The following is a 71,061-nucleotide window of genomic DNA, read 5'->3' on the forward strand; positions in this document are numbered from 1 at the left end:
CTGGGTGGGGTTAAGGAAAAGGGAGACGAGGGGTATACTCAGGAAGGCCAATGGCTAATTCCTTCCTTCCTGACACAGACCAAGACAGTCACACACAGACCTAGATGCAGAGAGCTAGAGCACAGTCACTCACAGAGACTCTGAGAGACTCTTAAGGCACAGGCATTGATAGACCCCAGGGACACAGCCCGACAGAGGCCATCCCACACAGTCACACACCGCACAGCCACACAGCCTCCACCACCAGTCAGCTCCGGCTGGCCCTGACACACAGGCCATTGTATCCTGCCTGGGTCCCCGAGGTCCTCCCACTTGTGCTGCCCCCTGCCCCACGCTGGCTCCTCCCTCCCCCGGGGAGAACAGGACAGAGGGCTGGCTGGCAGAGGGGCGGGCACAGGGCACTGGCACAGGGACCTGCAGCCAAATGGGGCAGCCCAGCCAGGAGGGAGGCCTCTAAGAAGGGGTTGCCACGGCAACAGGCTCCCGCACAACCAACCAGAGGCTTTGAATCTGGGCTCTTATTTTTAGAAGTTGGGCCTGGACTGGTTGGGCCTACAAGGGGCCAGGCTCCCACGGGCATGCCCAAGAGTGCACGCACCAGCCAGAACCCCCAGGGGCTCTGGTGGGCAGTGCCCATGCTGAGCCTCTTCCGCACAATCCTACCTAGGGGAGGGTCTTGGGCTCCCTTTATGCCCCCACCCAGGCCCTTTGGGTGGGGACAAGGCTGCTGTCCTCTGTACTGCAGCCTGTTGATGCCTGTGGTTTAATTTATAATGTGTCATGGGAGCAGGGGCAGGGTGTGTGTGTGTGTGTGTGTGTGTGTGTGTGTGTTTCATATGATGGTGTGTGTGTGTGTGAGGCTGTGTAATTGTGTCTGAATGGTTATATATCCTTGGAGCCATTCTCCACCTGTGTCTCTGTGTGTGTGTGCACGTGTGCGTGTGTGTGCCTGTGAGTGGGCACACATGAATCCCCTGTTCCACAGGGGCAAAACAGAGAGAAAGCACCACCCCTGACCTCTACCCCTGTCTTAGTTTCCTATAAGTGAGGCGAGGGGTGCGATCTCAGGCTGGAAAGTGGGTGCTCTTGTTGTCCCCCCGTGTCCAGACCTTTCTATGGCTCAGCAGGGAGCTCCTAAGGGAGGAACAAGATGGTGGCCTGGGCCCACCCAGCGGACCTGCCTGAGAGGGGGACCTAGGAACCTGGAGCAAGCTGACTTTATGGTGACTCCTCCAGCTGCTGGGGATTTCTCTGTTAATCTGGGACTGCTCTGTTTGCATCTCATTTGCCTACATTTGCATAACAAGGGCCTGGTTGGCACCAGAGACCGAAATTCCTGGCCTGGGTAATTGTGTGAAAACGTCTCTGGGGACTGGAGGGGAATCCTGGGGTCCTAGCAGCAGAGGCAGGGAGCTGGGTATTATTGTTGCAGAAGGACCCTATCCAACCAACCCCCAGGAAGCCCCTTTTCTTCCCTAACTCCTAGGGCAGGAGGAGTGGGGATGGCTGAGAGCAGAGTGGAGTGGGACAAGATTAAGAACCAAGCCATCCCGGCCCATAGTATTCTCGTGGATGAGAAGGGCCTAGCTTGGCCACCTGAGCTGGGGTGGGGACACAGAACTGTGCCTCCTCTGCTGGGGAGCAGAGGAGCAGAACTCCAGTAGGAGTTCTCTGGCCAGTGACTGGGGCTGACACTAGCGCCAGGACTCTGAGCAACAGAGGTCCCTGCCTTGGGTCCCCCACTAATTTAAAGGACCCCACCTTGGCCTCTCTCTGCAGGGGCTGAGGAATTCAAAGGTGTGTAGGCCCACAGCCCCTTCTAACCCAGCCTCTATCAACCCAGGACCCTGAGCAGTCCTAGGCCAGCTGCTTTCCCATCCCAAAGGGTAGCCCTTTGCCAGGACTATGAATGAGCAAGGACAGAGTGTTGGGGTTCCCACAGGCCCCTGAGGCTGGGGTAGAATGAGAAGGGGAGGGAGAAGGGGCTAGGGGGCCTCCTTTAGTATTCTTTCCCTAGACTCTTAAAACATTGGGTGGCGAGCTGTGTGACCTTGGGCCAGTCACTCAACCTCCCTGTGTCCTGAGTGAGGTTAGTGATGGTAGCTGCCTCCTGGAGTGGTTATGAGCCCATAGGAAGCACTTACAACAGGCTGGGGAACAATGGAATTTGCTATGATGATCTATCACGTGCATGTGCACTTTGTTCTATAACCAGCTTCAGGAGAAGCATTTTCTCTTTCATTTTGAGAAACTGAGGAAGAACTGGGGCCTGGGAACATTCCCACACCTCTCTCAGAGGCCAGAGCCAGCATGCAGGAAGGCAGCCAGGCCACTGGACTCGATGCAACAAAGGGTTCAATGGCTTGAATGGTGGAATGAATGGGTGCCTGAACAAATGAATGGAAAACAAGGTTAAATAATTAAGTCAGGAGACATGAGTAGAATCACCTGACAGGCAAGCCTTCCTTCCTTCCTTTCTTCCTTCCTTCCTTCCTTCCACCAGTCCTGGGGACTGAACTCCAGGCCCGGGAGTTGTCCATGGCCTCCTTTTGCTCAAGGCTAGCACTCTACCACTTGAGCCACAGAGCCACATGCAGCTTTTTCTGTGATTAACTGGAGTTAAGCATCTCATGAACTTTCGTGCTCAGGCCCACTTGAATTACAATGCTCAGCTCTCAGCCTCCTGAGTAGCTGGGATTACAGGTGTGAGCCACCAGCTCCCAGCTCCTGAGGTCCTTTTGTACCTGGAAGGCAGCAGGGAAAGTGCATTTCTATGTGTCCCCCCTCAGAATCTCCTTGGAGCCAGGGAAAAGCCTCATCCTGGCCTGGGGCAGGGAGACAGGGGAGTTGGTGAATCTCATTAACTCCTTATTTATACCCCAACCCCTGAGGCAGAGCTGGGCCTCACTTCAATGCCTGTCAGCCAGCTGGTCAGCTGTGATGGAGAGCTCTCTTAGGGCTGCAAGCCGCCACCATCTGGCCAGGCTTGTGCTGGGGGAAGTAGGGGGCACCTGTTAAGAAATAGCCTCCTAAGCTCCCAGGCCTAGCACTTCCTTACCACGGTGTGCTGGCAGGTGGGGGTGAATTTGCACATGGCTGAGCCCCGTGTATGACTGGCGCAGCGGTGTTTCCGTACATGACCCTTCTATGTCCGTGGGTTGGCACACCTGTATCTGTGTGGCCCAAGGTTTTGATATCACAGTACATGTCCCAAACTGAGGGCTTGGGTGTTCGGAGGATGGTCTTTTCTTTCTTCTTGAGACGGAGCTTCAAGTCTGCAGCCCAGGCTGACCTGCGACTCGCCATCCTCCTGCCTCATCTCTGGGTCTGGGGTTTTCCAGGGAAGAAGGGGGCTCTGTGAGCACCTGGCTCAGCTCTCAAGCAGGAGAATCCTGCTTCACATCCATTTGTTTAGAGAGGCTGGAAGTCCTCAGAGGGCAGCAGGTCAGCCAAGAAGACCCAGCACCTCCCTGCCTCTGGCCCTGCCTCTGCCCCTTCTCCTGGATGTGACACTGGTTTCAGATTCTCCAAGGAAATATCCCCTCACTACCTCTGCACAGAGAAAGGACACAGGTAGAGCCACTGTGATGGACAGCCTCACAATGACCCACGCTCCGGAACTATAGAGTACCACCCATGAGCCGGACACATGCATGTGTGCACACGGGTCCACCAGACACAAGCACCTGTACACATAAACTCATGTTTCCATCCCGACATGCGCAGACTCGTCTGTGTACAGATATGTACAGCACACAGCTGCTTCTACCCTGGAACATACCCCCAAATTGCTAACACACATTCTTGCAAGGAAGTACACACTTAAGAGCCTGGTGCATGCAGATATCTTAGCATACACGTTCCCATGTATTCTGTGTGTCTCTTATGTGTCCCTTTCCATTCTCACTCAGTTCTCTGTCTGGTGGCCCTCCCCCACTAAGGAAACCCCTTTGACAAGGTGGGCATCAGAGGAGGACAAATATTCTATGTGTAAGCGACCCAAGAGTAGATTACGAAGCTGCATTTATATGTCTAAGTCACTGTGCATATAGCTCTAGCTAGGTGTAAGAGAAGGGGTCTCTTAGCTATGTTGACACTGTGGGTGTTTTCCTGTGCATGCCTGGGTGTACTTCTAGGAAGGTTTGTGTGTGCCCACCTGTGTGAGTATGAGGGATACAGCGATGGATTTGTATCTGTGTAACTGCATCTTATGCATACACAGGTGGACGTGGAGTGGACATCTGCGTGTCTGTGTGTGCCCTATGTGTACATGGCTCTGGGGTCCAGGCTCTGTAATCTGCTCCCCTGATTCCACTGCCAGCAGAGGCTGTGTCCTGGGGTGGGGCCAGGTGAGACTGGACTGAATCTCCCAGCGCTTGATATTCGTATTTACAGAGCTCCAAGTAGGACATAATTGCTTCTATTAATCTTTCTCCGGTTGTTAATTGCTCACTTATCGGGTTGTGTATTATGCCGACTGTTGCTCTTAATTCGCCTCCATAGCTGCAGGTGTTTGCTGCCTTATTAGCTGTTAATCGGCGCGGCTAGGGATAGAGACTTAATTGGCCCCCAGAGTGGGACACGGGCGGGCCAGCCGGGCCAGCCGGGCACTGCCAGGCTCTTAGCCTGTCCCTAGAACCCTCACCTGTGGCGCACAGGTGGCTACAGGGAAGGGGCTGGCCTACTGCCAGCTGACAGCAGTCTTATATACACTAGTCAGAATGGCACCTGCAAGGCATGGCCCTTAGGCAGCCCTGCCTCTCCCCAGAAGCCAAATGACCAATCAGAACCCAGATCCTATACCCATCTCCATCACTAACAACCTTCTGCTTAGGCTAGGAACCAATTCTACTTAACTGTCTGAACTAACACCAACTCAGAGTAAAAGTGGGTTTTGCCCTTTGACACCTCTTCTGCTTTCCCTGTGAGCCTAGCCCTCAAGGCTGTTAAAGGTCACAAGAACACTGGGAGAAAGGAGGCAAGAAGGTGCCTCTATCAGAACTAGAAGGGTTCCATAGAATTCTGTCTTTGAGGAGGCTCTGTGGAGAAGCTGGAGTCCAAAGAAGAATAAGAATTTCTGAAAGGACCCGGGAACCAGTGGCTCATGCCTATACTCCTAGCTGCTCAGGAGGACGCGAGATCTGAGGACCAAGGTTCAAAGCCAGCCCAGGCAGGGAAGTCTATGAGACTCTTATCTCTCCAGTTAACTTCCAAAAAGCCAGAATTAGAACTGTGACTCAAGTGGTAGAGTACCAGCCTTGAGCAAAAAAGTCTAAGGGACAGCGCCCAGGCCCCAGTACCAATACACACACACACACACACACACACACACACACACACACACACACACACACAGAATTTTTACAAGGAAGTTCTTCTGCTCCATCTCTTCCCTACTTCTTGTAATATAGCCCTGAGAACGAGGAGCTCCCTCCCTCCAGAGACTACTCCATAGCTGCAGCAGCAAGAGGGCTCTTTGTACTGAGTCACCCCCGCTCCCACTCACAAACAACAACAACAAAACTATATTGTAGTAGATAACTTGTAATTATCCACAAGGGAGAAACTGAGACCCAGAAAGGGCAGAGGTAGCCAGATGTTCCCCAGTGCTCTCTGGTAAAGGCTGTGACATGCAACTCTCCAGGCAAAGTTTCTGTTCTCTGCCTTTCCCAAGGCCCTGGCTCCAACCCAGACATTCAGTCCTGAAGGGCACTTTCTCAGCCACCACCTCCTCAGCTCCATCTTCAAGCCGCAGCTGCCATGGCTCCAACACCCTTTGGGATAGGAATGCAAAGGTTCTGGAAACTGGATTCCATGAGATAGACAAGGGAAGGGGGATGGTCAGGGTCCACGCTGCACCAACCTGGCCTCCGGCCTCCAAAGACAGACAAGCCAGCAGTCCTCTTCTTGTGCCTGAAAGTTCTTCCTGGTGTCCAGCGGTCATGTCATGAGCTGCAAAGGAAGTTGATCTGTCTTAGCTAGGTTCTGAGAGGGGTTGGCTGTAAAGAAGGGAGAGAGGGAATCATCTTTGTGTGCCAGAGCAGCAATGCATGTGTAAAAGGAGCATCCCACTTAACCCACGCGTAACCCAGTGAGTGAGGGACTAATATCTCTATTTACAGGAAAGGAAACCGAACCACACAGAGGAGAAATAACTCAAGACCACACAGGCAGGGAAGAGCCCAGTGGGGTTCCAACAAGACTTGGTGTGAGGCAAGTGAGTGTATTTGGTCCAGGACACCCGGATGGACTCAAGTGACTGGTTCAATAGAGGCACGGGGGACCAGTGGCTGGCAGTCCCTGCTAGAGGTCTCCACCCACCCCAAATCTAGGCACAAGGATACGCTAAACATTCACGCGGGCACAACCCAGGTGCCAAGGGCAAACAGCCCAAGTAGGTCCAGGCTCCGCCCCCTACGCTAATGATACGCAGATATATGCAAATGTGTGCATGCACCGGCTTAAACCATTGGGAGCAATGAGGTGACACAGAAGCAGTTGCTAAGGAAATCCAAAAACGACACCCCTCACGCCCACGCACCAGCAGGCGCAGACACGTGCGCGAAGACCCGGGGCTCCGCGCTCCCGGTCGGTCGCCCAGAGGATGTCGGGGTGGCCGGGGATGTGAGCCGGAAGGACCCCCCCCCAAGACTTCATCCAGCAACGGGCTGGGTCAGGGGTGGGGGATTCGCAGAGCGAGGGAGCGAGCAGCTCCGCGATCCCCGCGGGCCCCAGGCGCCCACCACCAAAGCCCTCCGAGTAGCGGGAGACTCAACTCCGGCCTAGCCCCGCGAGCCCCGCCCAGTGCTGCCTAGCAACGCGAGCCCCCGCCCAGCGTTACTTAGCAACGCCCCTCGAGCCTAGCAACCGCCGGTCACGCCCCCTAGCAACGTCATGCCTAAGCGCGTTCCTGGTCCCTACCAAGACCGACGCTGGCCCGGGGCTGGGAACTGAGGCCCAAAGGTGGCTGGGGATCGGGACGCTCGGTCCCCGCCTCGAGGGGAGCGGCGGGGTCCGGGGGGGGGGGTGTGTGGTCCTACGTAAAGCCCTCTCCTCGCGGGCGAGGGGTGAGAGCGCCGTGTAAGCACCCTCATTTATGGAGGATCACAGTGAAGCTCGGAAAGGAAGGCCCTACCGGAGGCCGGAGGCCGGAGCCCAAAGCCCGGAGCCCGGAGCCCGCGCGGCCCCGGGCGGAAGCGGCGGGCTGGGGGCGGGGCGCGCGGCCGCCTCCCTCTCCCCCCCGCCCGGGCCGTCCCCCTCCGTCTGGGCTCCCTCCCCCCTCCTCCCCCCTCTCCCGCCCGGGCCCCCTCCGCCCCCGCCCCCGCCCGGGCCGCCTGCGGAAACCACCCAAGTTGCGGCTCCGAGGCGAGCTGCAGGTTTGCATAGTAATGTGCGTTATTTGCATAGGGCGCCGCGGCTGCGGCGTTCTCGTCCCGAGCCGGACGAGCTCCGCTAGGGGCCCCGCTCCTGCCCGGGCTCACGGCGCGGGCTCTCTCCCGGGACTCCCATCCGCTTTTCGCCCTCCGGGCTTTCAACCCCTTGGACCCAAGTTCTCTCACCCCGCCCCCAGCTCAGCCTGGGCCCCGCCAGCCCCGACCTCCATACCAAGGCCGAGGGCCCCCTCTGCTGTCGACCGCGGGTAGGGCAGCCACTGAGCTTAAGGGGCCGGGACGAGGGGCTCCCCCTAACCAACGCCCCTCCTTTCCCTGCGCAGTAGGGCCGGCTCCCGAGGTCCATGAATGGATAGACTTGGAGAAAGTAGGCAAGGGTGCATCCATCCAGGCTCTGGGATAAAAGCGGGGGTGCTGCAGAGATTCTCTTCCCCTTGGCCAGGCCCTGCTTTCCCCCACGCTGGGTTGGTTGGCTGACCATGTAGTTACATTGAAACGCATTACTATGATGGCTACTGGGAGCAGCTCTTTCCAGGCTCAAAGCAAAGTAGCAATGTCCAACCGTAGCTCTAGCCTCAACCACCACGATGCCTTCACCCCAATTCCTAGAACCCCTGACTGTCCCTCAGAGCAGACGAGATACAGCAAGGAGTAAGCCTCAGCAGAGATCTGCACCATGGACATGCAATCATGTGTGCTCTCTCTCTCACACACACACACACACACACGTGCCCGCAAATCCAGCGAATATGTTGACATCTATCCAAAGGAAAAAAGAATCATGGTCACTGAGACATTTCCAAACACTGTAATTTGCTCCCTAGAGCTCTCTTGTGTCTGTGTCCTCCAAAAGTCTCTGTCCATTTTTCTCGCCCTTAGTCCAGCCCTGCCTTCCACAGCTTATTCTTCTCACTCTAGAATCCTTATCAACTGCTTCCAGAAGCCACCATGGCAACAGCTATATCCTGGGGCACAGCGATGGTTCAGGACCGCAGACCAACTGACAAGGTTTCATACCTGTGCGCAAAAATTCAAACACCTTGCTTGGCTCTGGTAGTTCACATGCCTGTAACCCTAGCTACAGGAGACAGATCACAGTTCAAAGCTAGCCAGGGAAGGATAGTCCTTACCTCCAACTAACCAGCCAAAAGGCAGAAGTAGAGCTGTGGCTAAAGTGCTAGAGCACCAGCTCTGAGTGAAAAGCTAAAGGACAGTTTTTAGGCCCTAAGTTCAGGGCAGGGAAAAATCAAATCACACCTGGCAGGGACTAGGCTCTCTCCTGCCCAGCTAGCAGATGCAACCCTAACTTTGCCAAATTCTTTATTAAGCCAAAAGTCAACAACAAACATAATACAATATGGAAAACAAACAGAGCAGGTAGAGAGTGCAGACTCCCATGTCCCCCTCCCCCCCATCTCCTTCCAGGGTTCAGCACAGGTAAGGGAATCAAACCCCTGTTCTGGTGGATAAGGAAGATCAAGCTTCTCTAGGGAAGGGAGCCAGCATCTGTAGGGCACAAAGAGGGGCCAGGGGCTAGGCCAGGGGGCTGGTTGAGGCAGCCAAGGCTCCCTGGGGCTGCAGGGGGCTGGGCAGATGCTGTAGAGGGCGTGGGAAGGGGCAGGCAGCCTGGGGGCCACAGTGAGGCTTGGAGCTGGTGACTCATGGTCAGCAAGGCTTCAAGGTGCTGGAGCACATCTTGGTGGAGACAGGAGGTGCTGTGCATGTGCTGCCCATGGCCAAAGCCATGGACAACTGGGGCTGCCGAATAGGGATGTTGAGGCTGGCAAGAGCCCCATTCTGGAGGCTGCTGCCCTTGCCCTGGACCCTGCCAGGTGTGAGGATCTTCCCACAGCCTCCCTCTGCCTCTGGGTAGCCTTTGCAAAGTGGGAGCCCAGCTTTCTTGGGCCTGGCTCTGCTTTGGGGTATCCTCTGGGGGAGAAGAGTCCTTTAGTGTGCATCTCTTGTCCTCTGGCTGGTAGCATCTTGTCTCCACTTTGCTGCTGAAAGAGACCTTCTTGCGAACTTTGCCCAGCACCAGGCTGGACTTGACTGGGTCTGGAAGCCCTTCCTTGGGGAGCAGCACCATTAGCAACAGGCTTGAGTGAGTGGCTTCCAGACCTGGGAAGAGGAGGGGAGATCCAAGGCCTGGAGAGAGGAGAGATGGAGCTTCCCCACGCCCCTCCCCCAAAGCTGCACTCTGCAGCCGCAGGTCTGGAGGTTAGATCCTGGGAAAAGTGAGTGAAAAGCAGAGCCTGTCTAGGAAGACTGGGGCTGGGGGTGAGCAAGGCCACCTGGATGAAGGTAGGGTGTGGAGCGTCCAAGCTCCAAGCTCTGCACACTTACGGTCAACCTCACTGTCCCCGGATACACAGCCCAGAAAGGCCTAAGGCTTCACAGTCCCCTCAAGCCCCTAGCCCTCCACCTAGAGTAATCCCATACAGAGGCTGAAGGCCACACGTGAAGAGCACAGCTCCAGAGAAACACCCCACCCTCTGCCCTCCAGGACATTCTCTGTCCACCCTGCCTAGCATGGTCTCTGGGCCCCGCCCTGGCTTGCTGCCACTAGGTCACATGTGGTAGGTGTGTGGATCTGGAAAGGTAGTAAGGCTAGTGACGGGTTTTAAAGCCAGGTATGAGCCTGGCTCTCCTACTGCTTGGCTACTACTCTATGACTGGGCAAACCACTCCCCTCCTTGCTTCAGTTTCCTCATCTGTACAATGGGGAATCCAATCGTTTGGGGAATCCAATCGTTTAGAGAAGACTATTTAGACTCTAAGAGTTGATGTAGGGGAAGGCCTGGGAGTAGAGCTGAGTGGTTTATTAGCATGTGTGAAGCCCTGGGTTCAATCCTTACAACCTTAAGGAAGGAAAAGAACAAAACAAAGCACGACAACTTCCAGTGGGCCCTGAAACCCTAGTGACTCATGAGGCAGAGATCTGAGGACTGTGATTTGAAGCCAGCCCAGGCAGGAAATGTCTGTGAGACTCTTATCTCCAATGAGCCACCAAAAAGGTGGAAGTCAAGTAGAACCCAGGCTCTGAAGCCCCAATACTCAACACTGGGACATGCACATGCACTCCTGCATGTACGTATACACACACACACACACACACACATACCGGCTTTTAGAACAATGGTATGGCTGGTGTGTGGTCAGTTTGTTCCTTTTTTCAGTGCAGGCGACAGAGCTGGGGTTTGAGTAGGGGAGGCACTCTGTTCATTGGTGCACCCCTAGCTGAGCTGGTCAGGGGCTCCCTTCTGAGATGCCACACCCAGGCTGGTCCCCGATGGGGAAGCAGGGGTAGGGTGGGTATCGGGCGCTCACCTGGGCCTCCCAGAGGACGCAGTCTTGTGGGCAGGGGCTGAAAGGCGGGCAGGGGCAGCAGGACCACCCCCATGTGCTCCACGGCTGCCAGGCCGTGGCGCTGCTTGTTGTTGAGGTAGGAGTAGAGCAAGCGGCAGTTCTCCACGTCACGAGTCCCACGGGGACACAGTCTGACCACGCAGATGTCCTGCAGTCACAGGAGGAGAGAGCCCACTTTTTTTTTTCCCTGTCGGTCATGGGGCTTGAATTCTGGGCCTGAGTGCTGTCCCTGAGCTCTTCAGCTCAAGGCTAGGGCTTTACCACTAGAGCCACAGTGCCACTCCCAGTTTTCTGGTGGTTAATTGGAGATAAGAGACTCATGGACTTTCCTTCTCGGGCTGGCTTTGAACTGTGATCCTCAGATCTCAGCCTCCTGAGTAGCTAGGATTACAGGGGTGAGCCAAGCCACCCGGGACTGGCTTGAGAGCCCACTTCTGAGAGCAGGAAGCAGAGGGGCTGGTATCGGGTCACATGGGAGTCTATAGTCACACAGGGAATGAGACCTGGACTACCTGGGGACCTGGGGACTGCAGCAGGGGTGAGGGAGGGCCCTTGGGGTGGGGTAAGGCTTGAGGGGAAAACGGGAAGGAGGGTGGATGGTTACCTTGGCCCCGGCTGAGCAGACGTTAGCCAGAAGGTCCCAGACAATATTGGGAGGGAGGCAGCCTGCCGAGTGGATCACCTCTGGCAGAGTCTGGGGACAGGAAGTATGGCCAGTCAGCCCCTCCCCTCACCAGCAGCCTCCTCCCTTCCCGGGCAGGGATGGTGGGGAGGGACAGTGTCCACTGGCTGCCCTCAGAGGCCTATAGCTGGTCTTGGCCAGTCTGCAATGTCTCAGAAAACCAGTAGCCTTCCATCCTTACCCACCTCTTCAGCTGATCTTTCAGTCACTCAACAACCCTCCCTAAAACCCTTCGCTGGGCCAGAGAGGCACTTAACACTTTTCCTTCATTAGGCCTAGAGGTACAAGGATTGTGTGCCCTCTGCAGGCATGGGGCTGGTGGCTCACCTATTCCCATGCCTAGCACGGGCCAGACACCGAGAGAGGACCAATGACCTGTTTCAGCATGAGGAACAGAATGGCCAAATGAATGAGTGACAGGGCAGCATGTGAGGGGGGGTCCCTGGGGAGTGGGGCAGGTGCACCTGGACAAGCTGACAGCTGTGTCCTGAGACCAGCTGGGCCTTGACCCGGAACCGCTTGATGGAGTACATGTCAAGTGTACCCTCCCAAGGGGCTGGGCTGGACGGGGCCTTTGGGGGCCCATCAGGCGCCTGGAGCCTAGGAAGGTAGAATTGAGGTCAGGCAGAGCATGCCAACAGGACAGTCCCAGCATCCGTCCAAGCACGGGCGGTGTAGGAAGGAAGCAGTGGGCTGGGTGACTGGAACACAGAGGCTCACCACGCAGGAAGACTCAACCAAGGCCTTCCAGGAAGTACAGCGATGGCATGTGTCCTGCCACCCCGCCCGGCCCTCGCCACATCCCAGTGCCCGGCGCCACACCTGTTTTGGGGCTCCACGGCAGGCGTCTCCCTGGCTTTGGGCACCTCTGGAGAGCACGCAGGACCTGAGCTAGGGGATCTCTTGAAGCCAGGGTCCTCCCTGCTCCTGGTGGTGCTGAGGAAGGCCGGCGGCTCCGTTGAGGACTCCGAGTCTGCAAAGAGCCAGGGGTACAAGCAGAAGAAGCAAACGGGGCTGGCGGCTGCCCAGAGCCGACCAGCCAGGCTCCTTGTAGGGTGACCTGGAGCAAAGTCACACCACCCTGCCATCCCCACCCCTGTGGGGCCTTGCTTGTGTACCTGCCACCCTGTGCCCCTCCTGCCTCCCCTCCATCCACCTGGGCATGTGTGGCAGTTGGGGTCCACGGAGGGCTGCCCAGAGGTATCCTCCAATGGGGCAGGCAGTGCCCGGGAACCAGCATCTCCCAGCACCGGGGCTTCCTGGAAGGCAGAGGAGCAGAGAAGGGCAGATGGGAGGGCGGCTAGGAAAGTCAGGGAGCCCTCTGTGGGTAGAGCCTCAGGGATGTGGTTTATCTTCTAGATACCAAAAAAAGGAATTGTTGTTGTCATGGGGCTTGAACTGAAGACCTGGGCACTCTCCCTGTGCTCTCCTTGCTCAAGGCTAGTGCTCTACCACCTTGACCCATAGCTCTACTTCCAGTGTTTTGGTGGTTAATTGATGATGAGAGTCTCACAGACTTTCCTGCCAGGGCTGGCTTTGAACTGTGATCCTCAGAGCTCAGCCTCCTGAGTAGCTAGGATTACAGGCATGAGCCACCAGTACCTGGCTTTAAAAAAAAAAAAGAAAGAAAGAAAACCTTTGTCCCACCATAGACAACTGTGGCTGTTAGTGGGGTCCTCCTTCATCTCAGTGTAACAGCTGGGATCAGATAATCAACTTTGTGTCCTCATTTTGTCCATTAATTAGAGCAAAGGAGTTTGCTCTGTTATCTGCTCCAAGGACACGGCTGACGGGCTGAGCCACAGTGCACACGTCACCTCTGTGGTTAGATGTCTGTGTCATTCTTAGGTTTCCGCTCTCAGGAAGAGCTCCCAGGACAGTCTTGTCTTAGGTCCAGGTCTCAGAAGCAAAGGACAGATGCAGGGACAATCGACATTTTAAGACTCCAGATGCTCACTAGCATACTGCATTTCCAGATCATAGAACTTTTTATTGTTGTTATCATTAAGTAGTTGTACAAAGGAGCTTTAATTCCATAAGTCCGGTTATGACTAATGCTTCTTGCTCAATGTTATCTCTTCCTTTGTTCTCCTTCATATTCTCCTTCCCATCCTCTACCTTCAAGTTACATAGCTCATTTTTCATAGAATGTACATTGAATATAATGACATTTGCTTGCCCAGGAAGAACTTTGTGTGTGTGTGCACACGCACACATGTGTATGCGTATGTGTGCATGTACTAAGGCTTGAACAACACAGGGCCTTGCTCTCTTGCTTGGCTCCTTAGCTCAAAAAGCTGGCACTTCACCACTTCACCCCTTCACTTCCAGCTTTTTACTGTTTAATTGGAGATAAGAATCTCATAGACATTCCTGCCTGGGCTGGCTTTGAACTATGATCCTCAGATCTCAGCCTCCTGAGTAGCTACGATTTCAGCTGTGAGCCATCAGTGCCCAGCAATAGTTGTGGTCATGTTCCTTTTTGCTTTTTTGACAGTAGCAGGGCTTGAACTCAGGATGTGGTGCTTTCTAGACAGGTAACTCTACCATTGAGCCACAATGCCCACCCTACAAGAAAAGCTTTAAGCACACAGAACCATGTTGCTGGAGCAAAGTTTAAGAATCTCTTGAAAGACTGCCATTCCAGGAGCAGGGCCAGCACACAGGCCTTGCGGTAAGATAGCCTGGGCTCAACTCTCAGCTCCAACAACACACTGACCCCTTGTGCTGATAGCTTCAAGTTCACCTACCCTGTGTGTCGGTGCCAGGTTTGAATGAGAGACACACAGATGTTCCAAAGTCAAGATTATCACATACCGTCCCCTCCCCTGTGGGCCACCCCCTCCCTTCTCTCCTGGCACTGTCCCTGCTTGGGGAGCAGACATCCACCCCACATCCCCAGGGTTTCTCTGCACAGGCAGGCAGTCTTTCCTTTTGGCAGTGGGAGGTACCGAGAACAGAGTTTTACATCCAAGGTCACTGCAGTTTCCCCTGTGCCTGGCCCCTGTAGGTGCTCAATAAATCTTCATTGCATGAAGGAACGTGGGCCAGGGCACCTGCGCTGCACCCTATTTCTCAGACACGTAGCTGACTAAACCCATGGGACACTCAGGCAAACAGAGCAGCTTCTGAGCACGGCCGAGGTGAATCATGGGGAAGTCCCAGTTGGTGGCGGGAGGCCAAGATGCCTGGTCCGTTCAGATGCCAGGTGGTTGCTGAGCATCACAACGAGGCAGGCTCTCTGCAAGAGGGAGAAGCTTGGGGGAGGAGAGGGCACAGCCCATCCAGGGATAAGAGAAGGCTCAGAACCTGGGCCTCCTCCAGAACAGGACAAGTTCCAGAATGGCCTCTGGCCTCAATGGATCTCTACAAAACTCAATGACTACAGCATCCAAAAAAACCACAGCCACAGGCCTGGTCAAAGTGGCTGGGACCACAGGACTGGGCCTCAGTGTCACTTGCATGGGTGCCTTGGAGTTAGGCCAGGGGTGGGTGAGCAAGACTAGCACCAAGATGGCAAGGACAGATGGTGGGGGTAGCTCCACCTCCCCCCGTCCACCAGGATCCTGTGTGGTGAGGTCACCGTCTCTTTTCTATCATGAACAAGAGGACGGTGGAGCTAGCGGCTGAGCCAGAGGATCTCTGGGCACAGGCTCTGCCCAGCGCCAGCTCGGGACCCCCACTCACCACCAGGTCCTCCAGGGTCATCATCTCGTCCAGGTCCCTCGGGATCTCCACTTCCCCCTTATGGGTCAGTTTGGAGGCTGGAAGTCTGTATGGCTCCTTCTGTTGTTGCTCAATGATCTCCAAGCCCTGAAAAGTGGGTGGAGGAGGGAGGCTCAGCCAGGTTAGGGACTGGCTTCAAACTCCTCCTCCCCCTAACTCCTAAGGAGCTGGGATTCTAGGCATGTGCCACTGTACCTGACCCATCTTTGCTTTTCTAACGATCTGAAAGCACAGGGATTCTATCCTCCATGGTAGGTTAGCTTCTCACTATGAAACCTGTGCACTTAGAAAGGCCCATACATGGCTAAAACTCTACACTGAAATTCTTCTTTTTTCAAGTCCTGGGACTTGAACTCTGGGCCTGGGCGGGCACTGTCCCTGGGCTTCTTGTGCTCAAAGCTAGTGTTCTACCACTTGAGCCACAGCACCCCTTCTGGCTTTTTCTGTTTTTTGTTTTGTTTTGTTTTGTTTTTTGCCAGTCCTGGGGCTTGGACTCAGGGCCTGAGCACTACCCCTGGCTTCTTTTTTTTTTTTTTTTGCTCAAGGATAGCACTCTGCCACTTGAGCCACAGCGCCACTTCCAGCCATTTTCTATATATGTGGTGCTGGGGAATTGAACCCAGGGCCTCATGTATACAAGGCAAGCACTCTTGCCACTAGGCCATATCCCCAGCCCCCGGCTTTTTCTGTTTTATGTGGTACTGAGGAATGGAACCCAGGGCTTCATGCATGCTAGGCAAGCACTCTATCACTAAGCCAAGCCTACTTCTCGCTTTTTCGGTGACTAATTGGAGTAAGAGTCTCACAGACTTTCCTGCCCCAGCGATGCAGCCATGATTACAGGAATGAGTCACCAGCCTCCCACCTATTCTTTCTGGTTTTTTTTCCTAACAGTACCAGGGCTTGAAGTCAGGGCCTCATGTTCTCACTCTGCTTGCTCGCTTGGCTAATGCTTCTACCACTGGCGTCACACCTCTAGCACAGCTTTTTGCTAGTTAGTTTGGAGATAGAGTCTAGTGAACTTTCCTGCCTGGGCTGGCTTGGAGCACAGTCCTCCAGATGTCAGCCTCCTGAGTAGCCAAGATTACAGGTCTGAGCCACTGGTACCTGGCACAAAACTCCTAACAGCTGTTGAGCAAAGTGCCCCCTATTTCTGTGTTTCATTGCATTGCCCACCCACCCCCACAGATTATGCAGTTAGGGCTGCCCTCCTGCCTGCCCCCACCCCCAGTCCTGTCCTCGTTCCCATTCCCTAATGCCAGGAGAGGATGGACTCTGCTTATCAGATCTGACCAGCATGGTTGGTGCCTTCCACAACGGTGAGTTAGCACCAGGCACCACCTCTGCCCCCAGAACCTTTCACTTCTCCCTTTCGCCTTTGTCCCAGGTAGCCCTGACTGGCTCCCTGCCCGTCTTGTTTCCTTGTTCCTGTGTTTCCCAGCCTATTGTGCCCCTCCCAATCTTCCTGACAGCCCCACCCCGACACTTCCCTCCTCCATCCTAGGCCTGCCTTCCCCCTCCCCCACGTCTGCCACCTTTCCTCCATGGCTCACCCTCTTCTCCTCCTGGTCCCGCCAGCGGGACAGTTCGTGGGGCGCCAGCTGGAGGGAGTTCATCCGCACCAGGGCATGGGGGGTGATGTCGCCTTGAACCACCTTGAGAAACAGCTCCTGCAGGGGGCGAGAGATGGGCTAGCCCCCACCTCAACACCCTGCCCCTGCCAACACCTCAGAGGGCAAGGCTGCCCCCCCGCCTCACCGGGTTCCTGGGGTCGCGCAGGTTGAAGAGCAGACTGCGGTACTTGTTCTTGTAGCTGCAGCTGGTGCCTTGCGCCAAGTGGTAGAGGGCAGCCTCAATGTCAGCAGCAATGCCCTCTACCCCCTCCTCCCCCAGCAGCAGGCTGGGGTGCTCCTGAAGGCTGGGGGACAAGGGCAGCACTGTGGGCCCTGAACCCAGCATGCCGGTCCTGCACTAGGCCTGGGGGGGTGGGGGGCTGGGCAGTGGGATCAGGACCAGCTCTTCCAGTTCTGGGCATTTATTCCTCCACTCAACTCAGTGACGGGAGAGGGGGCCACTATCACCCTGCAGATGAGGCTGAGACTGGGGGTCTGGCCCAAGGCCACATGGTCAGTGGCAAAGCAAGACTTGAACCCAGATCCCTCAGCCCAGGCTCTGTCCCCCACCAGTGGGCCCGGGGACTGTGGAGGGGAGCAAGCCTGGGTGGGGTGGACAGGCGTGACCTTGAAGCTGCCAATCCTTGGCTTCTTGTAGGACCTTGCAAGGACGCTGGCCCTGGGTTTGATCAGCTCTGGGCCCAGATCTCTGATCTCCCAGCACCGACTCTCACTAAGGCTAAAAGCATTTGTTGTGGTGAAATCCACAGGGCCTGGGCAGACGCCGAGAGCCAGAGGTGTGACCTTGAAGCCAGACAGTGACCTGGTTCTGGGTTGTGGTGGGCTGTGGTGTCACCTGCTGGCACGCTGGGCAGGGCAGGGGGCGCTCACCGACTCCACAGCACCTCCTGCATGGCCCGGACCACGGTGTTACGCACCCTGACGTCCAGAGGTGCCATCTCCCTGGTCTGAATCCACACTGTGGAGAGACAGGCATGGGCTCCAGGAGGCACCAGGGGTGGAGCAGATGGAGGAAGCTCCCCCTCAGGGCCTCAGACCCCTGCATCTGCTTGGGAACAGAGCCCAGGAAGCACCCAGCCCTATGGGGCTGAGGAAGAGGCCCCAGTAGGAGCTGGGTGAGCATCAGACCCAGCAGCCCCCTCTGTGGCCCTTCACCTGAGTCTTCTGCCCTGTCTTCAAGAGGCTGCTTGTCTGAAGCCTCCATCTGGCCATGCTGGAGAGAGAGAGAGAGAGAGAGAGAGAGAGAGATATGAGGAGCATTGGAAGGAGAGTCCCCCCAGCCTCCCAGCCCAGGGAGGTTCACTGTCTCCCCAAGCCTTGAGACCCAATCCTAGCCAAGTTCCAGCCAGGTGACAGGGCTGCTGGCCACTGCGCCTTGGAGGCGGATCCCCAAGGAGTGAGGACAGCTTTCCAGAGTCGGGGAGGAACTGGAGAAGCCCCCTGCTCCCATACTGGCAGAGGCAGCTGCAAAGCCTGGGGCAGAGACTCCCCCAGTCAGCCAGAACCAAGCCTCAAGTTTCCCCAAGGCGCGAGTCAGCTCTCAGAGCCCAGCCTGGGTGGGACCCAGGACCCACGGACCCAAGCCAGTCACCCATCTCTGATCCATCTAAATGAGGCTGGAAGAGCCTCTGTCAACTGAGGGACGCGGCATCGTATGTGAAGAAGTCTCTTCTGTACCTGACACGGGGCGGGGCTCTGCGCAGTGGCCCTCTTCCTCGCCCTGGGCTTCTGGGTGGGCAGGGCCACGCTGACCTCCATGAAGTCCTCCAGAGCCTCCAGCTCCAGCAGCTCGCCCTCGGCCTGCACATGGCTGACTGCCCCCAGGAGCTGGACGATGTGCCCAGAGCTGTGCTGCAAGGAGACCAACACGTAGGGGTGGAGCGATGGGCTGCTCCCCAGCCCCAGCCACCGCTGCCTCCTGGCCTGTGAGCTCCAGGGCGGTTGAGAATGTGCCTGTCTGGGTCCCTGCCATACCCATGTCTGCCGAAGGCCTGGAGGGTTTAGTGAGTGTCTGCCAAGTGTAGCTTTCTGGGACTGGTGGATGGCAAGGAGCTGCTGCATTTAGATTTTTTCCTCCCCCACTCTCCTCCTATGGCTTCCTTTAGGCTCAACTGGGTTGTGATTCTTTTCATTTGTTGCAAACCATGGAATGGAATGTTAGATGTGTCTAAACACAAACCCTTGTGTGAATTGTCATATTGCAAGGTGTGTGTGTGTGGGGGGGGAAGCGGGAGTCTAAGCTGCAGCATCCTAGGGGAGGGGTGGGTGTTCCAGGCTGCCCCAAAAGAGGGCAGGGCAGGGGACCCGGGCTACCACTGCCATGAGGACCTGCCCCCCCCCCCGGGAAGGCAGGAAGGAGAGCAGAAATGAACCATGAACACCTACATAACACACATGCTTCACCCCGGTAGGCAGGTCTACTTCCTCCTGGAAGAGAGAGGGGAAGAGATTAGAAGGAAGGGCACCCAGCAGGACACCTACTAGCCTCCCTACCAGGAAGACACTCTTCCTGCAAGCGTATGGCACAGCCCCTGAGCTGGCATTGCTAACCATGTTGGTCACAATCCAACGCCCATTAAAGGGGGGATGGCTAATCAGAGGTGACCTATCACGCCATACATTCTAAGTGGCTACTCAAAAGGGTGAAGGAGCCGGGTGGCAGTGGCTCATGCCTGTCATCCTGGCTACTCGGGAGGCTGAGATCTGAGGATCACAGTTCAAAGCCAGCCTGGTTAGGAATGTCTGTGAGACTCTTACCTCCAATTAACCGCCAAAAAGACAGGAGTGGAGTTGTGGCTCAAGTGGTAAAACACCAGCCTGGGGTGAAAAAGCTAAGGGACAGTATCTATGCCCTGATTTTAAGCTCCAGTAACAGCACAAAAGAGAGACAGAGATACAGACAGACAGACAGAAAGACAGACAGACAAGGAAAGAAAGAGAAAGGTAAGCAAGAGCTATCCTGAGCTCAAGCTCAAGTACTGTCACACACACCAACACACAAAAGGATGAAGGAGTCATCATTGGAAATGACCTCAACCGGGTGCCAGTGGCTTAACTTTGTAATATTCCCAGCTACTCAGGAGGCAGAGAGATGAGGACTGAAATTCAAAGCCAGCTCGGGCAGACAAATCTGAGAAATTCTTATCACCAAAAAACCAGCCAAAAGCTGAGAATGGAGGCACGGCTTACATGGTAGAGCACTAGCCTTGAGTGTGAAAGCCAAGGGAAAGAGCGAGGCCCTGAGTTCAAGCCAAATTACTGGCATTTTTACACACACACACACACACACACACACACACACACACACACACACACACTCAGTGAGGGAGTCAAAATTAAAATGACCAGGGATGTCTAAAGTAGCTGGAGGAAGCGCAACATTACAGGAACTGATGAGAATCACACTGTTACCATCCTCCCATTTCAAAAACAAGTAAACGCGGGTCCTGCAAAGCTGACAGGAGAGAGAAGCTCGCTCTGTCTGAATCCATGGCCCTGGCATTTAGTGACTAGGCTGGGAGGAAATGTGGGAAGATCCATGAGAAGATGTCCTGGTGCATTATTAGGAGAAAAGCAGGGGGAAAAAATAGGTTACAGAACAACGCTTGTTGCATAAGACCATTTATGCAAACATATTTACAGATGTAAAGCCGATGTTATCTCTGGGGAATGAAATTCCAGGGAGTCGTTCACTTTCGACACGTATATACACTTGGCGGTCTTGGTGATTCAAAATGAGCGTGTATTTCTTTGATAATCAGAAACATATTTTTTATTAAAAACCAAGTGCAGAACAATATATGTAGCGTGCTACTGTTTGCGTTACAGAGAATGAATTTTTAAGTTTGTGTTTGCTTGAATACACGTGAAATATCTCTGTAAGCATCTATAGAATCAAATAAACAAGGTGTCACAGGCGGAGACTGGGTGCCGGAGACACATTTTCCATTTCTGTTTTATGTGTTTAAGCTGCAGGAATGAATCTGCCTTTCGAAAAAGTAATTGAGAAAGAAAGAAAGCAATAGGGGTTATCTGGGGCGGGGTGGGGTGGGGTTGGCAGGAGAGATACGAAGCCTGCCCCTTCAACGCAGAAGGCAAGGAACTCAGAGAAGCCGGATGCTGGTAGCTCATCCCTGTATTCCAAGGTACTCAGGAGGCTGAAATCTGAGGACCAAGGTTTGAAGCCAGCCCAGGCAGCAAAGTCTGCAAGACTTTATCTCCAATGAACCACCAAAAAGCTAGGTGGAGCTGTGGTTCAAGTGGTAGAGCACTAGCTTTGAGCACAAAAGCTTGGGGACAGCACCTAGACCCTGAGTTCAAGCCCCAGGACCAACACACACACACACACACACACACACACACACACACACACACACACACACACACACACAACAATAAAACCCCACAAAAGATTCAGAGGAAGCTGGGTGCTGGTGGCTCGGGCCTGTAATCCTAGCTACTCAAGAGGATGAGATCTGAGGATCTCAGTTTGAAGTCAGCCTGGGCAGGAAAGTCCTTGAGACTCTTTATCTCCAGTTAACCACCAGAAAACTGGAACTGGAGCTATGGTTCAAAGTGGTAAAGTGCTAGCCTTGAGCAAAAGAGCTCAGGGACAATACCCAGGTCCCGATTTCAAGCCCCTCGACCAACAAAAATAAAAATGCTCAGAGAGCAAAGATTTAGATACTGGATGTTTCAGACCAGAATACAAAATATGTATGCATAATATGTTTAAAGAAATAAAAGAGGAGTTGAGCATATGGTTATAGAATGCTAAAGGTTATAGAATAAACACAGACAGGGTATGGAAGCAAATGCAATGTCTGGATTTTTTTTAATCCAGCAGCAGAAATAAAATTAAAAACTCAATGTATAGTCCTAACAGCATATTAGACACAGCTGAAAGCAATTAGTGAACTAAACAGCTTTAAAGAAGTTATCCAGAATGTTCTCAGCAGAGAGACTGACACATAGTCAACACAAATGATAGAGTTAAAAGGACTAATTAATCTAATGAACATGGGGGGGGGGTGAGCAAAAGTGGAGCAGAGGCACAACTTGAAAGTACAGGGCAAAGAATCTTCCAGAATGGATAAAAGATTGCAATTCACAGATTCAGAAAGCCTGATGAATTTCAAACGGGATAAAAATAACAGGAATGCCACACCTAGATTGTTGATTGACTTCAATCACCACTTGACAACAGGATCAGAAAAGCATCAGGATTAAAAAAAGAAAAAAGAAAGGCTGCAAGAGCACCTAAAATGTGCTCCTACTATGAGCTTAAAGAGTCTAACAGGCAGGTACAATGGCTGTCTTCTTTTTTGTTTGTTTGTTTGTTTTTTTTTGCCAGTCCTGGGCCTTGGACTCAGGGCCTGAGCACTGTCCCTGGCTTCTCTTTGCTCAAGGCTAGCACTCTGCCACTTGAGTCACAGCGCCACTTCTGGCCATTTTCTGTATATGTGGTGCTGGGGAATCGAACCCAGGGCTTCAAGTATACGAGGCAAGCGCTCTTGCCACTAGGCCATATCCCCAGCCCCAATGCTGTCTTCTTTTGATAGAAGAGAAAGCAGAGGTACAGAAAGGTTAAGTAACTTGCCCAAGGTCACACAGCTAGCAATCCGGAGCTGGGATTTCAATCCAGCAGCTACCTTCTCTGCCATAACAAAGACAAGCAAAACACAGTTATTTTTCAATGTGCTTGAAGAAAAATACTATCACTTGCAGACCCAGACAAAATATTTTTCCAACAGTAAGGAGGAAAAAAGATATGGTACGGAAAACAAAGAGGATTGTTTCTCTTGGTAATTCTATTTTTCTCAATAAGCAAAATGTTAAAGGATGAACTTGAGACAGAAGGAAAGAGAAATGAAGTCACAGAGAAGAGCAGAGATGCAAAATGAGGAATTTGCAGCACACAAGACGACAAACATGTTGTTAAATCTAAGCAAACACTGTATGAAATGACAATACCAGTGTGTAATTTGAGAGATTAAAAAATAAAATAGGACCAATTTAGGGAGTAACAATAGCACACAAATTGGGAAGGTGCATGCCTAGAATGAAAGCATTCCAAAGCCATCCTAGCACTGCAGAGAAAGACAAATTCAAACTACTTTTATGCTTTGATAACTTAGGGATGTGCCATACATCTTCTAAGAGAACTACCAAAAGAACACAAACACCTCAGAGAATGAGGAAATAATCTAAAAGGAATGAGGAAAACCATCTAAAAGGAATGCATAAAAGAGGGAGGATGGAAATGTAGCAATGCCAGACATATGCCAACCATACAATAAAACAAGTAGCTACAAGAAACTGAAATGAGCCAGGGGCCAGTAGTTCATGCCTGTAATTCTATAGGTATTTAGGAGGCTGAGATCTGAGGATCACAGTTTGAAGCCAGCCTGCACAGGAATGTCTAGGAAGCTCTTAACTCTAATTAACCAGCAAACAAGGAGGAAGTGGCACTGTGGCTCAAGTGGTAAAGTGCCAGTGCAGTGCTGGGCCCTAAATTTAAGTCCCAATATTGGCACGTGTGCACATGCACATACACACACACACACACACACACACACACACACACACAAAGACACACACACAGAGAAAATATTTGAAAAATAGAACACTATCAAGTTGGGTTTGTTTCAGGAAGACAAAATTGACTTAATATTTTTTTAACTTGTTAAATTTACTACATTAAGGGCTGGGAATATGGCCTAATGGTAGAGTGCTTGCCTCACATACATGGAGCCCTGGGTTCGATTCCTCAGCACCACATACACAGAAAAAGCCAGAAGTGGCGCTGTGGCTCAAGAGGTAGAGTGCTAGCCTTGAGTAAAAAAGAAGCCAGGGACAGTGCTCAGGCCCTGAGTTCAAGCCCCAGGACTGGCAAAAAAAATACTACATTAATAAATGAAAGAATAGAATCATTATCTCCCAAATACACTACACACTGAGAATAACCAGCAAGGCAGGAAGCAAAGGCAACTCTCTTATCCCGGTAAATAGCATCATCCTGAAAACACAGCACACACTTTGCTCAAGGTAAAGTGACGCTGAGCTTTCCTTTAAAATCCGGAACTGGCTGTTCTGTTCTAGCCACTGCAGTCCACGTTGTTCTGGTGTGAGCTAGGAAGGAAGCAGGAGGGGCGGGGGAGTGTGGAGGTACAGAACCGGAGAGGGAAATAACACTGTCGTTTGTCCACATGTAACTGTCCATCGAGAAAACAGAAGACAACTTAATAGATAAATTACATGTTTTTCTTTTATATAAAAGAGTTCAGCAAGATTTCTGGATATAAAATCAATGGGTAAAAATCAATGATAATTTTTACATGGCAGCAACAGTGAGAATGTGTAATTTTTAAAGTTATCATTTTATAAAAGCATCAAAAAATATATATAAAGCACTATAATCAGATATTCTGGGCCTTCTGATGGTAAGAATAAACCACCACCTCTGAGGTCAATGGAGACAAAAACGAGCTAATTCTAATCAAAGCTCCAGATGGGTTCAGGCCTGGCAGTGACCGAGTCTCCCCGACAGAACTCAACCCAGGCTCCTTTAGTCCTTCTTTCAACTGTGTCTCAACTTTTATCTATAAAGACTTAAACCAACACCTACCTAGTTTCTAACAGCTCAGGACCACATACCTAAGATGCCCCTGAACTCTCTTAAAGTAGATGAAGATCAAGCTGATCTCTCAATCTGCGTGTGTGTGCACATGCGCGTGGTCCTAGGTCTTGAGCTCAAGGCTAGTGCTCTACCACTTGAGCCACAGCTCTACTTCTAGCTTTTTGGTGGTTAACTGGAGGTAAGAGTCTCATGGACTTTCCTGCCTGGCCTGGCTTTGAACTGTGAACTTCAGATCTCAACCTCCTGAGTAGCTAGGATTATAAGAGGCATGAGCCCCACCACCTGGCTCAAATCAACTTCTTGTTCTCACCAATCCCTGAGGATGAAGCCCGGCCTCTACACCTACAGAAGACAGTTGCCAATTAGTAGATAAAACTGGCCTGATTACATTTACACTGACTACCATTTGAGAATTTTCCATCCTTTCTTCCAAACATATAAGAGCTGAGTTCGGTTCACAATACTGTTTTCCTGACTGGAAATAGTTACTGCTAGCTAAAATCTGCCCTTAGCTCCAATGCTGGCTATATTCACTCTACAATTGTCCAACTTGGCCATTTATAATACAAAGTGAGCCACAGACAAGATGGAAACATATATAGTCGTGCCTTTTAGGGGGTTGGGGAGGTATGTTGGGGCTTAACTTCAGGGCCTAGGTACTGTCCCTGAGCTTTTTTTTTTTTTTTTTTGCTCAAAGCTAGCACTCTACCACTTGAGCCACAGCTCCACTTTTGGCTTTTTTGGTGGTTAACTGGAGATAAGGGTCTCACAGGCTGGCTTTCCTGCCTGGGCTGGCTTCACACTTTGATCCCCAGATACTAGCTTCCTGAGCAGTTAGGTTTACAGGTGTGAGCCACCAGTACCCAGCCAGTCATGCTTTCTTATGAAAACCATGTGGCAAGCCAATCTTGTGGCCATCATCTGCCAAAACCTACTTACAAATCTACTTTTATGTATACTGAGAATTTCCATAATGAAAGTTATGTACAGATACAAAGACTGTATCTAGGAAGAAATCTGCGTAAGACATACAAGATTTTTACAGAGGGCTAGGAATGGGACTTAGTGGTAGAGTGCTCGCCTAGCATACATGAAGCCCTGGGTTCAATTCCTCAGAACCCATAAACAGAAAAAGCACTGTGGCTCAAGTAGTAGACTGCTAGCCTTGATCTAAAGAAGCTCAGGGACAGTGCTCAGGCCATGAGTTCAAGCCCGAGGACTGGTAAACACACATACACACACACAGATTTTTATAGATAAAATATAAAATGATATTGAAAGACATTAAAGAAGATCAAAACCAGTGCAGAAATATACCATGTTCATGGATGGGGAGACTCAATTACTGTAAAGATGCTAGTTCTTAAACAGACTTATAGGCTTATATTCCAACTGAAATTTAAACAGTTTGTGGGAGACATATACTGACTATAATATTTCTATGAAAGAGCAAAAGAACTTAAGCATGAAGAACTTTCTAAGCTGGGCACCAGTGGCTCATGCCTATAACTTTTTAGCTACTCAGGAAGCTTGAGACTGGAGGAGTTCGCTTCAGAGCCAGCTCACAAGACTCTTTTTCTTTCTCTTTGTCAGTCATGGGGCTTGAACTCAGGGCCTGGGCTCTGTCCCTGAGCTCTTTTGCTCAAGGCTAGTGCTCTACCACTTTGACCCACAATGCCACTCCAGCTTTCTGGGGGTTAATTGAAGATGAGTCTTACAGACTTTCCTGCCTGGATGGCTTTGAACCTCCATCCTCAGATCTTAGTCTCCTAAGTAGCTCGGATTATAGGTATGAGCCACCAGCTCCAGACTTCCACAAGACTCTTATCTCCAATTAATCAGCAAAAAAGCTAGAACTGGAGGTGTGGCTCAAGTGGTACAGTGCCAACTTGAGTGAAAAAGCCAAGTGAGAGTGTGAGGCCCTGAGTTCAAGCTTCAGTAATGGCACACGTGCATGTGTACTCACGGGCACATGTACACACAAAGATCTTCCTGAAGATAATAAAGTTGAGAGAATTGTCTGTTAATATGCAACTTTCTTTTTTTTTAATAAGTTTTTATTATAAAACTGATGTACAGATAGGTTACAGTTTCATACGTTGGCATTGGATACATTTCTTTTTGGTTTTGTTTTTTTGTCCAGTCCTAGGCCGTGAACTCAGGGCCTGAGCACTGTCCCTGGTTTCTTTTTTGCTCAAGGCTAGCACTCTGCCACTTGAGCCACAGCGCCACTTCTGGTCATTTTCTGTATATGTGGTGCTGGGGAATCGAACCCAGGGCCTCATGTATACGAGGCAAGCACTCTTGCCACTAGGCCATATCCCCAGCCCTGGATACATTTCTTGTACTGTTTGTTACCTTGTCCCTCATACCCCCCTCCCCCCTCCCCCTTACCCTTTCCCCCACTGAGGTGTAATATGCAACTTTCATTAAGATGCTTTATATTGGTGAGTAGACAGACAGTTTGAATAAGATGAATACAAGGAGACCAGAAATCCAATTCCACATATACGGAAACTTGATTTACGACACAGCCGGCATTGCCATGTAAATGGAGAACGATAGAATTTTCAGTAAATGGTGTTGGAGCAATTGCAAACCCATATAAAAATTTAACTGGAACCCCACTTCAGTTACTTGCGAAATCAATTCCAAGTAGATGACAAGATTGCCATATGAAATACAATTATACCAAAAAAAAAAAGACCAAAAAACTTCATTACCTTGAGCTAGGAAAGAAAATCCTTTAAAAGATTAAATAATGCAAACTAAAAGTGAAATGAGTGATAACTGGATAGTGAAGGTAGTCCTCCGGTCATTTCACCTCTGAGAATTATGTACAAGGGAAAACTGAAGGCAGAAAGTTGGCCAGTGTTCCTAGTGGCATTAAGCCATAACAACCTAAAGGGATGAGCAATCTAAATGTCCACTAAAAGCAGAATGGGTAAAGAGAGTATGACACCTACATGTTGTATTGTGAGTAATGGGGCTTGAACTCAGGGCCTGGGTGCTGCCTCTGAGGTCTCTTTGCTTAAGGCTAGTGCTCTACTACTTTGAATCACAGCACCACTTCTGGTTTTTGGAGGGTTAATTGGACATAAGAGTCTCACCAACTTTCCTGCCCCAGCTGGCTTCAAACCACAACCCCCAGATCTTAGCCTCCTAAGTAGCTAGGATTACAGGTGTGAACCACCAGCCCCTGGCAGCAGAAGGTAATTCTAATGTATTGCACAAAGTGCTATAAACTAGTCACAGAAGAACAATTACTGTATGACTCTGCTTACTTGAGATACTCAGAAGAATCAAACTCACAAGGGTAGAAAGAAAAAGAAGGGTTCCAGAGGCAGGGGGCAAGCCTCGGGGTGTTCACGCGTGCACAGTCCTCTTTCTGGTATGCCCTTTCCTACTTCATCTGCCCGCTGACGCTTCCCTGTCCTCAGACAGGCTCTTCTCTTACTCCTTGGCCGCAGCATCCATGGTTCTTTGCACAGACGCTGGAAGTCATCCAGACTCCAGTTCAAAGCTGGGCTCCACCCTTTAACTGGCACTAACTTCTGTATGCCAGGTGTTTGTTTTGTTTTGTGCTGGTACCTGGGCTTGTGGACTCAGGGTCTCGTGCTCTCCCTTGCTTTTTTTCTGCTCAAGGCAAGCACTCTACCATTCCTTCATTTCTGGGTTTGTTGTTGTTGATTTTTCTGCCTGGGCTGGCTTAGAGTGGCAATTCTCAGGCCTCAGCCTCCAGTGTAGCTGGGATTGCAGGCATGAGACACCAGCACCTGGCGTGTGGATGCTAGTTTTCTTCACTACTGAAATGGGGGCTGAGCCCTGATCGTTTGTCCTCCATGATGGCTAAATGGCATATAGTAAGCACTCAAATCAACAGAGCTGGTTTGCTTCTTATTTTTGCTTCCTGGCAGTACTGGGAATCAAACCCAGGGCCTTGTACATGCCTGGCAAGTGCTGTACCACAGAGCCACATCCCCAGACAGCTCATCTCAGGTCACCCTCTGACTTCAAAAGCTCCCCTCCCGACAGACAGGGTACCTTGTGCCTGGGAGTGTGGATGGGCCAGAGAAGCTGTGACAGGCAGACAGAGCAGGGCAGGGTGCCCCAGCAGAGCTTCCCGCCTCCTTTACCCTCCTCTCCTACCCACTGGCAGCTCCCAACCTCCCTATCCATGGTGCAGGCTCAGGATCTCGGGGAGAAGGGCATCCTGACACCCTCGGCAATCTCTATCTCCTGTCAGAACAACACAGCCCAGCCCGCCTCTCCCACCAAGCCCAGCGCCTGCTTCTATTTCAGAGGAGGTAACCAGGATTCAGAAAGATGGCTCCACCTCAAGCTGCCCTGGACTAAGAGGCACAGGTTGACCTTGAACCCATCTGTCTGCCCTTGCTTCTATCCAAGATGCCCCAGGGGAAGGTACTGGCACGCTGGACCAGCTGGGCTCCGTGCCCACACCTGCCCACACCCCTCTCAGCCTTGTTTTCAACCACCCGCCTATCTGTCCCTTTTGCATCCCAGCCTCAATTCTTCTCCTTGCAGCTGGCACCAGTTGCCGTGGCAACGGGTGGTTTGGGAAGCTGTGAGAAGATGGGCTGTGCAGCAGAGTCAAGGATGGGGCCTGGAGGACAGAGCAGCCGGGGGGTGGGGGCTGCTTTCAGCCAAGCCAGGTGGGCGCCCACAGGCCCCACTCCCCATCCCCAAATGCTGCAGACCCAGGAAACCACATCTGGTCTAAATAAACAATGTGAAACGGGGAGACAGCCTTCAGTAGAGCAGGACATGGCACGGGAAATGTGGCGGAATAGTGTTGGGCATCAAGTGTGTGTCTGCCCACTGGTCTGGAGGTGAGCACTGTTACACCCACGTGTGCCAGAGGAGGGAACTGTGCCAGGAAGGGTGGGGAGCCCTTACTGAGGTCATCAGGCAAGGCCAGCCCTGAATACCAGCCTGGGGACCCCAGGGCTCTGATCTAAACTCCGCTCCAGTAGCTAGAGGAAAGCAAGTCCCGGCCCACGGCTCGTGGCTGTCCCATGTCAACTATGCCCACAGATAGCAAGGACGCAGTGACGCAGGAAAAGCGAAGATTCAGCAGGACAATGTGTTCCAAACAAGAAAGACCTTCAAGTACTAGAAAACTCAGAAACCAAAGGACAAGGCCCGGAACATGACTGCGTAACAGAATCCATTCATGCAGGAAAGGAGGTGCTGCAGAAGACCAGCTTTCAACTGTCACTAAGTCTAGATAAGGCCATGAAAGACAAGGCACTGAAAAGCACTGCCTTGCAGGGTGGTGCCTTATGCCTGTGATCCTAACTACTCAGGAGCCTGAGATCTGAGGATTGGGGTTCGAAGCCAGCCTGGGCAGGAAAGTCTGTGAGACTCTTACCTCCAGCTAACCACCCAAAAGCCAGAAGTGGCACTGTGGATCAAGTGGTAGAGCACTAGCCTTGAGCACAAAAGTTCAGGGACAGTACCCAGGCCCTGAGTTCAAACCCCAGGACCAACACACACACACACACACACACACACACACACACACACACACAGCCTTATTCTATGCCAGACAATTATGAAGTGTTTTTGAACATCCCAAAAGCAAGTGATACAAACATGATGCCCATGACTCTAATTCTAGGCAGGTAAAACAGACCCAGGGATGGGGTAAAGCAGATGCATGAACCTCTCCCAACATGACCACATGAGCTAGCACTGAATGGGGGCATCAGGGGGATTCTTTATCTCTTCCTTATTTCCTAGAACGAATACATATTGTTTTTAAAGTAAAGATGGACAGTTTTTAGTCAGGTTGTCGGTGGCTCACACCTATAATCCTAACTACTCAGGAGGCCAAGAGCTGAGGGTCACAGTTTGAAGGTAGCCTGAGCAGAAAAACCTATGGGGCTCTTATCTCCTATTAGCCATCATAAAGCCAGGCTGGAAGTGTGACTCGGGTGATTAGAGCATCAACCTTGAGTGAAAAAACCAAGCAAAAGCATGAGGTCCTGAGTTCAAGGCCAGTACAGACACATGCACACAAAAAGGGGGAGGAGGATGAGTGATGGTTACAATGTAACAGCTTGGCAATGTAATGCTGATGTGAATAGACAAGCACAGGGGTGGCTAGCTCTGCAGCTCCTACACCAGTTCTATTAGTGCTGGCTGCCTGGCCTTGACCAGCCATCAACAGCATCTGCCTCCCAGGATTGCTACAGAGGTTAAAAACAAAGGGCTTAGCACCGACTCCCCAGGCAGGGAGTGAGCTGAATGCTGACAACTGCATGGGCCCCCAGGCAGGCAGCACAGCAAGCTCTCAGGGCAACCTGGGTCTGTGGTCTGGCTGCCATTTTCCCGCTGCATGACCTTGGATCTGTTACTCTGCCTCTCTAGGCTCCAGGTGGAGATGATACAAAACAACAAACAAAAAAACAAACAAACAAAAAACCCCAAACATTTAAGGGCTGGGAATATGGCCTAGCCAGTAGAGTGCTTGCCTCGCATACACGAAGCTCTGGATTCAATTCCTCAGCACCACATATATAGAAAAAGCCGGAAGTGGGGCTGTGGCTCAAGTGGTAGAGTGCTAACCTTGAGCACAAAGAAGCCATGGACAGTGCTCAGGCCCTGAGTTCAAGCCCCAGGACTGGCAAAACACAAAACAAAGCAAAAGATAAGGGGGCTTCAGTGTGTATAAAATAAATGTCACATATAGTGGTGCATGCCTATAATCCCAGCACTGAAGGGGCTAAGGCAGGAGGATCTTGAGTTCTAGGCAAGCCTGAACTACCGTGAAATCCTGTCCATTATAAACTATCAAAATTAGATCTACTAAGTACCAGTACCAAACACAGCCTTGAGAGAGGTGGCCTGGCCTTCCCTACCCCAATCCTTCAGACTCAACTTACCCATGTGGGACAGCCTCCTGGTTGAGCTTCCTCGGAGCCATCCAGGCTGGCGATGACAGTGACTCCATCTTGGGTGCAGGACTCTGTATTTGTTCTTAGCCTCTCAGTACACTTGGATCTTCTCAGCCTGATGCCTAGGCCTGCATAGCCCCTGCTGGTGGCAGCCTCCACGGAGGAGCTGAGGCCACCCAAGGGCTCAGAGGAGCTGGCAGCAGTAGTAGCCAGTCTTTGTCCTGGCCTCTCCCTGGACACTGGCCTAGTTTGGCCCTCTGACCCTTGCTGGTCTTCCTTGCCCGCCATGGGCTGTCCTTCCGGTTGTTCTGTAGAAGGGGGAAAAGCAGGTCCTGGCCCTACCAGGCCCAGCGTGGGACTCTGAGGAGGACTCTGTATGGCCAGACTGCACAGCTCTCCTCCGCATGGCCCCAGGGAGCCCTCAGAGCCATGGGTGCTGCCTGCTTGGGCCTGGTCACCTGAATCTGGCAAGCATTCACACTCTGAGGGATCTCCAGTGTCACTGCTAGAGAAAGGACTGTGGGAGCCACCGTAGGACTCCAGGTGAGCAATTTGTGGGGGCCCTTCTACAGACTGACTCTCCCCACCAGGGCTCCCATCAAGCCCCAAGAAGCCACCAGCCTCCTCCTCAACCTGGGAAGAGGCCCTACACTTCTTGCTTCTCTTTCTTGCTCTCTCAGGAGTCAGGCCTGGTGAGAAGGGCTGGCTCTTCTCAGGGGGCTCCTCTTGGTTGTGGATGGAACTTCTTCCTCTGCCCCCCGCAAAGCCCATACCTTGGTCTTGGGCCTCTCCAGGCTCACAGCTGACCCCTTCCATCCCTGCCTGCCCCTCCATTCTTACTAACACTGTCTTTTGTTGGCGACCTGGTGCCATGCTACTAGAGCTCCCAGGGCAATTGGTAGCTAAGAAGTCACACAGAGAGACCCTGAACCTCCTGGAAGTTGAAGGGCTTCCTTGATCCGGCAGGGTGGGCAGCTTGAGGCCAGGTCTGGAATCCTGGCTCCTCCTCATGGAAAGCTCCAAGAGCCCCTGCCTGGCCCCAGCAGCTCCCCCAGCCTGGGAGCCCCCACCTCCTCCCGCCTCCTTCCTGAGGACTCGCTTCCTGCTTGGAGCTCCAACCTGGACCTTTGGTTTCACACCTGGCATGGAGCTAGCTCCTGCCATATCTGCATGGGAAAGACCGCATTTGCCTGGAGGCTGGAGAGTGGGGTCCTCTGTGCTGGAGCCCACTGTATCCCCCTTCTGGGACACATCTGTGCTCCTGTCTGAGCCCAAAGCAGCACCTGTGTGGAGATGGGGAAGGAGAGGTCATCCTGGAGAGACTGGGGCCAGCCACTCCAGAACTGGGCCTCCCCTTCAGGTAGACCCTATACCACCTCTGAGGCCCAGAGGTGGCCCCCAGAGCAGGAAAGATTTGGGATGGACTGCCCCCTCTTCCCCGTCCCCAGGGCTGAGCTAGTTCCCCATCTCTAACGACTCACATTTGCTTTCATGGAATGGACCTACCAACACCAGTTACTGTTTATTAAGAACTTTGTGCATTATGTCCTCTGAGGCTGGCAGATTCAGAACGGGTAAATGGCCGGCCCAAGGACACACAGAAGGTGGAAGGGCTGGGATTCTCTCGCAAACAAAGCCCAGCTCTAAACCTCTCTCTGCAAGGAGATCTGCAATGGGGTTCAAGCCCAGCTCCCTCTGATCCCCGCCTCCCACCACCAACCCATCCCATTGTGATAGACACACCTAGCCAAGTTCCCAGACCTGGCCTGACCCCGCCAACAACAACCGGCCAGCTCCTCTCACCTAGGGTGCGGAGCTGCCCTCTCCGCCCTCTCCTTCCCATCCCAGGCTCCCCCCCATACTGGGAAGAGGCTGGGACCACGTGAAGCGGGGGCGGGAGGGGCGGGGCCTCCGGTGATGGACAGGGGCCGTCTGCCCCGGGGCGCCCTCTCCTTCCCATTCCGGCTCCCCGCCCCCGCCCCCTACCCGCCCCCACACACAGGGAAGAGGCTGGGATCACGTGGTGCGGGGGCGGGAGGGGCGGGGCCTCCGGTGATGGACAGGGGCCGCTCGCCCCAGGGCTACGCTGCCGTCTCCTCCGGCAGGGGGCGCGCTCTCCCCGCCGAGGGCTTCGGGGAGCCGGGGCCGGGGCGAGCGAGCGAGACCCCGGGGGAATGGCAGGATCCCATCTGGGGGTTTTGCCTGTTTGATTTTAATTTATTTCTTATCCAGCTCGTCGCCGCCTCCCTCACCTGTTTACTTATATATGGCGACTGTTGTCTTAAACACCCTTCCTGTGTAGATGGAAATGCACGTGACTGGGGGTGGCTGGGGGAGACTTGGCTTCTTGCCGTCAAGTTAGTGTGCCCGATTACCTAACTGCAACTAGTACACACTCAGCACCGCCCTAGCGGCGGGAAACCCGCATCTGTGGAGGCGATGTGAAATGGGAGTGTGTGTGTGTGTCAGCCACCAGGACTTGAACTCGCCGCCGCCTTGCTCGGCTGGCGCTCGACCCCTGGAACCACGGCTTCCCTTCCCGCTTTGGAGAAGCCTCGCCACGCGCTCTCCCACCCGGGCTGGCTTGGAAGTGGGACCTCCACACCTCAGCTTCCTGAGTGGCTACGGTTCCCGGCATTCCCCGCGCCGGGTGAGCCGCTGGGGCCCCGCCCCGCCCTGCCCCTGTGAGATTGTTTATTAATTGTTCTTTCCCTTTCTTTCTCATCCCAGCAGCTCTTTTTTTTTTTTTAATCTGTATTTCTAGTTTTTCGGTTGGTACAACTCACTTTGTTTTTTTTTGTTTTTTTTTTTTTGGCCAGTCCTGGGCCTTGGACTCAGGGCCTGAGCACTGTCCCTGGCTTCTTCCCGCTCAAGGCTAGCACTCTGCCACTTGAGCCACAGCGCCGCTTCTGGCCGTTTTCTGTATATGTGGTGCTGGGGAATCGAACCTAGGGCCTCGTGTATCCGAGGCAGGCACTCTTGCCACTAGGCTATATCCCCAGCCCGGTACAACTCACTTTGAATAATCCTAAATGTCTACTTCTTTAGTTTATATCTTTTTGTTTGTTTTTTTTGTGCTAGGGCTGGGACTTGAACTCAGGGCTTGGGCCCTGTCCCTGAGCTTTTTCACATAAGGCTGGCACTCTACCACTTGAGCCACATCTCCATTTCCTAGCTTGTGTCTTTCAGCGTGCTTCCCAGTGAGATAATTGCCTGGACATCTATCCACGTCTGCCTTCTTCCAGCAGCTCAACTTTCACTTTCTCATGGTGATGCAGCATTTACCGCCTATCCTGTCACGTTTACCTGTAGATTGGTTTTCCTGCAGTGCTGGGGCCCCCCCACCCCTGAGCCTTGCACGTGCCAGGCAGGGGCACCACCGCTGAGCACTTTTCCCAGCCTGGTGCAGAACACTGAACACCAAATGCCGGCCATAACATTAGGAATGCTTTAGGGTTAGGCAAACACCTTCTTTGCAGGACCAGGGAGTTGACAGGCCTAAATGACAAGATGCCATTCTCAGCTCTAAACCTGTAGCTACGTGTGACCATGAGAAGTTTCTAGACCAGTGGAACCCAATATTGATATTGATAGACTCGATATCAATATGGATATATCTTAATTTAATGTTGAGTGAAAAAAAAAAAAGCAAGACGATAGGACTTGCAGGGAGCTGGGAAGTCTACAGACAAACCTTTGTAATAATCTTCCTATTTTTTTCTGTAAATCTGAAAATATTCCAAAGAAAAAAATTACCAAAAAAATGAAATGGTTAGATGACGCTTATTAAAAACCATTGTAATCTGGTTATCGTGGTCAGAAATAGAGAGTAAAGATTGGATGTCACTGTTGACTACAGTTTTGAACTCAGGGTTTTGCACTTATCTATGCTTCCTGCCATTGTAGATGTGACCGACACCTACTGCCACTCCCTATTGCGATCAGGCCTCATGAACTTTTTGCCCAGGCTAGCTAGCATGGCAATCCTCCCTATTTTAGCCTTCTCAGTAGCCTGGATGATACTAAGAGTGAGCCTTTGCAGCTGGCTCTATTTTTTATTTTTATTTTTTTGCCAGTCCTGGGGCTTGAACTCAGAGCCTGGGCTCCGTTTCCTCAAGGCAGCACGCTGCCACTTGAGCCACAGCTCCACTTCCGGCTTTTTCTATGTATGTGGTACTGAGGAATTGAACCCAGGGCTTCATGCATGCTAGGCAAGCGCTCTACCACTAAGCCACATTCCCAGCCCTACTTTTTTAACTGATTTAAAAAAATGTAAACAGCAACAACAAACAGCATCTTTAACATCTCCAGCCTTGGGCTGGGAATTCAAGCCCCAGGAGTGGCAAAAACAAGACAAAACAACAACAACAAAAAAAACCTCTGGCCTTAACCTCCTCAGGACTGAAATTAGAGCTAACACATGGAGCTTTTTCTTTTTAATTGTAACTAATTGGAGTGATTTCTATGTCTTCTAGCCTTTGCTTGCTGAAGGGCAGGCTTCACAAGAATGAGTCAGTCTTGTGAACTAGAGGCTCAGAAGTGACCTTGAAGCCCACAGGACACACAGCTGTGTCCTTAGGCCGATGGACACGGCTGCCCCAGGGCCTTGAGGCTGCCAGGTGCCACTGCCCTCTGATCCCTGGGGGTGCCTCTAGCCAGTCCTCCTCCTTTGCGCTCAAGGTCACTCCTGCTGCCACTAGACACTGCCAGCCCTGTTCCTATAGATAGATCACTGTCGCATCTGCCGGACATTGTGCTTCCGGCAGGCTCCTCCGACCTGGGCCCCAGTGGAGGGACCAGACGCCCTGCGCTTCCCATGTCTCTAGGGCCTTCCTCAGGGACAGGCACAGATACAATGGGCCCAGTTCCAAAGCTTCCAGGCATGGCTGAGCGTCCTGCCCAAGACTGCCACCGGCATACAGGACATCCAGACGACGCCACCTTCTCACTGGATCACCTGGCTCAGGTAGTGTGGCTCTTCTTCTCCCACACTCCCCGTGGGAGCTGTCAGGGAGGAAGTTGTGCAATGCCCAGCTCTGCTCAAGCAGTGGTGTGTGTGTGTGTGTGTGTGTGTGTGTGTGTGTGTGTGTGACATGCCACTTCCTTGCAGGGGGACAAGGTACATAACTTATTTGGATTTGTACAAGGAAGAGCTGTCCCTCCTCAATCATTTATTTATAGCATTTATTCAGCCATTTATAACAGCATGGATTCATGCATATTTATTTCATACATTGGATTGCAATCCAATGCTACTTTATTATTTGGTGGTGTTATTGTTGCTGAAACAAATTCCAGTTCAGGCCATTGGGAGCTTTTTTAGTTGGCTCCTGTGTCTCTTTGACACTTGGACATGCCACCATCTGTGTGCCAATGTCTGTTATATGTGTGTGCTTGTATGCATGTGTGTGTGCTCATGTACGCATATGTGTGTTATACTACTTTTCACCTAGGAGACTTTTGACCACAGCCCCATAAATATACTTGAGACAGAGAGTCCCCTCTTTGACTCCCCAACAACACTTGCTACTGTGGCTCTGAGCTCTGGGCCCCGGCTGCACTTCTGATCATAGGACCTCAGAGCTCCTGGGACTCTAGACTTTGGACCCTTCCCTTTCCCACTTCCCACACTCTCTGCCCTGCAGGAATAACATGCTTTCCTACTGCTGGGTCTGTCCTCCAGCTCACACCAGAAAAACCTTGTGACTAGGAATTCGTGGCTGGCACCTGCTGAGTGTGTGAATGAACATACTTACTTAGAGGGCCAAACCAAACCATATGTACCTATCCATTACCTCTGAAGCCTACTCTATCTGCCCCATTCCTGGACTACAGATAAATGCTATGTGCCTGAGACTTTCTATTGGGTAATTTCTCACTGGGCCAGGATAGCATCTCCAGAATCAGCCAAACACAGATTCCAGTGTAGAGACCTAGTGGTCATTTGCTCTCCCAAAGCTTCAGTTTCCTCATCTGGACAAGAGAGGGGTAATGGCCTGTGAAGAGCTGCCATGGTTTGACCGCCTGTAGTGGGTACCAGACGATTTCGGAGAAGCACCTAACCAGATGACAGCACTCAGTGCAAGAGCTCAGTACTGGCAGCCATTACCACATGAGCTGTCTAGACTTCCCTCTGTTTCCCTCAGATCCATCCTCTAAGCTGGGCGCCGGTGGCTCACACCTGTAGTCCTAGATACTCAGGAGGCTGAGATCTGAGGATCTTGATTCAATGCCAGCCTGGGCAGGAAAGTCCATGAGATTCTTATTTCTATTAACTGCCTAAAAGCCAGAAGTGGAGGAGGTATGGTTCAATTAGTAGAGTGCTAGCCTTGAGCAGAAAAGCTAAGAGACAGTATCTTGGCTCTGAGTTCAAACCCCAGTAGTGTCACACACACACACACAATCAGTCCTCTGCACTCACACTAAAGTCTAGGCATAGCAGAGTCACTCTGTGGTTATGAGGCTTCCAGAGCCGGAAGTCAGAAGCCCTCTCGATTTCCAGACTGTTCAGAATCTTGCCCAGATCTCGGTCCCTGGCATCAACAGCAGACTGTTCGCGGTTCCCTAGATGGGCCTGACCTATCCAATCTCCTTGCCTTGGCCAGTGGCCTCTTGCCCCGTCCCTCCAGGCCTCCTCCATCTGGGGACACCAAGGCCCAGTTACAGTGCCCTCCCTCTGTCTGCTCCGCCCATCCCCTCCCAGACCCAGCTACTCAATGATCAGGGACGAGTTTTATCCAGTTGGATGGTAAGGAAGACAGGACTTGGTTTTGGACTTGAACTTGAGCACCCACTGACCTGGTATGATTGATATTTGGATGCATTTGGCTTGTGGCTTTGCTGGTTATCTGCTGTGTGGCCAGCCGCATGCCAGCTCCCTGACCTCTCTGAGCTTTATCTATCAAATGACATCAAGAGATGATTACAGTCATGACTTAGATCCAGGTTATGACGAATGAAGCAGATAATCCATGCAAAGCACTTCCCATAAGTCCCCTCCACCCCCCACTCACTCAGAAAGTACTTAATAAATGGTCCCTTTCTCTCTTCATATCAGGCTGCCAGGAGTTGCTTGATCTGCCAGGCTCCACTTATTGATGGATTCGAGGCTAAAAATAGAGCCACCGCCTTGGGGAGCAGGGCCTTCCTCTCAGAGCCCGGAATTGATGGCCTTAGCGCTGGAATGGAGAAGGCTCCTGTTCTCCCTCCAGGGACTTCTCCGAGAATCCCGGGCTTCAGTGCTCTGTGCAGGGGCCGGATGGTCCAGGCACTCAATCTCTCAGGTCAAGGGCACCGTGACCTGCACGCCTGCTTCTGCCCTGGCTCTTCTGCACGCTGCGGCGTGACATTGGGGTGACTTTCCTTTCGCCTCCTGGGGCAGGGACCATGCAAATGCACCGGACACCGGGAGGCCTGGAGGCCAGTGGTGTCTTAATGAGGGCGTCTCCTCTCAGCCTCTGTTTCTGAATCTCTGCAATGGGCATTGTAGTTCCAACGGCTAACCTGTTGTAAGGCTCCAGGAAGACGGTGGACGGCCACTGCTGACAGCGGCACTGGGAGCTCTACCTATGTAGCCATTCACTACTCCATCGGAGGACCAAGGGAACAGAGAAGAAATTTGTTTTAGCTGTTTGTAGCTGTTGACCCATGATCCTTGGGAAATGCAGAGAAATCATGGGAAATCATCCCTACAGGATGGTAGCTTGCGTCTCAGGCTGTTCGCAGGCCAGTGGGCCAGCAGGTAAACCCCGGAGTGACTGACGGCCGACATCACACCAGCCCCCAGCTGCAGGCGAGTTGTTCTGTCTCCCAGGACAAGACACTGATTTAATTAAAGCAGATGGTACCTCGTGGGCAGAGCCCCTGCCTTCCTTTGTGCAGCTGCCCTTGCACTGTGCAGTCATATCTAAGGCACAAACCTGGCTCTCACAGCACGGTGGGACTAAATAGCCCAAACTTAGGGCCCTGGGTGGGCTCTGCCTTTCCCATCCTCCTGGGGCAGGTTCATCAGCCTCCAGCCCCCAGCCTGTGGCTCATTTCTCACCCCAAGATGGCTACAGAATTGCACGACAATAACATTCCTGCAAACACACAGTCCAGTAGCACTTTGGTCTCAAGGGAGAGCACAGGTATGGCAGGCCCTGCAAGAGGTCATGTGACTTGGACATGGGAACCTCACTGGCCACATGCATTCTATGCATCTGAAAAGAGTTCCACCCAGGATGAGAAGCTGCAGGTGGATCGTTCTGTCGTTCCCCACCCCCCACCCCTGCCCCCTGTGGGAGTGCAGGTCCTGCAGCACCCAGGGCAGCAGGGAAGGCTCTGAATTCTTCTTGGAGCCAGCTATACCACTGCGTGACACAGACCAGGCTTTTAACCTCCTACCTGCCCAGTTCCTCACAGTACATATTTCTTTGCTTGTGTACTTATGATTATTCCTGCCTGCCAACAGTAGAGTCTAGTTTAAATAGAAAGGGGTTCACTTCACTGGGAATGTTTGAAAAATAGGCTCTAGAAGCTTCTCCAAGACATATAACCATAGAGGCAGACTCCTGGGGGAGCTGCTGCTGCCCTTGTTTATTCCAGGGCCATCTTGCTTTGGCCGCAGCAGAAAGAGATGCTCCAGGAAGTGTGCACACATCGCACTGCTTCCCAGCAGGTGTGTCCAGTGGGGGAGAGATGACCAGACAAAGTGTGGGCTCACCCCCACCTGCCAGCTGCAAGAAAGGCTTGTTTGGACATAGAGAAGGAGAAACTCAGATTATCAGGAGTAATCCAAAATGTGGAGTAGAAGCCAGGTGCCAGTGGCTCACGCCTGTAATCCTAGCTACTCACAAGGCTGAGATCTGAGGATCACTGCTCAAAGCCAATCCGGGCTGGAAAAGCCTGTGAGCCTCTGATCTCCAATTAACACCAAAAAGTCAGCAGTGGAGCCGTGGTTCAAGTAGTAGAGCGAAGTTCAAGTAGCCTGGAGTAAAAAAGCGCAGGGTCAGGGTCCTGATTGACACCTCTAGGACTGGCCAAACAAAACAAAAACAAAAGTAAGGGCTGGGAATATGGCTTAGCGGTAGAGTGCTTGCCTTGTACATGAAGCCCTGGGTTCGAGTCTCAGCACCACATGCACAGAAAAAGCCGGAAGTGGCAGAGTGCTAGCCTTGAGCAAAAAGAAGCCAGGACAGTGCCCAGGCCCTGAGTCCAAGCCCTAGGACTGGCAAAAACAAAACAAAAAACAAAAGTAAAGAAAAGATAAAGGAAAAAGACGTTGAGTGAGCAGTGACAAACGGCAGGCATTGTGTATACCCTCCTCGTCAGTTTCCTTAGTTAAGCTGCAGATAACAACGGGCACCTGTGGGCTGAGCGGCCAGGGGCCCAGCTGCGTCTCTGTGCCTGGGGGAGGCCCCTCCACTGTGGAACGCCTGCTCCGCCCCAGCTGCTCTGGTTCTAGCTTCGGCTTACCTCCTCCAGAAACCTTCCTGGATTCACATCCCCCCCTCCTTTACCCTCCTGGCCACTACCAGATCCTTGCACCAGAACCACTTGGTGAGATGGTTTAAGCAGGTAGGCTCTGCAGCCCAACTGCCTGATTTCACATATGACCCGCCTCCGCCATGACAGCCGTGGGAGCTCATAATCATCTGTAGTGTGTGTGTGTGTGTGTGTGTGTGTGTGTGTGTGTGTGTGACACATGTGCCGTTACTGAGTTTGAATGCAGGGTTTCACACTCTTTCTTGGCTTTTGTGCTCAATGCTGGTGCATTAGCACTTAAGTCATGCCTCCACTTCTTTTTTTTTCTGGTTATTATTATTATTATTGCTGGTTACTTGAAGAATCTCAAAGTTTGCCTGCCTGGGCTGGTTTTGAACTGGATCCCTAGATCTCAGTCTCTGGAGTAGCTAGGATTATAGGAGTGCACCACTGGTGCCCAACTTGTTTTATTATTATTGGAGGTACTGCAGTTTGAACTCAGGGCCGTGCACTTGCCCTCTACTCCTGAGCTATATCCACACCTCCTTTTGCTTTAATTTGTTGTTGTTGTTTGTTTGTTTTTCAGATAGGGTCTCTATTTTGCTAAGAGTTGGTATTCCCACCTAGATACTCCCACATAGCTAGAGTTAGAGGTATGTATCTCCATGCCCACCTTATATGTGGAGATGGGGGGAGGGGACCTCACAAAATGTCTTGAACAACAGACTCCAAAGTAGCTGGGATTATAAGAGTGAGCTGCTGCATCTGGCCATAAGCCCTGTAACCAGTCTGAGGTGCATTCTTTTTACTGTTTTTTTTTTGTTGTTGTTGGTCATGACGTTTGAACTCAGGGGCTGGGTGCCATCCCTGGGCTCTTTCACTCAAAGTTAGCACTCTACCTCTCGAGCCACAGCTCCACTTCTGGTTTCCTTGTGGTTAATTGGAGATTAGAGTTTCATGGTCTTTCCTGCCTGGGCTAGCTTTGAACCCTGATCCTCAGATCTCAGCCTCCTGAGTAGCTAGGGTTACAGGTGTGCGCCACGGGCACCTGGCTGAGGCTCATTCTTCCTGACAAACCAGGGATGTACTAGAGGTTCTTCCACCTGTAGGGGTGGCTGGAACAGGAGGACGGTGGGTTCTTTAACAGCCTTTACCATACTGCAAGACCCGGTCTCAAAAACAACACAAGGTAAAACCAATTTTGTCCTTTTGTGTTTTTTTGCCAGTCCTGGGGCTTGAACTCAGGGCCTGAGCACTGTCCCTGGCTTCTTTTTGCTCAAGGCTAGCACTCTACCACTTGAGCCACAACACCACTTTGGCTTTTTCTGTTTATGTGGTGCTGAGGAATCAAACTCAGGGCTTCATGCAAGGCAAGCACTCTACCACTAGGCCATATTCCTAGCCCCAAGCTTTGTAATTTTGAGTGGCTCAAGTGGTAAAGCACTTGCCTAGCAAGCAGAAGGCCCTAAGCTCAAACCCCAGCCCTATAACACAAAACCACCAACAACAGGGAGTCACGTGTGCCAAAAGTAATCAAAGCTGAGAGGTCTGGAGAAAAAGCCAGTAGCCTACATGGTTACCGGCTTTCCTTCCAGGCATTTCTGACAAAGGCCAGCTCTTACTTTTGGCTAAGGCCTACTATTTAAGTAATAGAGACAGAAAATCACTACTTCAGCTAAACCTATGTTTTAGTAGTCCATACTCATACTTATGTTTTTTTTTTAATAAACAAGAGGACTCTACACAATTTCCTTAATTGGATGTCTCCTGACTTTGACTCAACCTGCATTCTTCTTTATAGAAGACTTAATCATGGGTTCTTTTGATTTCCCTACTTCAGCTATTACGCTTCGCCCCCTTTTCAGGGCCAGGAAACGTACAAAGCTAATTGCCTCAAGACTGAGCGATGTTTGCACACAGAAGAGGAATTGCAACATGTGTTGCATGTGCTATAAAGCACTGACTGCTCAGGCTCACATAAAAGCTTGGCCTCCCTGCCTCCATTTTTTTCTTTGTTGCGATTATTGGGACTTGAACTCAGGACCTCACATCCTCACTTGCCTTTTTCACCCAAGGTGCTTTACCACCTGAGCCACAGCTCCAGCTCCTTCCTGATTGGTTGATGCTTCTCCACAGTTTCTCTCAAGGCCCCGCCTGGCCCATCCTCAGATAGGGGTCAACCAGACCACATCTCTCACCGCCCCTGACCACTCCTGTGACAAAGACTGCTTAAAATTAGACATACGAGCCAGGTGCAATAGCTCATGCCTTTAATTCCAGCTATTCAGGAAGCTGAGATCAGGAGAATCAAAGATCAAGGCCAGCTTGGGGGTGGGCGGTGGGGTTAAAAATGTTAACAAGGCTCCTTTTTTGTTGTTGTTGTTGGTCATGGGGCTTGGACTCAGCGCCTGGGCACTATTCCTGAGCTTCTTTTTGCTCAAGGCTAGCACTCTACCACTTTGAGCCACAGCGCCACTTCCAGCTTTTCTAGTTATGTGGTGCTGAGGAACCAAACCTAGGGCTTCATGGATGCTAGGCAAGCACTCTACCACTAGGCCACATTCCCGGAACAGCCCAAGGCTCCATCTTAACCAATAAACTTGGCAAGGTGGTGTGTGCTTATTATGTTACCGATTGAAAGATAGTTGTAAAACAGGACATTGTGAAATAGGAAGATTGTGATTCAAGAAAAAATATACAAGAACCAACCTGAAAAATAAGCTAAGGATAAAGGGCTAAGGGGGATGCCTGAAGTGGTTGTGTGGTGTGTGTGTGTGTGTGTGTGTGTGTGTGTGTGTGTTGTGTTTGTTGGCACTGGGCTTGAGTGCTGTCTCTGAGCTTTTGTACTTAAGGGTAGTGGCTCTATCACTTTGAGCCACAGCAACATTTCCAGATTTTTACTAGTTAATTGGAGATAAGAGTCTCACAGACTTTCCTGCCCAGGCTGGCTTTGAACCATAGTCCTCAGATCTCAGCCCCCTAAGTAGCTAGGATTACAGGTGTAAGCCACCGGTGCCCAGCTACAACTGTTGTTCTTTTTTTTTTTTGCCAGTCCTGGGGCTTGGACTCAGGGCCTGAGCACTGTCCCTGGCTTCTTTTTGCTCAAGGCTAGCACTCTGCCACTTGAGCCACAGCGCCCCTTCTGGCCATTTTCTGTATATGGGGTGCTGGGGAATTGAACCCAGGGCCTCATGTATACGAGGCAAGCACTCTTGCCACTAGGCCATATCCCCAGCCCCAACTGCTGTTCTTACTGAGATGCTGTTTATCAGAGCCACACTATATCCCGAGCCTCACTGGAAGCCAGCAACAGAGGTGTCCTTTTCCCCAGTCCTTCCCCACACCTGCCACACAGACCAGATGTGCACACAAAGTATGTTGGACCAATTCAATCAAAGAAACTTCAAATGCAATGATGAAAAGGCAAGAACATTGCAAGTTTGCATATTACCAAAAAAAAAAAAAAACTAAACTAAAATCCACTTGGGAATGGAGGAAAGTGGCAAATGGCTGGTGTCTGCATTGTGTGAAGATTCCACGTACAACAATAAAGAAGCACTGGAGTTGCTAAGAGGCACCTGTGCCAAGGTCAGGAGGAAGTAGCTCCAGAGTGGAGAGGAGGAAGTAAGTAAACAAGCAGCCTCACTACGCATGTGCAGTGAACAAAAGGACTCAGAATACCAAATGCGGGGCTGGGGATATAGCCTAGTGGCAAGAATGCCTGCCTCGGATACACGAGGCCCTAGGTTCGATTCCCCAGCACCACATATACAGAAAACGGCCAGAAGCGGCGCTGTGGCTCAAGTGGCTGAGTGCTAGCCTTGAGCGGGTAGAAGCCAGGGACAGTGCTCAGGCCCTGAGTCCAAGGCCCAGGACTGGCCAAAAAAAAAAAAAAAAGAATACCAAATGCACATGCAATACAAAATTAGCTCAGTAAAAAAAAAAGTGCGAGATCAGAAGCCCAGTGCTAGTGGCTCACTCCTGTAATCCTAACTACTTCCTGAGACTGGGAAGATTGCAGGTTGAAGTCAGCCTGAGCAGAAAAATCCACAAAACTCCATCCCCAATTAACAAGCAAAAAAAAAAAGGTGGACCAGAGGCATGGCTCAGGCAGCAGAGCACCAGTCATGAACAAGAAAGCTGAGACTGGGCTGGGGATATGGCCTAGTGGCAAGAGTGCTTGCCTCCAATACATGAAGCCCTGGGTTCAATTCCCCAGCACCACATATACAGAAAACGGCCAGAAGTGGCGCGTGGCTCAAGTGGCAGAGTGCTAGCCTTGAGCAAAAAGAAATCAGGAACAGTGCTCAGGCCCTGAGTCCAAGGCCCAGGACTGGCCAAAAAAAAAAAAAAAAGAAAAGAAAAAGAAAGCTGAGCCCTGCACCTTCACAAGTACACAGAGAGAGTCTGAGAGCAGAAGAATCAGGAAATAAAATAACGGTATCATGGCTCCCTAACCTGGTGTTCTACTATGGTGTTCTACTATAATAACTATGAAAATGTTTAAGCAAGGGCCTTGGTATGGTTAGCTGATGAGCAGACTGGAAAAGTTAAGTTTAAAGTATGATCACCATGTGAAAAATGTTCATCTGACAGGATGAAAGCTTGGCGGAAATAGGGAAGAGTGAACACAGTTGCCACCATTGCCTTGGTAGTTAAGAAAAGAAGGAAGGGAGGGAGGGAGGGAGGAAAGGAGAAAGGGAGACACACATGTGCTCCTGCCATGATGTCAGGCAGGCCCCCCTCCTCCTCCAGAGCTGACATAGGATCCTGGACCTCCAAATATAGGACCTCCTCTACTGAGTACCCTGCTTTGAGTACTTCATTATAGAGCTGACTAACACACAGGCTGCATGCACAGGAGTCTCTGAATGAGTGAACTGAAATCATATCCAATATTCTAAGACACAATTCAAGAAAATAGTTTATGAAGAAAAAAAAGGACTGAAAAGGGGATGAGACTCAGGACAAAAAGGATGAGACACTAAAAACATCCTCTAATAAAACATGATTTGAACCAGGCATGGGTGGGTCACACCTGTAATCCTAGCTATTCAGGTAGGAGGCTGAGATCTGAGGATCACAGTTTGAAGCCAGCCCAGGCAGAAAGTCCATGAGACTCTTGTTTGTTTGTTTGTTTTTGGTTGGTCATAGAGTTTGAATTCAGAGTACGGTCACTGAGCTTTTTTGCACAAGGGTAGCTGGCGCTCTAGTGCTTTGAACCACAGCTCTATTTCTGATTTTTTTTTTAATTTTTATTTTATCTTACTGTAAAGGTGATGTACAGAATGGCTATGGTTACATAAGTAAGGCAATGAGTACATTTGTTGTCAAACATTATTACCCCTATCCTCATTTTTCTCCTACTTTCCCTCCTCCTTCCTCTCTCCCCACCCCTCCTTCTGATTTTTGAGAGGTTAATTGGAGATAAGAGTCTCACAAGGGGGCTGGGAATGTGCCTTAGCAGTAGAGTGCTTGCTTAGCATGCATGAAGCCCTGGGTTCGATTCCTCAGCACCCCATATATAGAAAATGACCAGAAGTGGCGCTGTGGCTCAAGTGGCAGAGTGCTAGCCTTGAGCAAAAAGAAGCCAGGGACAGTGCTCAGGCCCTGAGTCCAAGGCCCAGGACTGGCAAAAAAAAAAAAAAAAAAAAAAGTCTCACAGGTACTTTTCTGCCTGGACTGGCTTTGAACTGTGATCCTTGGATGTCAGCCTTCTGAATAGCTAGGATTATAGGCATGAGCCACCAGCACCCAGCTGTCTGTGAGACTCTCATCTCCAGCAAACTACTCAGAAAAAGCCAGAAGGGGCGCTGTGTCTCAAGTGGTAGAGCGCTAGCCTTGAGCAAAAAGAAGCTCAGGGACAGTGCCCAGGCCCTGAGTTCAAACTATATAATATAAACAAACAAACAAATAAATAAATGTGATTTGATTTTAAAGTTAAAGAATCCTTTGGGTGGGTGCTAAGCCACACAGAAACAAGTCACAGACAAGGGTGCACAGAGCAGGCTGGCCTCTCACTTCTGTAGGGCATCTTCGGGGTCAGAATACAATAGAGCAGCGCCTCGGATTCACCAAGGACAGACCCTGGGACTCAAGGACTCTATTTTCAGCCAAACTGTTGTTGGCGTACAAAAGCAGAAGGCAGCATGTCTGAGCGAGCGTGGGGCGTGGGAGGCCGACAGCCGCCTGGAGCTTCAGCTTCATTGATGGGTCTGTACAACAGCCGCTCAGAGACGCGGGGAGGCGCCCGCCCTGTGCGCAGGACTTGGGCGGCGAGCTCCGTGCCCGCTCAGGTAGGCAAGAGCACGCCGCCTCCACCCCCCCCACCCCCCCACCCCCGCACCCGCCTGGAGGTGAGGTGAGAGGAGCTGGCCAGCGCCAGGGAGAGAAGCAAGGAAAACAACGCCCTGCCCGCATGGGAATAGACCACAGAACACAGAAGGCAGGGGGCATCCAGGGAAGGATCTGGAAGGGGCAGGTGTTGGGGGATGGGAAGTGAGTGAACCCAGAAGAGGGAGGGTTGGGGAAGGGCAGGAGGCCTTGAACGCCGGCCTCCCAGCCTCATTAACTGCCTCCCTGGGCAAAGTGGTCCTGGAGTGATGGAGGCTGGGAAAGGAAGGCCTGGGCGCTGTCCCTGGCTTCTTTTTGCTCAAGGCTAGCACTCTACCACTTGAGCCACAGCACCACTTCTGGCTTTTCCTGTTTATGTGGTGCTGAGGAATCGAACCCAGGGCTGCATGCATGCAAGGCCAGCACTCTACCACTAAGCCACCTTCCCAGCCCCCATGTCCAGCTTTTTTGGTGGTTAATTGGAGATAAGAGTTTCAGGCTGGGAATATGGCCTAGTGGCAAGAGTGCTTGCCTCGAATACATGAAGCCCTGGGTTCAGTTCCCCCGCACTGCATATACAGAAAACAGCCAGAAGTGGCACTGTGGCTCAAGTGGCAGAGTGCTAGCCTTGAGCAAAAAGAAGCCAGGGACAGTGCTCAGGCCCTGAGTCCCAAGGCCCAAGACTAACAAAAAAAAAAAAAAAAAAAAGGAGTATTAGACTTTCCTGCAAGGGATGGCTCCACATCTCAGCCTCTTGAGTAACTAGGATTACAGGCACGAGCCACCTGGCCTTGGCCTTGAGCTCTTAATCCTACTGCCTCAGCCTCCTGAGTACTGGGATTACAGGTGTGCACTATTGTGCCCTGCTAAACTCTCAGTTGTGATTTCTGTTTTACTGAAGGGAAAGTAGCCTGAAAGGGGCCGACAGCATCCACAGACAGCAGACACAGTGGAGCTGAGATTCAGGCCTGTCTCCCGGGATGAATCTACCCAGTGCCTCCACACGTCAGAAGCAGGAGGACGGAAGAGCAGCAGGCAAGCCTTAGTTCTTTGAACTTCACGTTCACAGAGAGGAAGACAGTTTGCAGGAAGTTCCAAAGGACACCTAAATGACAGTTCTCTGAAGTAATGCATGGATGAGCAGCCATTCCAAAGGGACCAGACACCCACCATCCCGCCTCAGGGCATTTGCCCATCCATCACCTGGCCTAGAATGCTCTCCTCTGCTCTTCACATGGCTGCTTTCTCTTCATCCTTTGGGTCTCCTCCTCAGAGAGCCTCTCTGGTGCCCTTCATCGCACTTCCAGGGGTTGTTCCAGGCTCTTACTAAGCCAGCTCCGTCTTCTGCTCGGGGAGCTGCTGCACCATGCTTTTGTTGGTCGTGGGGCTTGAACTCAGGGCTTCTTTACTCAAGGTTAGCACTCTACCACTTTGAGCCATAGCACCACTTCCTGTTTTCTGGTGGTTATTTGAAGATAAGAGTCTCACAGACTTTCCTGCCAGGGCTGGCTGTGAACTGTGATCCTCAGATCTCAGCTTCCTGAGTAGGATTATAGGTGTGAGCCATTGGCACCCAGCTGCAGAAGCCAAGCACTCATGGCTTAAGCCTGTATTCCTAGCTATTCAGGAGGCTAAGATCTAAGGATCATGGTTCAAAGCCAGCCCAGGCAGGAAAGTCCATGAGACTCTTATCTCCAATTAACCAGAAATTCCAGAAGTGGAGCTGTGGCTCAAATGGTAGAGCACCAGCCTTGAGTGCAAAAGCTCAGGGACAGCACCTAGGACTTGAGTTCAAGCCCCAGGAGAAGTACCGGAAGGAAGGAAGGAAGGAAGGAAGGAAGGAAGGAAGGAAGGAAGGAAGGAAGGAAGGAAAGAAAGAAGGAAGAAGGAAGGAAGGAAGAAAGAAAGAGAAAGAAAGGAAGGAAGGAAGAAAGAAAGGAAGGAAGGAAGAAAGAAAGGGGCTGGGAATGTGGCCTAGTGGTAGAGTGCTTGCCTCACATACATGAAGCCCTGGGTTCAATTCCTCAGCACCACATATATAGAAAAAGCCAGAAGTGACACTGTGGCTCAGGTGGTAGAGTGCTAACCTTGCACAAAAAGAAGCCAGGGACAGTGATCAGGCCCTGAGTTCAAGCCCCAGGAATGGCAAATAAAAACAAAAAAATGAAAAAAATAAAGAGAAAGAAAGAAAGGCAGGCAGACAGAGGTATAAAAGGAAGTACTTGTGCACCGGAAGCAGAGAGCTTCTTTTGAACAGTAGAGAGGCCTTTGAAGAAAGAAATAGCTCCCTCGTTCTCTCCCACCCACCACAGATCATCTGTTTAGGCGATGCATTTCTTGGCACCACCCACAGGCCGGCCTTGTCCACCCTGTAGCAGACAGACTCACAGTGCAGGCTGCTGGCTGCCTAGGGCACTGGGTCCAGGGCAAGTGGGGACCGAGATCCAGTCCCGGACTGGCTCACTAGCTCGGAATGAGAGACCTCTGTCCTCAAAGAATGCCTTTCTCCAACTCCTCCCTGAGCCCTAGGGGCTTCCACAGTGCTGCAGGCAAATGAATCAGCCCACACAGTCCCTGCCAGCCAGAGTTACAGCCCAGCAGCTGGGAGGCAGACAAATAGACAATTAAATATATCAGTACAATTCATCCATTTTATTGGTGGCTCACACCTGTACTCCTAGCTATGCTGGAAGCTGAGATCTGAGGATCGTGGTTCAAAGCCAGACCAGCCAGGAAAGTCCATGAGACTCTTATCTCCATTTAACCACCAAAAATTCCAGAAGTGGAGCTGTGGCTCAAATGGTAGAGCACCAGCCTTGAGGAGAAAAAAAAAAAAAAGCTGAGAGTACAAAGCCCTGAGTTCAAGCCCCAGGACCAGTGCACACCACACACACACACACACACACACACACACACACACACACACACACACACACACTGGACAAATGTACAGCTTTACCAAAGGCCGTGGAAGAAGGTGTGAGGAAGGAAAGACTCCATGTTCCCAGATGGGAAGACTCAGTACTGTAAAAATGTCCATTCTTGCCAAAGCAAATCTATACACTTTATGTCATCCCAATACAAATATTAAAGGCATTTTTTATGGAATTTGACAAGTCGATGCCCAAGTTAATCTGGAAAGAGAAAATACACAAAGACTAGGATATCCAAGACAAAAATCTTTTTGTTGTAAAATGCACACAGTACAATATTCATCCTTTAACCGTTTTGCAGGGTACAACTCAGTATTTACGCGCCTTTGCAGTATCCATTACTGCCTTTCCTTTCCAGAAGTTTCTCAACTTCTCAAACTGAAACTTTTTTGGCACGGGGCTTGAACTCAATAGTTATTTGCTCTCCCTTGGCTTTTTCCCTAGGTTCAAGGATAGTGTTATATCATTTGAGCCACAGCTCCACTTCTGGCTTTTTGGTGACCATTTGGGGAAAAGAGCCTCACAGACTTTTCTACCTGGGTTGGCTTTGAACCATGATCCTCAGGTCTCAGCCTCCTGAGTAGGTAGGATTACAGGCTTGAGCCATTAGCTCTCTACTCCAAACGAAAACTGCATCTACAAAACAGTAGCTCTTCCTTTTCCTATCTCCTATATGAGAAAAAAAAATCTAGATGAGTAAAATGAAGGAAACTGTTAAGCCAAAAATAAAAATGCTTTAGCAAACAATACATTCTGCCTGCCTATCTGTCTGTCTACCTATCATCTACCTATCCACCCATGTATAAATCAATCTAACCCATGAGTAAAACAGTAGCTATCTAATAAATGGTGTTAAAATAAGTGCTCTACCATTTGAGCCACAGTCTGAAAACTCCACTTTGAAAAATAAAAAAAATTAAACCAAAGTTCCTTTGATTAAAGATCTAAGTGTGGGGGAGGAAAACAAACAATAACACCCAAAACCCCCACAAAAACATGAGAAGAACAATAGGAAAGCTGGCTAGATTCAACTACACAAAGAGTTAACTTCGGAATAACAGAAAAGTAAGAACACAGTGAAAAGACGAAGTACGCCCTAGGAAAATAAAGCTACCCTGCACACCGGCTGCAAGAAGAACACATCTGGAAATACTAGCCATTTTGCTATCCTTTGTCTCCTTTCCTCCAGTCCATCAGAGCCCCCCTCCGCCCCCCCACCTCCGGGAGAGGTAGAGCCTTCAGAGGAGGAGATAAAGAGGGAGAAGCCGTGAATGTTCCATGTCATTGTTTTTGTAACTTCCCAGGTAATCTACTTGAAGCCCACATCAGACCCAGCGGCTTTGAAAGCCGAGCCTTTGATTGGAAGGCGCTTTGGCTGGGAGAAGAAAACGCTCTTGACAATCAAAAGGGAAGGGCCTGAAGGAGACCATTTGTGCCTGAACTCTAGATTGAAAAGGACTTGTGAAGACCCGGGCTGTGTGCCCTTGGGGGAAGGAAACGGGGTGGTGGGGGTGGGGCCGAGGGGGTGGGGGGGAAGAGAGAGAGAGAGAGACAGAGACAGAGAGAGAGAGAGAGAGAGAGAGAGAGAGTAGGAGGGAACACTGGCCTTGAGAGAGGTGAAGGAGATCTGGGAGGAGGGAACCGGGACTCCAGGGCTGCGGGGAGGAGATAACTGTTCTATCTGGGGACAGTGAGCAGAGCCTCCGCCACAGGACCTCTGGCTTCCTGGGGTGTGGGTGGTCCCCAGAAGACCCTCTGTGACTACTCACAGGCCTGCAGGCTGAGGCTGACTATTCACAGTCTGATGAGGCTCTCTGCTGATAGCTGCCCATCTGATGTCCACCCCCTGTGCTGTGATTTTCTGATCCCTGTGGATCTGTGGCCTTTTCACGTGGCTCAGGACATTCCGAGAGATCCTTCACATCCACTGAGCAGGCCCTGGGAACGAAAAACCCCCTGCAACCTGTACTTGGGTAGGACTAGATCGTGACAAAATCTACCCTGGTAAGGTAGTTCTGCAATATATAAAGAGTGTCTGTGAATCAACAAAAGGTAAACATGATGTGAAAGAGAATTCAGACAAAAAGTACAAACAGCTCACATCCATAAGAAGATGAAATGATGTTCTAATTGGGAAAAATCCAAGTTTGACCAGGATACATTTTGCAGAGAAGGAAAGAAAGTATTCTCAGTGCCATGGCTAGACTTCATTTGTGAAGACTTTTTAATGGACAGTTTGGCAACTACCTAGAAATTTAAACTCAGCAACCAAGTGTCCAAGTGTCGGGAGATGGTTGAGTAAGTCACCATGGGGATCTGTGCAGTGTGCATTTGTGGAGTTGTCTTACAACATTGTTATTATGAAAAATTGGGTCACAGCTGGGTGCAGCGTTACACACCTGTAATCCCAGCACTTGAGAGGCTGAATAAAGCAGGAAAATAAAAAATTTGAGGCCGTAGACTACCAAATAAAAGCCAAGGGCTGAGGGACACAGCTCAGCAGTCCAGCGCTAGCCTGGTGTGTGCCAACCTCAGCATCACAAGTTAGGAAAAGAAAAAACACTGAGGTCACAGGAATTAGATTCAGAGAGAAAGAGGAGTAGAGAGCAATTGATTAGAGATGGAGGTCAGAGGCCAAGGCCTGGGCAGAAGTGGGCTCAGGACATCTTGACAAGATGGCGCCGAGACAATAGGGAGGCACCCCGACTCGCACCAACTGAATAGCGAGCTGGGAACTCCAACACCCAACACTCCACCAAGAACCCAGCAAAACCAGCATCCAGAAGCAGTGGAGAAACGCAGGAAAACAAAAAGGAGCAAAAAAGAAGAACCGAAAACCTACACGGAGCCGGAGATTAATCGGGGCACCCTCCCCCCACCAGCCGGCCCTGGCCCAAACAGGGTCAGGCTGGGAAAGGGAAACCCGGCGATCGGCAGACAGGTTGCCAGGAGCGCAGAATCCATATAGCGGGAGACCCCACGGACACAAAGCAGGGTGCGGACCAAGACACACCCAGCAGCGACGAGAAGTTCGGGTCCACACCGGATTCGGACAAGGGAACCCAGCGCGGCAGAAAGAGGGAACGGGGGAGCCACCACGACACTTCGCCAACCCCTGAAGGGCCAACGGCGGTGCGGGACACGCACACAAAGCAGCAAAAGTGAGTCCCCCATAATCCCTTCCCCCAACGGGAGACCCAAGCCCGACAAAGACGATATATCTCCCTCCCTCCCCCTCCCCACTCCCGTGGGAACAAAGATTCCCCAAATCAGGCGGGAAGCTCCCAGCAGGCACTGGGAAGCCAGTCTAGCAGGGGAAGGGCGGAACAGCCCCAAGCCCCCAAAGGTTCCTGAACTGGCAGAACCGGCCCCGTCCCCTTCCCAACAGGGGCCAGGGACGGCCGGCAGGGCAAGCCCCACCCGAGGCGCCTAGACCTTGCGGACTCTTACAACTAAAATCACAGGCGCTGGTGGGCAATACCAGCCCAGCAGGGTCACCTGAGCCTGATCTCGTTCCCCCTCCTCGAAGCGGAGGCGAGGTCTGAGGGTGCCAAGCCACACCCGGACAGTCGATCCCACTGGGCCCCACACATACTGCTTCCCCCCCCCCAACGGACTCGCGGGAGGGCGCAAGCACAACCCAACAACCCAGGGCTCGCTCTGGGAGGCAGACCCCACTTAAGTGCCTGTTGTAGGGGACTCACAGTGCACAGGAGGGCGGGGCCCCGGCGAAAGCGCCCGCTCTGATAGGCGTGCCCTGCACTGGTGGGCGGGGCCACAGCGACAGCACCTGCTGACGCAGACACGCCTACACAGAAGGGAGGGAAGAACTACACAGACTTCCAGATGCGCAAATCACAAAGAAACATAACTCAGTTCATCAAAGGACAAGCCAACTCGCCAGCTCCAAAAAGCAGCACGACTGGAGAGGAGATGGAGAATAAAAAAGCAAATGAGGACATGTTAACAGGAATGATCGAAACCGTCAGAAATGAAATCAGAAAACAATTCCAGGAGTTTAGAGCGGAAATCTGGAAGGACACCCAGGAAGCCAAGAAAGAAATGGAAGCAAAACTGGATACAATGCAAGCCTCGTTTAAAGAAATGGAAGCAAAAATGGATATAATGCAAGCCGCCTTTAAAGAAAATCTCCACACCCTGAGAATTGAAATGCATGAAAAAATAGATTTAAAATACAACTCTTTAAAGGAAGAAATTTCCACGATCAGAGCTGATATGACAACCATGAATAGCTCTCTGACATCCATAAACTCCGCAATTGAAACCATAACACAAAGAGTGGACCATATGGAATCCAGAATCTCTCGCCTGGACGATGAAGCAGCTGACAACAACCAGAAAATGACCACACTCCAAGAAAAGGTGAAGCTTCAGGGAAGATTACTCCAGGAACTAATGGACAAAGACAAGAGATATAATCTGCGTATAATTGGAATAGAAGAAGGAGCCGAATATCAGAGCAGAGGGCTTAATCATGTTCTCAATAAAGTTATTGCAGAAAACTTCCCCAATCTCACAGGGGACCCCATCCAGGTAACCGAAGCCTATAGGACACCTGGCAGGCCAGACCCCAGGAAAACCACCCCAAGGCACATAATATTCAAGACTACAGACCTCAAGATTAAAGAGCAAATTCTGAATTCAGCCAAAGCGAAGAAGGAAACTTTTTTCAATGGGAAGAGGATTCGAATAACATCCGACTTATCCACACAAACTTACCAAGCTCGAAGTGAGTGGAAGAACACCATCCAAGTACTTCAGAATAACAATTTACAACCTCGGATCAAATATCCAGCGAAACTGGAGTTCACATTCGAAGGGAGAACCAGATCTTTCCACACCAAAGAGGAGCTAAAGGAGTATGTGAATAAAAAACCAGCCCTACAGCGAATATTAAGAGGGGAAGCCCACCCAACAGAGATCGTAAAAGACACACAGACAGATTCAGAAAGAAACTTCAATAGCCAAAGTCCAGCAGAAACACAAGCTCACTAAAGACAAGAAGAAAAAAAAAAAACAACAGGAAAAAACAGCCCAACAAGAAAATGGAAGGAGAAAAAACACCCTTATCCTTGATCTCTTTAAATATAAATGGCTTAAACTCCCCGATCAAGAGGAGCAGACTGGCAGAATGGATCCGCAAGCAAAAAGTTGACATCTGTTGTCTACAAGAGACCCACCTTACAGCAAGGGACAAAAACAGGCTTCGAATGAAAGGATGGAGCAAGATCTACCAAGCAAATGCACCCACCAAAACGGCAGGTGTAGCCATCCTGATCTCAGACAAGCTGGATTTCTCTTTAAAGTCCACTCAAAAAGACAAAGAAGGACACTACATATTGATACAAGGAAAAATCCAGAATCAAGACATCACGGTGATAAATGTATACTCACCGAACAAAAGAGGCCCGACATATGTCAAGCAAATTCTCACAGAATTACAGAGCAAGATAGATGCAAACACAATCATAGTGGGTGACTTTAATACTCCTCTCTCTCCAAGAGACAGATCCAACACCCAGAGGATTAGTAAGGGAGCTGAGGACCTAAATAACACCATTGCCCAAATGGATCTAACAGACCTATATAGAACCTTCCACCCTACAGAGACCCAATACACCTTCTTTTCAGCAGCCCATGGATCATATTCCAAAATAGACCACGTCATAGCCCACACAAAGAACCTCAGCAAATACAAAAGAATTGACATCATCCCATGTATTATATCTGATCACAGTGGATTAAAGGTAACCCTCAACAACAAAGGATACCACAGAGCCTATACACACTCTTGGAGGCTAAACCCCACGCTGCTATCCAACACTTGGGCCACAGATCAAATTAAAGATGAAATCAACGAATTCATAAGCCACAATGACAAAGAAAACACATCACAAAGAAACCTATGGGACACAGCTAAGGCAGTACTGAGGGGCAAGATCATTGCACTCAGTACCCACATTAAAAGAATGGAAGCAGAGCAGGTGAATACCCTCACGATGAAACTAAAACAACTGGAGAAACAAGAAATGACAGAATCTAAAACGACTAGGAGGGGAGAGATTACAAAGATTAAAGAAGAGATAAATCTGATTGAAAATAGAAAGACCATTCAACAAATAAATAAGACTAAAAGCTGGTTCTTTGAGAAAATAAACAAAATTGACAGACCCCTTGCAAGACTCACAAAAAAAAGAAGAGAAGAGACTCATATACGTAAAATCAGGGACTCCACAGGAAAAATTACAACAAATACACACGATATTCAAACAATCATAAGGAGCTATTTCCAAAACCTCTACTCAACAAAAAACAATAATTTTACAGAAATGGATCAATTCTTAGAGAAGTACAAACTGCCCAAACTGAACCAAGAAGAAATAAATCAACTAAATAAACCAATAACTTACGGTGAGATACAGGAGGTAATCAAGAACCTCCCTACTAAGAAAAGCCCAGGCCCAGATGGATTCACCAATGAATTCTACAAAACCTTTAGTGAGGAGCTAATTCCAATACTCCTCAAACTCTTCCGCGAAATAGAAACGGAGGGAAAAATCCCGAACTCATTCTACGAAGCTAATATCATACTAATTCCCAAACCAGGCAAAGATCCAACAAAAAAAGAGAACTACAGACCAATATCACTAATGAACACAGATGCAAAGCTCCTCAATAAAATATTAGCTAACAGGATCCAGAAAGTGATCAAGAATATCATACATCATGACCAAGTAGGCTTCATCCCTCAGTCACAAGGATGGTTCAACATCCGTAAATCAATCAATGTAATTCACCACATAAACAGAACTAAAATCAAGAATCACATTGTTATCTCAGTCGATGCCCAAAAAGCCTTTGACAAAATACAACATCCATACCTATTAAAAGCTTTGGAGAGAACAGGAATAGATGGAACATTCCTCAAAACAATAAAAGCCATATACAACAGACCAACTGCTAATATCATATTAAATGGAGAGAAACTTAAATCATTCCCCCTAAACACAGGAACAAGACAAGGATGCCCACTCTCCCCACTTCTGTTCAACATAGTACTGGAATCCCTAGCCATAGCAATAAGGCAAGAGGAGGACATCAAAGGGATCCACATCGGCAAGGAAGAAATCAAGTTATCCCTATTCGCAGACGACATGATCTTATATCTCAAGGACCCAAAAAACTCAGTACCCAAACTCCTACATCTAATAAACCAATTTGGCAAAGTAGCAGGATACAAAATCAATCCACAAAAGTCAGCAGCTTTTCTGTACACCAGCAATAGACAAACAGAAAAGGAAATTATGGAAACGATTCCATTTACAGTAGCCAAAAAAAGAATAAAGTACCTAGGGATCAACTTAACCAAGGACGTGACGGACCTATTCAATGAAAACTACAAAAATCTAATAAGGGAAATCAAAGAAGACACAAGGAGATGGAAAGACCTCCCATGCTCATGGGTAGGCAGAATCAATATAGTGAAAATGGCCATACTGCCCAAATTGTTATACAAATTCAATGCAATACCTATCAAAATCCCAGCCACATTCTTCACTGAAATAGAGAAACCAATCCATAAGTTCATATGGAACAGCAAAAAACCTAGAATAGCCAAAGCAATTCTAGGCAAAAAACATAGTGCAGGAGGTATCACCATACCAGACTTCAAGCTCTACTACAAGGCCATCATAACAAAAACAGCATGGTATTGGTATAAAAACAGATCGGAAGACCAGTGGATTAGAATTGAAGACCCAGAAATAAAACCGCACTCTTACAGCCAACTGATATTCGACAAAGGAGCTAAAGACATACAATGGAATAAACATAGCCTCTTCAACTACTGGTGCTGGGAGAACTGGGCAGCCATATGCAGAAAACTCAAAGTAGACCCAAGCCTATCACCATGCACCAAGATCAACTCAAAATGGATCAAGGACCTCAACATCAGACCTGAATCCTTGAAACTACTGAAGGACAGAGTAGGAAAGACACTAGAACTTATAGGCACAGGAAGGAACTTCCTGAATAGAGTCCCAGGCGCACAACAAATAGGGGAAAGACTCAACAAATGGGACTACTACAAATTAAAAAGTTTCTGCACAGCTAAGGTCATAGCCACCAAAATAGAAAGACAGCCAACGATATGGGAAAGGATATTTACCAGCACAGCAACAGACAAAGGCCTGATATCTGTCATCTACAGAGAACTCAAAAAACTAAGCCCCTCCAAGCCCAATAAACCTATTAGGAAATGGGCAAAAGAGCTAAAGAGAGACTTCACAAGAGAAGATATAAAAATGGCAAGGAAACACATGAGGAAATGCTCAACATCCCTGCTAGTAAAGGAAATGCAAATAAAAACAACCCTGAGATACCACCTCACCCCAGTTAGAATGGCCTATACTCTGAACTCAGGAAACAACAAATGCTGGAGGGGCTGTGGGGAAAGAGGAACCCTTCTCCATTGTTGGTGGGAGTGCAAATTAGTACAGCCACTTTGGAGAACAGTATGGAGGTTTCTCAAAAAGCTCAATATAGACCTACCCTATGACCCAGCCATACCACTCCTAGGCATCTATCCTAAACAGCAAAACCCAAGATATCAAAAGGACATTTGTACTTCCATGTTTATCGCAGCACAATTCACAATAGCCAAAATTTGGAAACAACCCAGATGCCCCTCCACAGATGAATGGATCCAAAAAATATGGTACTTATACACAATGGAATACTACATAGCGATTAGGAATGGTGAAATATTGTTATTTGCAGGGAAATGGTCAGAACTCGAACAAATAATGTTGAGTGAGACAAGCCTAGAACACAGAAAACAAAGGGGCATGATCTCCCTGATATATGACTGTTAACAAAGGGAGATGGAGAGACAGTAGAGACCAAGTCTGTGAATACTGTATATGTGCTTGATACATTGTATACTGCATATGGGTCTACCTGACCTAGACAAGGGATGGGAAAACAGGTTGTAAGATATCACAAGAAATGTACACAATGCCCTACTATGTAACTGCACCCTCTTTGCACAGCACCTTGTAAAAAAAAAAAATTTATGTTCAATTGATAATAAAAACAAAATAAAAAAAAAAAAAACATAAAAAAAAAAAAAAAAAGACATCTTGACTAGGCCTCTCAGCTTCTGGATTTGATCGGCTCATTGTATTTACCACATATTTGGTCACTGTGCCTTGGCCAGTTGGCTGCTCTTACAAAAAAACACCATAATCAGAATGAGGTGCCAGACTTTGAAGTCAGGCCCCACCACGTGAACCCCATTTTAGAATCGAACCCTGAGCCGATCAGATTTGTACCTGTGTTCTAATCTTGCTTGCACAGCTGATTGTTGTAACTTTGTTCTTTGCCTTTATAAGCCCTGTGTAATCACAGCTCGGGGCTTCCTCCTAACCTCCGCTGTGTCGGTGGGTAGGACGAGGCCAGAGTTGGCAGCTCGTTAAATAAAGCCTTGCCTTGCTTTTGCAAAAAAAAAAAAAAAAAAAAAGAAGTGGGCTCAGGGTAAATACACAGAGAACAGGAGTCAGGAGAGAGGGAGGGGTGGGAAGAGAGGAGGAGACGGAGGCAGGCAGATGGACAGGAAGATGCGAGCCAGAGAGGAGAAATGGAAAGGAACAGCCACAAAGAAGGGACTGAAGCCTGGTAGAGGCCAGGGCAAAGCATGAAACTGGCTTGGGCCTTGGGAGAGGCACAACCCAGGGTCCCTCACCTCCCCTGGAGGTGCCCATCAGCCCCAGGCAGGGGAGCAGCCGGCCAACCAGTGGCCCTATCATTGGCCATCATTTGGGGATAAGAGTCTCATGGCCTTTCCTGCTGGGCTGGCTTTGAATGGTGTTCCTTGGGCCTCAGCCTCCTGAGTAGCTGGGATTACAGGCATGTACCACCACACCCAGTGCAAATCCATCCTTCTGAACAGGAAAAACAGAAAGATTATGAGTTTCTGCTTATCTTTTCAGTTCAGATATAACATTTCAGGGTTCTTAGTCAATCTCTTTGATCCTATCCTCCTATCTCCTTCCTCAAACGTGGAAGATGTTAGATTCTAGCATTAACATAATTACTTATTTGCATTATCTTGTGATTTTTAGAAAATAGTTTCAAAAATAATGTCAGTACCTTTTTTGACTGGCAATAAGACTTTCAAATGAAGTTCTGAGATGCCTTTGAAGCTCTTCTTCTCTTAAAAAAAACACAAAAATAACTTCCTTTAAGGCTGAACAGTCAATATGTAAGGGAAAGGCATGAAAACAACGATTTTCACCAAGTGGCTGTATCACCAACTTGATATACATTTAAGGTCTTTCATTTCAGATTGCTTTCAAACTTCAGGGACTGCATTTTTTTCCTCCTTTGCTTTTGATTTAATGTTATTTTGGAATGCATTAAATATTTATATGATTCCAAAGTCAAAGCCACATAAAAGGATGTATCTAGACAATTTCATTCCCATCATTATCCCTCTACCCTGTTGCTTCCCCTGCAAGTAATCATTTTTATTGTTCTTTGCTTGTTTGTTTATCCTTCCACGGGTTCTGTTTTGCAAACATAAACTTGTACACATATTTATACCTCTTTGTTAAGGGTTGGATCTTAAATATTTCCAAAGGCTCATGTCTAAAGGGCTCGATCCCCAGCAGGGGGCGCTGTTAGAGGCTGTGGTAGGAAGTAGAGCCTGGTTTGGGAGTGTCCTTGAAGAGGATATAGTGAGTTTAGCACCCCTTTCTCTCTCCTCTCTCTCCTGCTCTCCCCTGCCCCTCTTTCCTCCCAGGACACAAGGAGGGGAGCAGCTTTTCTCTACCCTGCCTCACCAGGCCCAAAACACTGGGCTCCAGCAATGGTGGACTGAAACCATGAGCCCAAATAAATCCTTCTTACACACCTGTGTTTTTGATTTAACATCCTGTCCTGGAGGCCAGGACAGCAGTGCATCTCCTACGTTCCTTTTCACAACTTAGTAGCTTTCCACCAGGAGAGCAGGCCTAAGGAAGAACAATTGGATTCTTTCCAATATGTCACTATGTCAAAGCCACCGTGAATAAGTTTGTGCCAAAGTCATTTTAGTGCTCTTCTCATGGGTTTAAGTTAGAACCCTACAAGTAAAACTAGGGCCAACAAGTAACCTTGTATCATTTTTTTAAATTTTTAGATATTTCTAAACTTCTACTATATTACGTTCCCACTGATCACCATTTTTCAGCATTCGTGCAGTGAACACATATTGTGTACCTACTGTGTGCTAAGGCACTGGATACCTGCCGAGGGTTCAGCTGTGAGAAAAACAAACCTGGCCTCTTCACGTAAGAACTAATGGCTTAGGAAGGAAGTCTAAGTGAACAGGGAAATACCCAAATGGTCATTGGTATGTACCAACAAGTACCAACTTGGTAAGAGTCTGTAGTAAGGGACTGAACATTGGTGCCACAGCCTGAAATCCCAGCTTTGGGGAAGGCAGAGGTTACAAGAATCAAAGCTCAAGGGCTGGGAATGTGGCCTAGTGGCAAGAGCGCTTGGCTCGTATACATGAAGCCCTAGGTTCGATTCCCCAGCACCACATATATAGAAAAGGCCAGAAGTGGCGCTGTGGCTCAAGTTGGCAGAGTGCTAGCCTTGAGCAAAAAGAAGCCAGGGACAGTGCTCAGGCCCTGGGTTCAAGCTCCAGGACTGGCAAAAAAAAAAAATCAAAGCTCAAGTCTAGTTCAGGGGAAAACAATTAGCAAGACCCCTATCTCAACAAAATAAACTGGGCTTGGTGATATACACCTGTAATAATAGCTAGGAGGAAGACACAAATAAGAGAATATTGGTCCCAGCAGCCAGGCAGAAGAAGCACAGGACCTTATCTTAAAAATAACTAAGGCAAGCAGTTTGCAGTGGTCTAGGGCAGAAGAAATTGACCCACTGGGTTTGGGCTGCTGCCTGCCTCCTTAATCACAAAATTCACACAGTAATATGGAGAAGAGGCTGTTTGTTCACAGTACAAACAGGCAGCCAGTAGTAAGGACTTGCCTGTTCTAGTGCAAAAGCCTTATAAGGAATCTCTTAAGAAATGTGCCTTAGCCCAGCACTGGTGGCTTACGCCTGTAATCCTAGCTACTCAGGAGGCTGAGATCTGAGGATCACAATTCAAAGACAACCCAGGCAGGTAAGTCCATAAGGCTCTTACCTCCAATTAACCACCAGAAAACAGGAAGTGGCACTGTGGCTCAAAGTGGTAGAGGGCTAGCCTTGAGAGAAAAAGCTCAGGGACAGCACCCAGGCCTGCCCCATGACCGACAAAAAAAAGAAAAAAAGAAAGGAAGGAAGGAAAAAGAAATGTGTCTGTTTAGCTTTTGTTTCAGTTGATTTCTCCATTTACTGAGTGCATTTATGGAAGGCATATGACAGGTCTTTGTCACAAGAAAAAGAAAGAAATAACAAAAGTAATTTAAAGAGCTCAAATCATGGGACTTATGCCGGTTACATGAGAGTCCTGCTCACCTCAAAACCCCCAAGGTTTGTAATGTTAGATATTAGGAATTCATTATATAAAGTTATTGCCAAGAAATTACTTTTTTTTTTTTTTGCCAGTCCTGGGGCTTGAACTCAAGGCCTGGGCACTGTCCCTGAGCTTCTTTTGCTCAAGGCTAGCATTGTACCACTTGAACCACAGCGCCACTTTCAGCTTTTTCTGTGATGTGGTACCGAGGAGTCAAATCCATGGCTTTGTGTATGATAGGCAAGCAATCTACCACTAGGCCAAACTCCTGGCCCCAAGAAAATACTTTTTTTTTTTTTTTGGCCAGTCCTAGGCCGTGAACTCAGGGCCTTAGCACTGTCCCTGGCTTCTTTTTTGCTCAAGGCTAGCACTCTACCACTTGAGCCACAGCGCCACTTCTGGCCATTTTCTGTATATGTGGTGCTGAGGAATCGAACCCAGGGCCTCATGTATAGGAGGCAAGCACTCTTACCACTAGGCCATATTCCCAGCCCCAAGAAAGTACTATTATAATAAGCAAAAAATAAAATAAGAAAGAACTAAAGCAGCCAAGTGCCAGTGGCACACACCTGTAATCCTAGTTATTTAGGAGGCTGAGATTCGAGGATCATGGTTCAAAGTTTCTGGGACTCTTTTTTTCAGTCTCCTGAGTAGCTAGGATTATCAGTGTAAACCACCAGTGCCAGCTGTCGCTGAGACTCTTATCTCCAATTAGCCACCAAAAAGGTGAAAGTAGAGCTGTGGCTCCTATGATAGAGCACTAGCCTTATGTAGAAAAGATAAGGGACAGTACACAGGCCCTGAGTTCAAGCCCCAGTACTGGCACACACACACACACACACACAAACTCTCTCTCTCCCTCCCCTTCTCTCTCAACAAATAAACAAATAAACACTTGAGCCAGAATCTGGCACATAGAAAATGCTTCGTAAGTATTAGCTATTATTATCTAAAATTAAGTATAGCAAGGTTTAAGACAACCCAAAACATAGTATGAATAATGAAGAAATATACTCCTGACATTTATATATTTGGAATGACTGATAATGATACCCTTGTTAGCCCAAGTTAAATGTGGAATGGAGTCACCGATGAAGACTTAACATTTCCCATTGAAATCTCATCGAAGGAATGCTTCTTACTAAATGCAAGGGAGGGTAGGCCCGCTGTATTTATTAGTTTAATTTACTAGACTGATAAGAACTATTTTGTACTTAGGAAGGTGTCATTTGTTAAATGAGCACATTTAAATAGTTTTTAAAAAAAGAAACCAGATATTTTAAAATTTAGCCTTGCTGTTTTACCACGGTGAAGTTATTTAATTCGCCGAGTTAGTAAGGAAGACCAAGTACTATTCAAAGCCTCCTTAAACACGATTGTTACCATTTATTAGCCTTATAAATGGCACTAATAAGATTTGTAAGCTAAACATAAAAGCCTAAGAATGAACCAAGGTTTTTGAATTTGTAATCCTAATAAACTGACTCCATTTTTAAAACCCCAAATAAACCTTCTTAATAGTTTTCTCTGGGGACAAAAACCACCCTCAAGGACACCAAAGAGCATCATGAACAAGGCTGGCTCCGAGAAAGGAGTCAGAGCTTTTGGGGAGGCTCATGAGGGGCCGGGGGATGTTCAGGGTGGGGGGAGGTCATGGGTGGCCACCATGGGGAGAAGGAAGAAGGGCAATGGACATAGGGTAGGAGGACAGGGAAGACTGTGAGGAGAGCAGCGCAGGAAGGACTGAGTCTTCAAAGCAGCTGAGAGACTCGATGGAGACCACTGGAAAGGGAAAGGTCTCATCTGGGATAGACACTCTGCACTGAATTGTGGAGGAGTCAGAATTCTCTAGAGACACAGAACTTGAAGGACATGGAGATGATAGATAGATGATAAACAGACAGATAGATGGACAGAGATAATTGCATACACACATGCATACATAGATGATAGATACAACCATCCATCAATGGATTCATATGTACACACACCTACATGGAGACCCATAGATAGATGATCGATACATGCATAGACACACAGATAGATACATGAATGAGAGATATTCATGAAAGGAATTGGCTCACATAATTATGGAAGTTCAAAAGTGCCACAACAGGCCATCTACAAGCTAGACAGCTAGAGAAACCAGTGGGATCCTCCTCGGTTCAAGTTTAAAGGTCAGAGAATCATGTGAGCTGATGGTCTCATTCGCATTCTGGTGCTGTGAACCTTGGGGGCTGCCTGTAAGCTCTTGAGTTTGAAGATCACAGAACCTGGAGTTTCTGGTGTCCAGGGGCAGAGAAGAGGGTGTGCTAGAGAGAGTGTGCAGAGAGAGTGAATTTGCCTTTCTTCTGCCCTTCTGTTCTAGCCTGATCCTCAAATTGAATGGGGCTCACTCACCATGGAGAAGGTAGACTTTCTTTTCTTAGTCAATTTCTCCCAGAAACACCCTGACAGACATACCAGCTCCCTGGGTAACCCTTAACCCTGTCAAGTTGACACGTGAAATTAAGCATCATTACATTCTTTAGGACACGCTAGTAAGAATATTCTTTGCTTTGGCTTTGAGTGATGAAGAGTCTTCAACTACAACCGTAGGGCAGGATGGGCTGTGTAGGGCTCTGGTTTAAGAACATCAGAGGTCCCCAAGGGGAAAGCTGGTTGTTGAGGTGGCTCCTGCATTGCTGGCTTGGTAAAGGTCTCTGAGTGTCATGTCAGAGGCTTTCCTTGGCTGGAAGGAGCCTCCTCAAGACTGCCCCTCTGCCCTGGCCTGGGTCCTGGCTCACCAAACTGCCTCTGGGTTTGGCACTGCTCAATCCTGCTTTTCATCTCCTGACTGTTTGGTGTTTACTATATGCCGGACATTGCTCTGACTTTGCACGCAGCCATCTTGTTAAAGCCTCCTGAGAAGGTTCTCCAAACTCTTCATTAACTGCTAAGGTTTTGGAATGTGTGTGTGTGTGTGTCTCTCTAAGACTCGTATGTGGGAACTCAAACCTGAAGATAATGGTATCAAGAGACAGCCTCTACTCTCAGTGAATGAGACTCCTGCTTAAAAAACAACAAGAAACGGCTTCACCTGGTGCTGGCCGCTCATACCTGCAATCCTAGCTACTCAAGAAGCTAAGGTCTCAGAACCGTGGTTCAAACAAAACCAGCTCAGGTAGGAAAATCCGTGAGACTCTTAACCACCAAAAAGCCGGAAGTGGAGCTGTGGCTTTAAGCAAAAAACGCTTAAGGACAGTGTCTAGACCCTGAGTTCAAGCCCCAGGATGACTCTCTCTCTCTCTCTCTCTCTCACACACTCTCTCTGTCTCTCACACACACACACACACACACACACACACACACACACACACACACACACACAAACGATGCAGTACTCGCTTCATCAGCACATATACTAAAATTTGAACAACACAGAGAAGGTTAGCATGGCCCCTGTGCAAGGATGGCACAAAAATTTGTGAAGCATTCCATATTTTATTTTAAACATTATTTTATTATTAAGGTATTGTACAGAGGGATTACAATTTCATAAGTCAGGTAGTGGTTGCAATTCTTTTTGGACAATGTTACCCATTTTCTCCTGTGGTTATATTTATTAATAATTTTCAGTGTGGTAGCATTTCTGCTAAGCTTTACAAATATTTTCTCACTTCTTACACACAACTCAATGAGGTGAGCACTGTTACTTAACTTCATTTCACAGAGGAGAAAAATAAGGCTTAAAGAGATGAAATTCCTTGCTACATTGCTCAGGAAATAACTGTGCTCTCAAGTTACATACATTGTATTTATTGTTTGATGATGGCTAGACCACGTGGAACAGTGATAGTAAGGAAAACTGAGTTCACTTTGCTAGCCTCGGACTATATCCTGAACATTTTCCCAAACCTAGAACTATATTTTGAACTCCTTTTCCAAAACAGATCAAGGGCATGAATACTAAGTGTTTGAGGCTTTCTTCAAGACAGAGGCAGGGCCAGAACTCTCATGTACATCATGTAGAGATGCTAACCGAAACCTGCAAGAGTTTCCACAGTCTTCACAGCTATATGGAGTGATCAGAGAAAGGATTCCTGTAGATTTTTCAAGATATTTATTCAAATATCTGTAATGCTTTTGAAGGGCCTTTTACAATATCATCATCAGTATTTCCATTTAGCCACCAAAAGCCAGAAGTAGAGCTGTGGCTCACAGCACTTAGGCCCCTGAAATCAAACCCCCTCCCCCACCTCCAGGCACACACATAAAAAAACCACACACACAAAAATAGCACTAGAGCACCTGACTAGCAACCATGAAGCCCTGAGTTCAATTCCTAGTATCACAAAAAATAAAATAACAAATTTTAAAGTATATATGTGTATATATATCACCCAGGAAAACCTCAGAGTGTATCGGAATGGAAATATGCCATGATCAAGTAGTGTCGATTATAGCAATATGAGTCTAGCTCAATATTAATAAACTTAGTAGTATAATTTATTCTAGAAAATAGACTCCAATAATGGTTTAAAAGAAAAATATACCAGGACCAAGTGCTATTTGTTATTGGAATATAAATATAGACAAATATTAGAAAATCTATTAATATAATTTGTCTTATTAAGTAGAAAAGAAAATCATGACATATTTAAAGATAATGAAAATACAATATCCATAACTAAATTTTTTTAATCTCAGTAAAATGGAAATAAAATACTTTCTTATGATTTTTTGTTTAATTTCTCAAGCCAACGTATCATGTTTCTAGGGTGAAATTCTAGTAGTGCCATTAGAGGAGCTGGCAAAGTCTCCTAATTTAATTAGAGAAGACAAGAAAAGATACATAAACATTCAAAAGAAAGAGGCAATGCCAGGCACCAGTGGCTCTTGCCTGTAATCCTAGATAGTCAGAAGGCTGAGATCTAAGGAGATCAGTTCAAAGCCAGCCTGGGAAGGAATGTCAGGAGACTCATCTTCAATTAACCACCCAAACAAAGCCAGAAGTAGAGGAATGACTGAAGCAACAGAGTACTAGCCTTGAAAGGAAAAAGCTCAGGGACAGCACACAGGCTCTTGTCTCAGAAACAATTGGTGGACAGGCGTGTGACAGGGACTGACCACCCCCAGTGAGGACAAGGGCCATGGACAAGGAGGCTGCACCCTGCAGCAGGAAACCGGATTGCTCCCCTCTAGGAAAGAACCCCTGGCAGAACCAGAACTGAGGTAATCACCTAAGCCACACCTTGATGACCAGCTTGATGACGTGGGCATCTGTCCACCCCAGTTCTGGCTCTATTGAAACCTAAAGCTCCTGTTGGAACCCCAAAGATGGACTGAAATGCTTACTTTCCCTTTCTTCAAAACTGCTGGCCATGTTAATAAATCTTCATCCTCTGCTCCTTCTCTAGTGACCTCTTTAATCATTTTTGTTGTCTGTTCCTAGAGCTTGAACTCAGGGTCTGGGTGCTGTCCCTGAGCTTTCTTGCTCAAGGCTAGCACTCTACCACTTGAGCCACAGCTTCACTTCTGGCTTTTTGGTGGTTAATTGAAGATAAGAGTTTCACAGACTTTCCTGGCCAGGCTAGCATTGAAGTATAATCCTCAGATCTCAGCCTCCTGAGTGGCTAGGATTACAGGTGTGAGCTCCTGGTGCCTGGCCAATTAGTGTACTGAGGACAGTGGTCAGACTTGAGGGGGGGGGGGGCGGAGGGGGGAGGGAAGAAAAGCTGGGCCTCTGGCCTAAGGCTCTAGTTATAGCGATATTTTAAAAGTATAAAATAGGAGTTAGAGGCATGGCTCAGTAGAGCTCTGGCCAATGAGTGAAAGCAGTAAGTGTTGAGTTTGAATCTCTGACCAAAAAAAAAAAAGGCATAAAATAAGTAGAAATAAACTTGTCACAAGTGTGCAAGGCCTTTATGGGAGAAAGTCAATGGAGGACTTGGAGATATTACCTCGTTTTGAATAGAAACCATGTTGAAACCTCACCGGTTTCCTACCAATCAATACAAGAATTTACAGATTCCAATCAACCCCCCTCCCCCCAGGCCTTCTCTTCCAACCTAGCAAAGCAATTCAAAAGTGAATCTGATAAGAAAGCTGTAAGAATATTCAGGAAGACAAAAGAAACACACACACACACACACACACAAGCACACAAAACGCGGGGGGGGGGGGGGGGTGTCTAGGAATATGGCCTAGTGGCTTGCCTCGAATACATGAAGCCCTGGGTTTGATTCCTCAGCACCACATATGTAAAAAATGGCCAGAAGTGGCTCTGTGGCTCAAGTGGCAGAGTGCTAGCCTTGAGCAAAAAGAAGCCAGGGACAGTGCTCAGGCCCTGAGTTCAAGCCCCTGGACTGGCAAAAAAAAAAGAATATTCAGGAAGAGTCTGCAAAAGGGTTTTCCCATCTGCTAGATGACATGGCAGAACCTCAGAAATTGAAACCCTATTGTACGGACGCAGAGGTTTTCAAAGGTACCTAAGGCAGAGTTCTAATCACGTGGGACAAGATCTAAGGCAGAGACAACTGCCACAGAGAGCAGAGCTGGTTTGTTATTTATAGTTCCCTGGAAGAGAAAGGCCCCAGCATGCAGTTGGGTGGGGAGGGACAGGCCATGGGGTGACCAGGGCCAGCACCTGGGTCAAGCAGGAAGCAGGAAGCTAGGCTGGAGAGGAAAGCGTGGGTGCAGGCCTTTATTATGGTTTTCACAGGAAGCCATGGGCGAGGCAGGGACAATGACCAGGGTAGGATTGTCCGGTGTTGTTACCAGAAGGGTGACTAGTGATGCTTCAGGAAGGAAGTCACCAAAGCATTTGTTGTTGTTCCTTCCATCCCCCCCCCCCCGCAAAAAAAAGAAAAAACAATCTGAAGACACATCCTGGTAGAAACCAAAAACATCCATTAGAAAAGTAAAATTTAAGCAAAAATAAAAACAGACTCAGATCTGGGTGCAGGTCCATCGGGTAACAGGTACCATGAGCATGCTAAACTAACATCACGAGTATTTATGGTGAAAAAGGAGGTTGGGGTCTGGCAGCTCCAATCCACCTGAGGATAAGTGTGTTCCTTTGTCCTAACACCGGAACATCCCTTTGTTGTTCTTGTTGTTACCCTGTTTTATCAAGTGGGCCCAGAGTCTTCAAGGTTGGCCTACTAAACTTAGGTCACTGAGATAGTTGAGGCTTTCCTCTAATGCCTGGATTTCTCAGCAGACCAAGGATGGTTCTGTCACACACTGTGGTCAAGACAGGTGTCTATCTGGAGATATTTTTTTTTCTTTTCTTTTAAATTTTAATTTTATTGATAAGGTGATGTACAGAGAGGGTATAGTTACATAATAAGGTAGTAAGTACATTTCTTGTCATAGTTGTTACACCCTCCCTCATTTTTGTTTCCCGTCCCCAGTTCAGATAAGCATATATACAGTATCCAGTGTACCAGAGTCATATACAGTGACCACAGGGAGTACGTCAGAGGAAATTCACTTAGTACATTAAACATAATGACAACAGTAAAATCCTCCTGTTTCCATCTCTTGGAGTTCATTTTGTTTAGCCTCATCTTATATAACCATATGTATGTAGCTGTTGAGCTATTGTGCTCCTGGCAGGTCTATCCTAGACCTTTTTATGTTTATTTAGTAATTGTTTGGTTTTAGAGACATGATGTAAAGTCGCTGACCAAAACATGTAGAAATACCATTTGAAAAGAAGTTTGTTATTTTACAGACATGATCTCTACTGTTCTCCCCCCCTCCCCTCCCCCTCCAACAACCACATATCAGGGAGACCATGCGCCTTTGTCCTCTGTGCTCTAGGCTTGTCTCGCTCAACATTATTCATTCAAGTTCTGACCATTTCCCTGTGAATGCCATTATTTTATCATTTCTTTTTTTTGCCATTAAGATTACCTTTATTTTAAGTACACATTGAACAAGAGATTGATTATCTAAAATCAAATGTAACACTTTTGAAAGAGACATATTCTAAAATAACTGATTTCAATGACAAATTAAAAATTTACTGAGTAGTCTGATTTCTAAGTTTATCTTGCTGTTAATTTCATTAAACATATTGACTATTTTTTCAGTAGGCAGACAATTGTTTACTTTAGAGACAATATTTTTTGTTGATTATTCAGTAGAATTCATTATGTTACCTAATATGTACAGAATGGACTTTTCTATGAAATTATGTAGGATGGCATGTTATCTTCTCCATATTAATAACATAATTAAGTTTTTGTTATGTAGTTGCCATATGTATGTGTGCATGTGTGCTTTCAGTTATCAGAATAGAGCTTAAAGTTTAAAGATGTTAAATGATTCAGTCAAGTCTCAAAAGCAGCAATGAGGATGTTTCAGAAATTCTTGACATGTAAAACAATTTGTATCTAAGTCTGTGTAAATGAAACATGTGGTCCTGACCCCACAGTTGTGCAGATATTTGTCC

General features: G+C 49.1%; 1 protein-coding gene, 1 long non-coding RNA gene, 1 other non-coding gene and 1 pseudogene across 3 annotated transcripts; 3 read left to right on the forward strand and 1 right to left on the reverse strand.

The window, feature by feature from the left end:
- Positions 1-8,740: 8,740 nt before the first annotated feature.
- Spocd1 (SPOC domain containing 1) lies at positions 8,741-18,543 on the reverse strand. Its single transcript, XM_048349862.1, has 12 exons — positions 18,477-18,543; positions 17,955-18,012; positions 17,717-17,757; positions 16,924-17,083; positions 16,719-16,835; positions 15,127-15,252; positions 12,596-12,698; positions 12,262-12,412; positions 11,904-12,039; positions 11,362-11,451; positions 10,719-10,905; positions 8,741-9,509 (listed from the first exon to the last, which is right to left on the reverse strand). Exons 2-12 carry the CDS (start codon positions 18,009-18,011, stop codon positions 8,878-8,880), a joined length of 1,800 nt encoding a protein of 599 aa, XP_048205819.1. The 5' UTR covers position 18,012; positions 18,477-18,543; the 3' UTR covers positions 8,741-8,877.
- An 18,707-nt stretch (positions 18,544-37,250) lies between these two features.
- Positions 37,251-51,562, forward strand: LOC125354261. Its single transcript, XR_007211472.1, has 3 exons — positions 37,251-37,384; positions 44,650-44,652; positions 51,394-51,562. It is a non-coding gene; the product is annotated as an uncharacterized LOC125354261 (long non-coding RNA).
- Positions 51,563-61,492: 9,930 nt separating this feature from the next.
- LOC125355656 lies at positions 61,493-62,656 on the forward strand (annotated as a pseudogene).
- Positions 62,657-65,997: 3,341 nt separating this feature from the next.
- Positions 65,998-66,104, forward strand: LOC125355872. Its single transcript, XR_007211793.1, has one exon. It is a non-coding gene; the product is annotated as a U6 spliceosomal RNA (small nuclear RNA).
- The last annotated feature ends 4,957 nt before the right edge of the window (positions 66,105-71,061 follow it).

This window comes from Perognathus longimembris, chromosome 7 (genome assembly GCF_023159225.1).
Source record: "Perognathus longimembris pacificus isolate PPM17 chromosome 7, ASM2315922v1, whole genome shotgun sequence".
Taxonomy (NCBI): Eukaryota; Metazoa; Chordata; class Mammalia; order Rodentia; family Heteromyidae; genus Perognathus; species Perognathus longimembris.

Coding starts and splice junctions, on each gene's coding strand:
- Spocd1 (XM_048349862.1), bottom strand. CDS start 18,011: ATGGCCAGATGGAGGCTTCAGACAAGCAGCCTCTTGAAGACAGGGCAG. Junction 17,084..17,716: donor TGGCACCTCTGGACGTCAGG/GTGCGTAACACC, acceptor CTTGTCCCCCAG/CCTTCAGGAGCACCCCAGCC. Junction 12,699..15,126: donor TGACCCTGGAGGACCTGGTG/GTGAGTGGGGGT, acceptor TCTGCCTTCCAG/GAAGCCCCGGTGCTGGGAGA.